This window comes from Mercenaria mercenaria, chromosome 11 (assembly GCF_021730395.1).
Source record: "Mercenaria mercenaria strain notata chromosome 11, MADL_Memer_1, whole genome shotgun sequence".
Taxonomy (NCBI): Eukaryota; Metazoa; Mollusca; class Bivalvia; order Venerida; family Veneridae; genus Mercenaria; species Mercenaria mercenaria.
Window position 1 is genome coordinate 39,775,321 of NC_069371.1, and position 72,089 is coordinate 39,847,409.

Here is a 72,089-nt window from a genome sequence, read left to right on the forward strand (position 1 = left end):
TTGAACTGTTCTTAAAATAGGGTCGATCAAAAGCTCTACAGTATGTTCATTGTTTCACAAAGCGACGGTAAATGAAATTTACCTTTATGTTTAACTTTACCATAAAGTCTTTAAATACTTACATACTGTACGGAGAGAGAGCACAAACATTATTTCACTTTGTGTTAATTAAATTACCTTTGTGGTACATAGTCATTAGTGGGTTAGTTTATTTTCATCGGGATAGTGGAAACGCTCTGTAAAAACGCCTGGGAAGTTGATGTATGTGCTTCTTTTTCCTCAATTTTTAAAGCAAAATTTCGCATTATTAGAGAGTGTCACAACGTTTTAAAGTTATTATTCTGTTCTTTCCTTTTTGATATTGGAAGAAAAAGTAATGGCTGCAACAGAAATATCTTTAATACTTCAAAGTTTGCTTGAGAATATGAATCTCGCTAAGCAACGACCCATGAATGACATGAAGTGGATTTCGGCAGTATTGTGCATAGAAATAAAATTTCGGTTCCCTAGCCTATGCACAGTATTTTGGCTAGAGAACCGGTTCCCAACGAATAAGTTCGCTGTCTGGGGAACCGATTCTGTTTCTCTAGCCACTGCCTTTAAGAAAAGGAAGTGTCTAGGGTACGGATCCGTACCTCTAGAACCTTATTCTAGGGGTACGGACCTCCTTTTTCTAGATATGTAGGGTTATATATATCTTAAATTTTGTTGAAAATGAAATAAAAAATAAGACTTAACTGGTCAGTGTTCACTTAAAACTTAGAGCTAAATGGTTTACAGATACCAGCTTTCACCCGATTGTTTACCTTCGAAGATCTCTTTCAAAACCTAAATAACCGAGGAACTCCAAATGAATACACTGTTTCGTGCCGATAAGTTTGTTGTAAAATAAACTTTTGATAACAGATAAATGAGTGCTTGTAACCCTTAATGAATTCATTTGAATTCAGCAGAAAAATAATGAAGCATAATAATATGCACCTATTTATTTGTTATTTAACAAGATGTAATGATAATCGGCGTGGAACTGATTGTTAATATCGATTACACCGACATAGTAAAGAAACTGTTTGTGAAAACACCTGTATCTCGTAACGGCTACCAAATGTGTGGAAAACATAACTACCTAAGGGTTAATTATCTTTACAAATATTTTTTCCCAAGATATTAACTTTTTTTGTTAAAATCTTTATTCTTTTTTTCTGCCCGTCGAATCATCATGATTTATTCGTGTTCCTCGGTTATTTACGTTCGAAGAAAATGTAACAAATCGGTGAACGTGTTATCTGTAACCATTTGACCCAAGTTAAGGTGAATCGGGAATTCTTATTGTTATTCATTTTTAACAAAATTTGAAATGTAAATGACCTTAATCTCTAGAAAATCGGAGGTCCGTACCCCTAGAAAACCCCACTGCTTTAAACAATGCACCCTAAAGTTTACACACATCTTACATGGCAAGGCTTCGTGTCACTTAAACGATAACCACACTGTCAGCTGAACTGAGTGTGATGGCTGACATGAAAATACAGTGAGGTAGCCAAATGATTCATATATAAAGTGTTTACGCATTATGTTTAAACCATAATATAGATTCAGTTTTATTTTGTTTTACGATTTCATCGTTTTAAGTAGAACGCCTGTAGTGTTTTTACCTAAATCTATTTTCACCACAGAAAAAGTCTTTACTGTCTTGATGTAAAGAGTGGTATTCTGCCCTGTCATGAAAATATCTCAGAATCACTCAGTTCTGATGTCACATTATTTGGACTAGATACAGATGTTTAATATGACGGTGATGAAAAAGCTGTTTTTGTTCTTTATATCCTGGGTATACTAATTACCACAAGTCTTATATTCAGACAGCTCATCCATAATAAAACTGTTGTTTGAAAGGATAAATTTCACTCTTGTTTAACTTATTTATATCTTAGCTTTGTATTTTTGGTGAATATTTTTTTCAAAACAAATGGTAAATGTTCAACTTTTGTCCTAAAGAGAATGGGAGCTAAATTCTTTGATGGTTAGGATCAGGGTAAAAGAAAAAGAAAAACTTATCATTCTGATGAAATAGTTTTTTTAAAAATCTAAGCACATTGTGTAAAGATAATGAGAAAAAATTTGTTAGGTCATTTTCATTTAGTTTCAAATTTGGGCATTCGTGGTAATAAGTATATCAAGGTTAATTATTGGTGCACAAGGTACATTGTATATGCATTTTGCTGGCCTGCAGTATTAAAATCAGTAGGCATTTATTCTCACACATTTAATTTACACACATATTAAATGTACACTATAGACCACTTGGTTAAACATAACCCCAGCCTTTGGTCAGTATATTATACTCTCAATGCGTGTATACATCCTATAGCTGGTAATTAATATTTGCATATAAAAATCTTCAACACACATGAGCACACACAAAAAATTTACATATATGCATAAATTTACAAAATGCAAGGAAAAGATCTAGACAGGTGAAAAATGAGTGAAAGGAAGCATCCACAAACCTGCCCATCAGCATTTGCAAATTGCTTCTGAAATCATGTGACCAGACTGAGTGACTATTTCATTACGTAATTATTTGGCAGATTTTTAGATCATGCATATTCATTAGATTAATCTCTACTTCTACTGAATCAAATATTCAGTGCACAGGTTAATACTCTATACAAATTATTGTTCCTTGTCGGCCTGCTGTTAATAATTTGCATTTCACAATTGAATGACTTGAAGACGCATGAACACACATTAGCAAATAGACTGTTTATAATTAATATGCATGAGTCTAAGATGGTGTTTCCAACTGTTTTTATTTGAAAGTACCCTTGTATCCATAACTTTCCTAATCAAGTGTGAAATGTCAACTACTAAGTGTTCCTTCTCTTGAGATATTTAATATATGAACATTTTAGATAATTGCCACTTTTTGACAACTTTGTATCTTTTTCAGAATCTGGTAATTTAAAAGTTAGTTATGGCTGAAGCATGTTTACGCAGTGAACATAAAGAAACATATCAGACCAGTCTTTTAAACAGGTAAAATCTTTGTTAAAGCTCAAGAGGCCGCATTTTCTATTTGATTATCATAAAACTTAGCCAGAATGTTTGTCTGCATGAAATTTAAGTCATGTTTAAATCTGAGGTCTTAAACTAGGTCACTGACATAGTCAAATCATAACAAAGTACAGTTTACACTCTAAAAGCAACAGTTTCTACTTGATCATCATTTATAAATCTTTGACAGAATGTTTTTCTTTATGAATTCTTTGTTGAAAAAGTTGAAAAGTGAGGTAGGGACCTCAGTGGCCGAGTGGTTAAGGTTGCTGACTCCAAATCACTTGCCACTCACCGATGTGGGTTCGAGTCTCACTCAGGGCGTTGAATTCTTTATTTGAGGAAGCCATCTAGCTGGCTTACGGAAGGTTGGTGGTTCTACCCAGGTACCTGCTTGTGATGAAATAATGCACGGTGGGGACCTGGGGTCTTCCTCCATCATCAAAGCTGGAAAATTGCCATATGACCAATAATTGTGTCGGTACGATGTAAGCCCAAAAAATAAATAAAAATGAAAAGTGAGGTGCCTGAGCTTAAAATTTAAACTAGGTCACTTGGTTAAATCACTGGAAACCTTGTTAACAGTACACTAATGGTTTAATCTCCACATCAGTTCTTTTTCAACAAGAGTTGACCTCACAGTACAAGTTACATAACTTAAACTTCTATAGGAGCATGTTATTTGGATAAATATGTGAAGGGGGTTCAAATAGTCAAACTTACTGTCTTAAGACATTTTTAATTATCCCAGGTCTGACTGTCTTTTGGAAGTTCTTGTTTATTTTCCTAGTCAGAATTATTCCTATTACAGGTATACAGAATGTGCAGAACATTTGATTAAAAAATGCAAAGAACTCAGCGAGATACCTGGAGCAGCAAAACTGGAACGTAAATGTGCTGCAGAACTAAAGTATCTCAGATCGGTAGGTTCTCTCCCTTTATCTATCAAAATATTTTTACAGTGACAGATTAAAAAGGTAAGAATTTTTCTGTGCAAGCAAAGTCCTGTTTTAATCTTTTAATGGTTGACAGGAATTAGTATTGTAATAATTGCAGTTGCAGTATGCATCAGTTGTTTAGGTTTTTATTCAATGCCTGCCCATTGAACACAGTAGGTTGTGCATAGGACTATGACATGTATGAATCAAAGATTCTAAGGTTGATGTTTTGTAGATAAAAATGTTCCAAAATGTAATCTGAGCCTAGATGTTTCTTTATGACCCAAGTGTTGCATAAAGTTATGACCCGGGTGTAACACAGAGAAAGTTATCTTATGACCCAAACGTAACATAGGAAATTATCTTATGACTTACATGTAACACATATGCAATTGTTTTGACTCTTGTAACATGACACAAATTATCTTATTACCCAAATGTTATGCAGATCGACCAACATGTAGAGGCTGTGTTAGATAAATTACTTACAGCTATACTTGTAAGTTTCTTGAAAACACATCTTTCAAATCATTGCTTTATTGATAGAGAAATAATCGTTACACTTTCACCTAAAGTATTAAATGCATGTTCATCTATTTGTACTTAGTCTAGAGGTTTAACAGCTCAATATTTTTACATGTAGTACTGACTTTGTCAAATACCCACAATTTTACTGATTCTTTATCTAGCTCCATACAATGCAGTCAATCTTGAATTTGTGTTTCAGGATTAAATTACTCTATATGATTCTCTGTCCTGGTCAATTAAGATTGTAGACTAGATGCATGGGAAACACAATGATAGCATCATGTAATTGTGGAATGAAAGGCAAAACCTGAAATCTGTAATGCATGATACAGCATGTAACATTAATTCTACAAGATCTTATCATGACATTATACTCTTCAAGCATCTTGTCTACAATCTTAATTGACCAAAATAGTAGGTTGCTCCCAGCAAACCAATCAAAACATGGTCTTTAACCTGATAGAAGATGATGCATGTTGTGACTGTACTCTGAATCAATATCAATGATAGTCCGTCTTGAAAAAGAAAATTTATCTAAAGAAAACAGATATACAACACTATGTGCTCATATGTAAGACCGTGATACAGCATGTAACATTAATTCTACAATATCTTATCATGACATTATTCCCTTCAAGCATCTTGTCTACAATCTTAAACTCAATAAAAAGAAAAAGCAAATTGGTTATAATTGTCCTAATCCAGATATCATATTATTATTCATTAACAATCAATATCAGCATGATCAGCAACTACGTACTTTAATGATAAAGATTCTAGTATTACTTTAATTTACCATGACTCTACTGTGAAGAAAATTTAATTTCATCAAGGAAAATTCTGGTTACTGGTGTCATCTGAAGATAACACAGCAGTCTAAAACCTTAAGAACAGTAGTCCCGACCTCAGGGTTGAGCAGCTGATATCTTATCAGTCAGGACATCGTTCATAAGATTTTAATCTGATCAAATCGGGATTTTTTTTGTGTGCTGGGGAAAATTAATGCTGTTCAGTTAACATTTTCCAATGAAGTTGTCAGGAAGATTTAGATTCTTTCAATTTTGCTTGAAGTGGATCTGGCATTTGTAATGATTTTCTCTTAGGGCTCCATCTGTTTTGGTGAATAAAACAAGGCGTCTTTTAAAAGAACGACATTAAAACGTGATCTTTTCCCCAGTGGGAAACAATTTATGGAAGATAAATGCTCCCGCGAAAAAGCGGAGGGAAATAGTTTTTATCAGTGCCTCTAAGTTTCTGTAACACCCTTGTAGAATTAGCTTGTTTGATACAGACATTGTAGTTTTTACTGTTTTATATTCCAGTATTGTCAAAATATATGCTTTATTCTAAAAAAACAAAAAACAACAACACCTTTTGAAATTTTAAAGATTTCAATAATTTATGAAAATCCATTTAATTGAATGGGATATATAAACAGAATTCAAAATGTGACCCTCTTGCCATATGGGTGAAGTTGCTGACTGCCAGTCACTCGAACCTCACCTCTGCCACCTGGCTTAGGTTGTCATACATATATGAGCATGCCATCCAGATGACTTGTGGAAGGCCTTTGGTTCTACTTAGATCCCGTCCGTATCTGAAACATGTAAAACCCCAGAAATGATGGTCGGTCGCAAGGAGGAGAGACCAGTAGTTTAATGTATATCCTTCAGATTTCAACTTAACATGATGCAGTTGCATAGTAGATCTACATTACAGCAAAAGCCCAATGGAGATCACTTTGCTTGTCTGCCTGACTTACCATTTCCCTGGCCATATCTTAGGGGCTTTCAAAATGACCCTCACCATGAGAAAACCAACATAGTGCGTTTGTGGCCAGCATAGATCCAGACCAGCCTGCGCATCCACGCAGTCTGGTCAGGATACATGCTGTTCGCTAACGGTTTCTCTAATTGCAATAAGCTTTGAAAGGGAACAGCATTGATCCTTACCAGACTGTACGGATGAACAGGCTGGTCTGGATCTATGCTGGTTGCAAACGCACTATGTTGGTTTTCCCATGGCGCGGCTCAAATGTTTTTTTTTCTAGTGAGATAGTCACATTTCCAGAGGGATTGACAAAATGATATTTTAATGAAGGAATGTTTCCAGAATCTGAAATTATTTTTTTTTATCTGAATGTTTGCCAGATATTTAACATATTTGAAAATGTTGACTTTAATGTGATATAGAAACGGAAGCTCATTATAAAGAAATAAGAATATGTTGTTTAGTTGTTGCCTAGTGGATTTTGGTACACCAGAACTAGATAAACAGCTATCCTAAAATTATCATATTCGCTATGTTTGTGATCCAGCACCTTCATATTACATACAAACACAGACTGTTTTAGCCCACCTACTTAGCTCAGTAGGGAGAGCGCAGATCTATGAATCCCAAGGTTGTGATTTCGATCCCCAGACAAGGCGTATGTTCTCCATGATGTTTTGATAAAAGACATTGTGTTGTTTGTCCTCCACCTCTGATTCATGTGGGGAAGTTGACAGTTACTTGCAGAGAACAGGTTTGTACAGAATCCAGGAACACTGATTAGGTTAACTGCCCACCGTTACATACGGCGTTAAATTCAAACAAAACAAAACAGAACAAAAAAAAATCCAGAATTTTTGAGTCCGAATATAGGTCAGATAGGAATAATAGGTTTTGTATTATGTGCCAGTGAATTTTCCAAAAATTCCATAATTATTTTAATAGTATGTTTGTACTCTATCACAGTCAGGGGCCTCCTTGGCCGAGTGGTTAAGGTCGCTCAGACTTTGAATCACTTGCCCCTCACCTATCAATCCTCACTTGGAGCATTGAATTCTTCATTTGAGGAAGTCATTAATCTTGCTTACAGAAGGTCGATGGTTAAGCTACCACAGTCATTTCTTCTCCAATTCTTACTAACATACGTATGTAATATCAAACTTAATGTTTTTAGCTCACCTGAGCATGAAGTGCTCAAAGGTGAGCTTTTGTGATCGCCCTGTGTCCGTCGTCGTCCGTCCGTCATGAACAATTTGACCGTTAACACTCTAGAGGTCACATTTTTTGCCCAATCTTAATGAAACTTGGTCAGAATATTACCCTCAATAAAATCTTGGATGAGTTCGATAATGGGTCATCTAGGGTCAAAAACTAGGTAACTAGGTCAAATCAAAGGAAAAGCTTGTTAACACTCTAGAGGTCACAATTTTGGCCCAATCTTAATGAAACTTGGTCAGAATGTTACCCTCAATAAAATTTTGGACGAGTTTGGAATTGGGTCATCTGGGGTCAAAAACTAGGTCACCAGGTCAAATCAAAGGAAAAGCTTGTTAACACTCTAGAGGTCACATATTTGGCCCAATCTTAATGAAACATAATCAGAATGTTACCCTCAATAAAATCTTGGAAGAATTCGATATTGGGTCATCTGGGGTCAAAAACTAGGTCACCAGGTCAAATCAAAGCAAAAGCATGTTAACAGTCTAGAGGTCACAATTTTGGCCCGATCATAATGAAACTTGGTCAGATTGTTATCCTCGATTAAATCTTGGACAAGTTCGATATTGGGTCATCATGGTTCAAAAACTAGGTCACCAGGTCAGATCAAAGGAAAAGCTTGTTAACACTGTAGAGGCCACATTTATGACTGTATCTTCATGAAACTTGATCAGAATATTAATCTTGATGATCCCAAGATCCAGTTTGAATCTGGGTCATGTAGGATAAAAAACTAGGTCACCAGGTCAAATCAAAGGAAAAGCTAGTTTACACTGTAGAGGCCACATTTATGACCATATCTTAATGAAACTCGGTCAAAATGTTAATCTTGATCATCTATGGGTCAAATTCAAATCTGGGTCAGGTGGGGTCAAAAACTAGGTCACTAGGTCAAATCAAAGGAAAAGCTTATTAACACTCTAGAGGATACATTTATGACTGTATCTTCATGAAACTTAGTCAGAATGTTAAACTTGATGATCTTTAGGTCAAGTTTGAATCTGGGTCATGTTGGGTCAAAAACTAGGTCACCGGGTCAAATCAAAGGAAAAGCTAGTTAACACTTTAGAGGCCACATTTATGACCATATCTTAATGAAACTTGGTCAGAATGTTAATTTTGATGATCTATAGGTCAAGTTCAAATCTGGGTCAGATGGGGTCAAATACTAGGTCACCAGGTCAAATCAAAGGAAAAGCTTGTTAACAGTCTAGAGGCCACATTTATGACTGTATCTTCATGAAACTTAATCAGAATGTTAAACTTGATGATCTTTAGGTCAAGTTCAAATCTGGGTCATGTCGGGTCAAAAAATAGGTCACCGGGTCAAATCTAAGGAAAAGCTAGTTAAGACTTTAGAGGCCACATTAATGCCATATCTTAATGAAACTTGGTCAGAATGTTAATCTTGATGATCTTTAGGTCAGTAAGGTCAGGTGAGCGATACAGGGCCTTCATGGCCCTCTTGTTTATTGATTGGGACCTATTATCTAAATTCCAACTTAAACTTGGTATGTTGTGCTGAGTTACTACGACCTTGATTTTGAACTATTTTTGGAGAAATTCAGTATAATTTTGTTTCCATTTCAGCTTGCTCGACGACGAGGCGGATATGATGTCACTCATTTACGCAGTAGTAATCTGAGTCACTATGCAGGCGTCCTCCATTCTGCTGATAATCTGCCAAACGTTACTCATATATTGCAAGCATTTAGCTGTCCAGGACGGACAGAAGCTTTACATATGGATGTTGTTGCGGGTCGGGGTCATATTTGGCTCAAAGTCATTGCTAGAAAAGCCCAAGCATTGCATCTGATATGGGGAGGTAATATCATTGTATCATTTTGTGAAGAGTTAATTAGTTGTCTTCTTTCCCATTTATTGTTACTGTCCCATTTACATAAAAACTAGTTGCCTTTTACATGCCTCCTGAATTAGATGAATGAAGATGATCTATTGAGAATTTGTGGTTTTATAGGTATATAGGGACCAAGTGGCTGCAGCACCTCGGTAAAACCACTGACCCTCCTCAAACCAGCTGGATAGTTCTTTGGTAGTAGTAATATGTAATCAAAATATCTTTACTTCAATGTGCACTTTAATGTGGTTCTTGAAAATATTCGTTATATCTCCCCCATAGGTGGGGGAGACATATTGTTTTTGCCATGGCCGTCTGTATAAATAATAAGCAACATGAGAGGGCCAACTAACTGTAAAGAGAACAAAAGAGAACAATAGCTTCAATCCGTTTACAATAAATTATAGAGCCAGGGCCCCATATACAACAAAAGAAATGGGCCCCTTACATCATTTTGGTGGCACGTCCGTCTGTCCGTCCGCATTAAGCTCGTCCGGCTTTCACAGGTCAAACTGCTGGCCATATTTCGATGAAACTTCACAGAAGTGATCAGTACCAAGCCTTGTTATGCATGTCGCTGGCATGTTCTGCTTCGCTGCACAAACTGGCCGCAAGAGCTAAAAATAGAATAATCTTGTCCAGCTTTCACAGGTCAAACTGCTGGCTGGATTTGGATGAAACTTCATAGGAGTGATCAGTACCAAGCCTAGTTGTGCATATCGCCAACACATTCTGCTTCGCTGCACAAAAGTGGCCTCCAGAGCTAAAGATAGAAAAATCTTGTCCGGCTTCCACAGGTCAAACTGCAGGCTGGATTTCGACGAAACTTCACAGGAGTGATCAGTACCACCCTAGTTTTGCATATCACTAGCACATTCCACTTCGCTGCAAAAAATGGCCACCAGAGCTAAAAGAAGAAAAATCTTATCCAGCTTTCACAGGTCAAACTGCTGGACAGATTTTGACGAAACTTCACAGGAGTGATCAGTATTAGTTGTGCATATCTTTGAAACGTTCCGCTTAGCTGCACAAAAGCTAAAGAAATATATAGTGGGGAGGCGTATGTTTTTGTGACTAAAACACCTTCTAGTTTATGATAGGTTTCACTCTGATAAATGTAGACTTCTGAAGGGGCCCTTATTTGAAGTATTTTTTTCTTTACTTTATTTTAGAAGAAAGTATCGTATAAACCACTGTTGTTGAACAAATCCAATGATATATGATGTGACAATTAAATTCACGAACATTAACATTGTTCAATATATATGTAAATGACTGTTTATATTGTTTTAAGGTCAAGGACAGTACGGAGAGAAGGATATCGTCATGCAAGCTAAGGACTTTGTTGTTTGCTCTAAAGTCCATCCAGTAAATTTTCAGGACCCTAAAGTCGTGTTTGCCTTTTATAATGGTGTCACAGGTCCAATAGCGGAAAGATTACAAAAATGTGGTGTAATTGTTATTGGTGAAATTGTTGCAGTCGATAGTGACGTCGACATGAAATTGTTACAATTAAGTGTTGAGGACACCGACTCTGAGGAGGACAACTGTAGTTCATCTGATGATGAAGTTCGATCTGAAGAAAATGATCCAATAGTAAATACAGGTGGTATTTGTACTTGCTTCAATGATAATCAACATGCACCGTTCGACGCTGGTAGGAATCTATCCGGCCATTGTTTGATTTGTGGTAAACAGTATTCATGTGGACAGATACCAGATGTATCAGAAAGTGTTCCTGCAAGCTGTGATAACAATATAAGTGAGAGCAATTTAACACTTGATACAGAACAGCCTCAAAACATGGGAAGTTTAGAATCGGACAGTGCTGTAGCAGAGAAAATCAGTGATTTAGGATCCTGTAGGCAATCACAGTACCCGTCATCAGATATATCTACAGTCACTGTAACAAACGAAATCTATCCTATATTATCTGAGACTTGTAGTACAACATTAATTTCTACCGATTCTCAGAGACAGATTACACGATTGCCATTTGTGACAATAGATGAACAGTTGAAGAAAACCACTCAGTTGACCTGTGATACAGCCCAGTATTGTCCGAAAAAGCAATTTCTGCCAAAAAATGACTCGGCAAATAACTCGATGAGGAATGAGGATTTTAATCTCGATAAATGGAACAATACATCCGTGCTACATTTCATTCGCTCTGAATTATTACTGAACCATGTATTAGATTTTCATGTAATACGAAGAATTCTGGCTGATAATGAAATAAATTCCATTGACAAAATTAGGAAAATCAATTTAGACATAACAGCTTTGATAACCCTTGTGTCGGCTGTATCTCACGGAGGGTGTTATTACAGATTTCGGGAGAAAATTCTGTCTGAACAAGCTGCAGAAGAGAGGGTTGACCCGGTGCTTCCAAAACTGCAGGCATTTCTAGAAGGTTGTATTTTTGTTCAGATTTGTTTATATTTTAAAGTTACCCCATATGCAAACATTCATATACATGCAGTAATGTTATCAGTTCATCTACTGTTAATTTTGTTTGTTTGTTTTGGGTTTAACGCCGCTTTTCAACAGTATTTCAGTCATGTAACGGCAGGCAGTTAACCTAACCAGTGTTCCTAGATTCTGTACCAGTACAAACCTGTTCTCTGCAAGTAACTGCCAACTTCCCCACATGAATCAGAGGTGGAGGACTAATGTTTGCAGACACAATGTCGTTTATCAAATAGTCACGGAGAACATACGCACCGCCCGAGGATCGAACTCCCAACCCCGCGATCCATAGACCGATGCTCAACCTACTGAGCTAAGCGGGCGGGTTTTCATCTACTGTTAATAGAGTGTTCACTTACCTGAATCCTCTGTGCCAGAGTGTTTAAAGTTATTGGCTTCCAGTCACTTGTCTGTCACTCATGAGTAAGCCATGTCAACTCAAGGTCAAGGTCACAACTCAAGGTTTAAGGTTTGAGCTCTGTATTTTCTAAACCCCTTGAAGGATTTTCATGAAACTTTGGTCAAATAATCACCTCATCAAGATGATGTGTATATTTCATAAGTCAGCCATGTCAGTTCAAGGTCAAGGTCACAGCTCAGTCAAATCTTTACCCTTTCACCATCCATAACAGTGGCGGGGGATTTAGCTGTCTTTCAGACTGCCTTGTCATATTTTGAAGTTAATTCTAATTTAACAACTTACTCATTCAGACTCGGTTTAGTTTGCTGAAGGGTATGTGGAAGGTTGTTTTGGAGGCCTAAATTGAGTAAAACCACTAAATGCTCTCTGTTTGAATTCAAGTCTTGTAATTTATGTAGCAAATAGTGATTAGAATCAATGCTTTATATAACTTTACTGAGACAAGCGCTAGTAATTTTTAAATCTGTTTAAAGGAATACCTTTTCCATACATATGACAAAGATGATGGGGTAAATGCTTTTTGAGATACAAACAGATATAGCTTCAATGTGAAGGCCAAGTTTAAAAGGGAGCAATCAGACTCTGTTTAGATTAATTCTTTAGCTTGAGAAAGCATTGTGAAGTATTTACTAATCAATTCTGACAGTGGAATTCCCAAAGTTCTAGAAACTCAGACCTTCACAAAATTCCTTTAGTTTTCAAAAGAATGATGCTCTTTGTTTTCTGGCCATCCATATCAAAGCAAAAGTAATACTACAGATTTGGAAAATCTAGCGGGACAAAATTGTTGCAATTTCACACCTAGAGGACAATTCTGCAAAACTATAAATTCAAAAGCAGACGACTGTAAAACTGGCTGGAAATTGTTTGTGATTTCTGTAAACTTCTGGTGATCCAACTTTTCGCAATATTGTAAATTTTTATCAATTCAACAAGCAACACTTCCTTATTTATAATCAGTATTTCTAGGGATAGTTTTACAGCAATCGATGAATAAATCTTTTCTCTGTAATGCGTTAATGGATAAAATATATAATTTTTATTATAGTTTTGGACAGACAGACTTTGATATACATGCCGGAACGGCCGAGTAATTTATGTAGCTAATGACGGAAATCTAAGATAAATTTCATGACTTTCTTGACTTTGCGTATGAAAATTTGCAAAGATTGAAACATTGCGAAAATTTCCTTATGAACAGTATGTATATTGATATGGCATCCATTAGTTAGTTAATATATTAACTGAACTTGCTGGCTTTCAGTATCTTTAAAATCATGCTTTTTGTTAGAATTAACCTAAGCATTTTACTCTGTCATTTTCCTAGTGTTTACATTGTGTTTTTAAATATCCAGTGATAGTCCTTCATAATTGTACTGCTATATTTTTTTATCAAAGTAAATATTTCCTTTTATCTGATACTTAGGAAAAGACCTGTACACGTGTCAGACTGCAGCTGATAGTTTTAACAGTATTCTGGATACGCTTGGTGGACAAAAAGAAAAAGAAAGGGCTGCTGAGCTGCTTTCAAGACTAACCATAGTACCTGACAAACCATCTTTTAGGGCTTCAATGATTCCAAAGACCGGGAAGATAAAAGACAGATCTAAAGTGAGTAAATTGTGTTGATTACATGAAAATATATTTATGGAATAGATTGTCTATAAATGTTTTTTTTCGTATAATGAATTATGAATTGGCTCAACATCACAGTTACTTTCTTTAATTTTGTATTATGTAGTATGAGATTATTTTTGAAAACTAAAAATATAGACCTTGGCATGCTGGTAAAGCTGAGCGTAGTCAAATGATGAGAAAACTTTTAAATTAAAATTACTTTCTTTTGCGATTTAAATTTTGCAAAACAATTCTGTGTCATATGTAGATATAGTAGTACATTGTACAGAAGTTTGATTCAAACATTTGTACATGTACGACTCCATAGAATATCATTCCATATTACTGCTGTTTGTACATTTCTTCGACACAGTTCATGTTTTAACTAACATTATACAAGTTCACATTGAGTGAAACTATGAACTAAAATGGGCCTCTGTGGTCAGTGGTTGAGGTCGTTGACTTTGAATGATTTGCCCTTAACGATGTTGGTTCAGTACCGTGCTTTTGGTATAGAAAAAATCATGTTAAAAAGACGTCCAGCTGGCTTACGGAAGGTTGTTGGTTCTACTGCTATGCATGCCCATTCCTGAAATAACACCTGTAAAGGCATCTTCGGTGATCCGCCGCCATCAAAATCTGGAAGAGTCGCCACATGACCTAAATCATGTTTTTTTTTACTCTAAACTTCACAAAAAGAAACGTTCATTAACATTTGACTGTGATTTTGTTTATTGTAAGGTAGCTGATGGTAAAACATGATATTTATCTCTGTGTTCTAAAAAATATGTGAAATAGTTTTTGATTATTCAAAAAATGTCTTTTTTCGGAAATTTAGTCATCTTTTGCCATAAAATGCTGAAAAGTTTTATGTTTTAAGTTTGATACTCGTGTAAGCATTTTTAGCTCACCTGAACTTTGTTTTGGATGAGCTTTTAGTATAGGTGGATGGTCCAGCTTCCGTCATCTCTTGTCCATGGTCCTGCATCCTTCATCCAGCATCCTGCGTCAACAGTTTTACTTAAACGTCCTCCTCTGAAACTACTCGTCAGAATTTCACCAGTTTTGGCCAGTAGCATTCTGGCATGTTTTTATTTAATTGGGGCCACAGGAGCCAAAAATAGAAACACCTTTAAACAACTTCTTCTCATATCCCTTATAAGAACATTTACACTTGATATGTAGCACTATTACAAGGTCCTCTCCCATACTTGTTTAAATAGGTGCAGTAGCCTCTTTCAGGGGCCACAAGCGCTAAAATAGAAATATCTATAAAGGACATCTTCTTATGAAATGTTTGATATAGTAATACAGAAGCATGAGTCAAACATTTCAAACTTCATCAAACTTGGTATGTAACATCATTTTAAGGTCTTATGCCATATTTGTTCAATGGGGGCACTTGGTCCTTTTAAGGGGCCACTAGAGCTGAAATAGAAATATCTTTAAGCATCTTCTTCTGCTTTAAACCACTAAATGGGTCTTCATCAAACTTGGTCAGTAGCATTATTGTAGGTCCCCTCCCAATTTTGTTTAAGTGAGGATGCTTGGCCCCTTGTAGGAGCCAGTAGAGCTAAAAATAGAAACAACTTCAAACAATGGAATGACCACCTAATACATGAATCGTATGGGAGTCCGTTCGTTCGTCCATCCGTATGAGGTTAACCAAATGGGACCGTTTCATCTAGCATCATTACCCCTAACTAGAATGACTTGATACTAATGCAGATGTAACCTGTGACCATTCCTCATCTTCAGACATCACCTGACCTCAGTTTGACCTTGACCTTGAACATGACCTCATTTTGGACTTGGGTTGCTTTGTATTGACAAGGATGCCACTGGGGGCATCAAGCGTTTATTGAACGCAGCTTCTTGTTTTAGTATAAATGTTACACAAACATTGAAATATGGTATGAAAGCTTTTAAGTTCTAGACAGCTTGTTAACGAACAGTTGATTCAATAAGTCAATCATACTGGAGAAAATGGATGTTTCTTTACATAAAATGCATTGAATGTAACAAAAGTGTTTCTCGAACTGGTATTAGAATTTCAATTAAAAGCGTTGTTGGTGCAGATTAATCACAAAATATTGACACATCTTGGAGTTTTGAGGAAAAAGAAAGTTGATTAAGAATTTTAAATTTGAATTTAATGCCAAAAAACTGCATAAAATATCTCGATATTTACATAACACAGCTCGGAGAGAAAAGTAGTGCAGAAATTTTATTTTAGCGTAGGCGCAAAGGTTTTGAAAACAATAACGAGTCACTTACATGTATATATTCTTCTACCATGATGCACATCTTGACAGAAGTATGGTTTTGTAGATTTCAACCAACTTTGAACTTTTCAGAGAATACATTTGAAAGGTACTAAATTTTATAGGACAGTTGCAGTACTCATTACCTATAACATGTTCATTATTCTTAGGTATTGCATAGCACAAGCCTTGCTTTTGCTAGTCCTCCTTCCGTTTGGTCTATCTCTGCAATAGAAACTGGACAAAACTTGGAACGGAAGATAATGCTATTATTTACAAAAGAATGCATTTTCACAGTTCGAAGTAATTTGATATGTTTTCATATTCCATTTAGGTTATATTTGGCACTGGGGATAGTCTAAGAGCTGTTACAGTGACGGCCAATTCTGGCTTTGTACGAGCAGCAGAGCACCAGGTATTAACAACTTGTTTATAAACATTTTAAAACATTATCAATGCTCGAGCTTTACATATTTCTTTAAGATTTATAAAGTCTTGAACAGTTCTGATTTATCGATCATGGTATAATTCTTGATTAAGGGATTCTAAGTGGCTAGAAGCTGAAGTTACTTAAATCTGGAATGAAATCATTCGATGTAGTATTGTGATAGAGCTAAATGCTCAGCGACTGATGTTGATGCGCTGATGAGGAATCAGCAAAATTGATGAATAACTCCAGCTCTGTTTTAAATGTCTTGTATTGAAATCAACACAAATATAAATAACAAATAAATAAAGAGTTCCTTCGACAATTAAATCTTGACTTCAAAATTTATGTCCAAACGGTTTTTCCGTATAAAAGTTTACTTTTTACATAACTACAGGTATTCCTGACATAAATTCCAACTCTGCAGAGATTGTCATTAAGTTAGTTCTTACTTTTGAGTCCTAATATTTTCTTCTTCCTTCTTCATTCAAAACCATACTTTATATAGCATATTATGCTGGCAAGGGAACATATGCCAAAGAAAATTTCTAAACAAGTATAGACTCTTACAGTGAGAATTAGTCAAGATAAATTTCTATTTGTATAACGGTTAATCATACATAATCATTATACCAATCAACATTATAATGAGCATAATATCAATATTTTTAATACAATAAAATTATACAGTAAAAGCTAAAACATATTAGGTCCAGGTTAAAACATGTCTGTAAATTAGTTAAAAATCTTTAAGAGGATAATAATAAGTTGTAACAAAATTGGATTTTTTTGAAAATACATATTCTAATAAGATAATTTTGAGAAAATCAAAAATCAAGTAATAATTCCTGTGTTTAACTTTTGAGAGAAATATTGTCACAGAAAACCTTGTGACAGTATGTAGCTTTTCTATACATAAATTGATACTAGTAGTTTGACTTCATTATTTTCGCACGAGTATTTATTGCCCTGCCGACAGACAAAGGGTGGCATGGTTTTTGTCTCCATTCAGTGCTTTCACCCAACTATCCGTTACACTATTGTCAGGAGCATAACTGGTAAAGAGTTGTTGTTAAAATTTCATGGCTCTTGTTTCATAAAGCAGAGCTGTTGTTTTCACTTGGTCGTTGGCGACTCAGACGGTTCGCTACATGTCTCTCTTCTCAACAACCACTGATCTAAATGCTTTATAAAATGCAATACAATTTCCCTACATTTTGCCCGCCCGCTTAGCTGAATAGCGCACATTTGTGGAATCATGAGTTCCCTGGGCGGGGCGGGCACATGTTCTTCATGACTATTTAATATGAAATCATTCGTCATCCACTTCTGATTCATTTTAGGAAGTTGGCGGTTACTTGCGGCACAGTTTGTACTGGTACAGAACCCAGGAACACTGGTTATTAACTGCCCGCCATTACATGATATTAAATACAGTACAACCTCTCCAGCTCGGCCCTCTTTTAAGCAAAACCCTCCCTATAAAAACATCATCAAAATTTCCCTAAGCTGAAATATTCTATCAAAGTTATCTCTCCAGAACAACAACCTACATAACAGTCAAGGGTGTTGCTCTACAGAGGTTGCACTGTACTGTTGAAAAACGGCGTTAAACCCAAACCAGAAAGTAACAAATTTCCCTACATTTTATCAAAATTACGTCCTGATAAGCTCGCTGTGACGAATGTCACAAGTCTTTAGCTATTCTATATCGTTTGTGTCGGAATGTCACAAGAGCGTTTTCCATATCATCAATGTCGGCTTCATGTGTAGACACCTTGTGAACGCAAGCTCATATCTCAGTTATTATTAGTTTGACTATTCAAAGAATAGTCTAGCTATTCTACTCACCCTGGCATCGGCGTCACACCTTGGTTAAAGTTTTGCATGTAAGTACATATGGCTATCATTTAAAGGCATATACCTTTGAATTTTATTTTTCTTATTCTAGGTCAATAACCAACTTCACTGGGTCAAATCCTATAACTCTGACATGTATTTTGGGCAAATTATACCCCCCTTTGGACTAAGAAAATATTCTGGTTAAAGTTTTACATGCCAGTTACTATCTCCAAAACTAATGCAGATTTTGAATTGAAACTTCACATGTGTCTCCGGGCTATGAAATTTGGTGATAGCACATAACTCTGACTTGCATTTTGGCCAAATTATGACCCCTTTTGGAATAAGAAAATTCTGGTTAAAGTTTACATGCAAGTTACTATCTCCAAATCTAATGCAGATATTAAATTTAAACTAAACATGTGTCTTCGGGGTTATAAACTTAGGTGATTGCACCAGGTCCCATAACTCTGACATGTATTTGGGCAAATTATGCCCCCTTTTTGACTTAGAAAACTCCTGGTTAAAGTTTTGCATGCAAGTTACTATTTCCAAATCTAATGCATATACTGGATTGAAACTCTGTAGATATTTTAACATTAGTGTAACATTCCTGCTTCTGGGACAACAAATTGAATAGTCGAGCACTGGCTGTCTTATGGACAGCTGTTGTATGATGTTACACCTGCAGGGCTCGCGCTGGCATTCGCCAATTGAGCCATTGGCTCAAGAAAACGAAAATTGGCTCAAGAAAATTCCGATTGGCGAAAATCGTCAAAAAGTATGACTTTTGACTTTTGGGGAAAACCTACGTACTAAAAATAGACCAAATTGGTAGTTTTGGACCTCGCTTTGAAATATCGCGTGACTGATTTTCCAATACATTGCCGAAGGCGCTCCAGCGAGGACATCCCTATTCTGCGGCCGTGCGGCCAAATTTGCGGCCATTTCTGCGGCCAACTGCGGCGCTTTTATGGTAAGAGTTAATTAGTATTCATGATAAGATCTTAACAACCTGCTGTTTAAATCACTGCGGGAGAAGACAACACTTAATTGTCTTTTAGCTTTTCGATAATAGTGTTGTGTAAAATTATTTCTAATCTAATTGTAAAAAATATATTTGGTTTTTACTGATCAATATGATTTTTAACTATTACAGTTGTGATTGGTTATTTGTGTTAATGATTATTCATAAATTATATTGACTAAGATATTTGGTGGTGTCATAATTGAATTGTTTTGTTAATTGTCTTGGATGCATGTGCCTTTGTGCTCTCGTGTCATGACAGTTAGTAAGTGACACGTTTTCCGATATACACAAATATTGCTAATTATGTCCAAATTCTAATTAACCGCAATTGTGACATGTGTATCCACAAATGTAAATGAAATAACCACACATCACTTTGACACTGGTTCCATAACTATATAAGACAAAAATTCAGCAAGGTCTGTCTGTACTGCAGATAAGCTGTCTTCAGGTGATGCTTTCTTGTACAATAATTCGCATTCTAAAGTGTATAAAGGAATACGCAATTATCACTGGATTATAATATTTCTAAAGATTTTATGGCAAATTGACAATCGTTCTACCTTTTTCAATTTCTGTCTAAAACACTGTTTCACAGAATTACAAAACGCTTCGATTTTCAAAATAAAATAAAAAAGAAAGAATAGCCGTTCATTTAAATTCTTTTTTAGTCAAAAAAACCCCAAAACTATTGATAGTTAGTTAAAATGGCAGTGATCATTGGACACAGCCAAACAAAGTACTTTGCTAATTACATATCTGACATTGATGCATTGTGTTTAAGTTTCAGTGGTTGTCGCGTTGAAGATTTGATACAATATGACGGCGTTCCAGAGGCAATTGCCAATACTTCGGTAAGTCTTACATTATACTTACATATCATTTCATACGCCGTATTATTATGTATTTTACTCATCTGGATAAAAAGTGATTATGAAAACAGCAAATAACGAATATTCAGACATCGATAAGAACGAAGAAAAAAAAAGAAATATATCTCGAAATATTTGAGTGAATTGACACAAACACATTATTAGTTATAAAAAAAGGTTACACGCTATATCTTTTATGCTAATTAAAATTTTATACCTGTTGGAATGTCATCTTCATACTTTTTAATAATATTAAAATTAAATGCCGATTTTAGATATCAGAAATTTAAAACTTTGATACTGACAGATTATATGCTGTAGAAACACATAAGAATTTGCCGTATATAAAAGTTGTTTTACATTAAAAATAATTATTGCAGCCGTGCAAAGAACTATAAAAATAAATTGTATTTTATACTTCTTTGAGCTGTGGTACGGGTTCGATTCCTGATTCGGGCATTTTTTCTTATTGATTTGGCATTTTAAAGATACTTTAGAGCTAAAAACACAGTATGCGGGAAATTTCCATAACCGAAATGCACCCGTTTTTTTCACGACAGAATTCGTTCGTTTATAATTTTATACGAGATTAAAATTCTGCGAGCGCAGGAGAAAATTGCGCATTCGTGAATAATCTTTCATGACCTAATTTAACTTCTAATATAAACAACATTTATTATTATTATTATTATTGTAAGACGTACAACCCTATTCAATTAGATTTTACATAAATCAATAATTGAGAGAAGCTTAATAACATCTATTTCTGATTAAAACTTTACGATGTTACGGAAATATTGTTCGCTCACGTGAATTACCCGATATATTTTATTTGTAAGTCAGTATATTTTAATGAAATATAATTAAATATAATAAGTGTTGACATTTAGATAAATCTTTTTATTTTATTATCTAAAAAATGGTAAAACATGCAGAAGTTACAATAGAAATATTAGATAAATATTGCATTCCTGAGAAGGTGATATGAAAAATGTTCACCGCGAGATATATGAATATTGACCGAGGCGCCAGCCGAGGTCTATATTCATATTTCGAGGGGTGAACATTTTTCATATCACCCTCTCAGGAATGCAATATTTATTTTATTATACCGAAAGCTTATAAGGGTCAAAGCATTTACTGGAAAATCAACATAATAATTTATTTAACATTAAAAAGTAATTACTAAACAAATAATGAAGACAGAATTAAAGAGTCTTTACTTGTTAGCACTCATAATTTGTGGCGACTTTGCTGTGTAATAAGACTTTTTTGATAGATTTAGAGCGTTTACGTATCACTGACCCCTATATTTATTCTAATACATGTATTTCAACATTGTGTCAATCAGAAGCATTCGAAAAACGGCGATAACTTTCTTTATTCAAAACGAAACATATAAAGATCGCAGATGCAAGAGCAACAGAAAAGGTAATTTTATTAGCTCACCTGAGCACGAAGTGCTCAAAGGTGAGCTTTAGTGATCACCCTGTGTCCGGCGTCCGTCGTCGTCCGTCGTCCGTCCGTCCGTCCGTCCGTCCGTCCGTCGTCAACAATTTGACTGTTAACACTCTAGAGGTCACATTTTTGACCCAATCTTAATGCAACTTGGTCAGAATGTTACCCTCAATAAAATCTTGGACGAGTTCGATATTGGGTCATCTGGGATCAAAAACTAGGTCATCAGGTCAAATCAAAGGAAAAGCTTGTTAACACTCTAGAGGTCACATTTTTGGCCCAATCTTAATGAAACTTGGTCAGAATGTTACCCTCAATAAAATCTTGGATGAGTTCGATATTAAGTCATCTGGGGTCAAAAACTAGGTCATCAGGTCAAATCAAAGGAAAAGCTTGTTAACACTCTAGAGGTCACAATTTTGGCCCAATCTTAATGAAACTTGGTCAGGATGTTACGCTCAATAAAATCTTGGACGAGTTCGATATTGGGTCATCTAGGGTCAAAAACTAGGTCACCAGGTCAAATCAAAGAAAAAGCTTGTTAACACTCTAGAGGTCACATTTTTGGCCCAATCTTAATGAAACTTGGTCAGAATGTTACCCTTAATAAAATCTTGGATGAGTTCGATATTTGGTTATCTGGGATCATAAACTAGGTCACCAGGTCAAATCAAAGGAAAAGCTTGTTAACACTGTTGAAGCCGCATTTATGACTGTATCTTCATGAAACTTGGTCAGATTGTTAATATTGATGATCTTAAGGTCCAGTTTGAATCTGGGTCATGTAGGATAAAAAACTAGGTCACCAAGCCAAATCAAATGAAAAGCTAGTTTACACTAGAGGCCACATTTATGACCATACCTTAATGAAACTTGGTCAAATCTTGATGATCTGTAGCTCAAGTTCAAATCTGGGTTAGGTGGGGTCAAAAACTAGGTCACTAGGTCATATCAAAGGAAAAGCTTGTTAACACTCTAGAGGCCACATTTATGATTATATCTTCATGAAACTTAGTCAAAATGTTAAACTTGATGATCTTTAGGGCAATTTTGAATCTGGGTCATGTCGGGTCAAAAACTAGGTCACCGGGTCAAATCAAAGGAAAAGCTAATTAACACTGTAGAGGCCACGTTTATGACCATATCTTAATGAAACTTGGTCAGAATGTTAATCTTGATAATCTTTAGATCAAGTTTAAATCTGGGTCAGATGGAGTCAAAAACTAGGTCACTAGGTCATATCAAAGGAAAAGCTTGTTAACACTCTAGAGGCCACATTTTTGACTATATCTTCATGAAACTTAGTCAGAATGTTAAACTTGATGGTCTTTAGGTCAAGTTCGAATCTGGGTCATGTCGGGTCAAAAACTAGGTCACGGGGGTCAAATAAAAGGAATAGTTAGTTATTACTTTAGAGGCCACATTTATGACCATAACTTAATGAAACTTGGTCAGAATGTTAATCTTGATGATCTATAGGTCAAGTTTAAATCTGGGTCAGGTGTGTTAAAAAACTAGGTCACTAGGTCAGATCAAAGGAAAAGCTTGTTAAGACTCTAGAGGCCAGATTTATGACTGTATCTTCATGAAACTTAATCAGAGTGTTAATCTTGATGATCTTTAGGTCAAGTTCGAATCTGGGTCATGTGGGGGCAAAAACTAGGTCACCGGGTCAAATCAAAGGAAAAGCTAGTTAACACTTTAGAGGCTACATTTATGACCATATCTTAATGAAACTTGGTCAGAATGTTGATCTTGATGATCTTTAGGTCAATAGGTCAGGTGAGCGATACAGGGCCTTCATGGCCCTCTTGTTCTAACGTATAATTATATAAGCGCCTCGTCTGAAAATTTATCGACTCAGTTTTTTAATTAATGCGAAAGTATCAATCTCTCAACGGGTGATATGAAAAAATAGTGATATGAAATTATGGATCATATAACCTGCGCAGAAATTGAAAATAACGATTTTGCGCATGTGATATAAAATCACTGGGGAATATAATATTTTATTCAAGTTAAACTAATGGGAAATTTGCATTGGACATTTATGTGAGGTATAATAAATATTGATAGCACGCTCGCATTTCAACGCAATCACGTATAAAACGTTACGCGATAAAGTATTTTTATTTCCTTTTGTACATTATTTATGTAAGATATGAATGATTCTGTCATAAAACCCAACAAAAATACCATTTATCAAAGAAATACGAGTGTTTTTCGGTTATGGAAATTTACACTTAAGACGTGTTCATGAGCGAAAGACATAGTACATAGATATCATTGCATTATTGCTAGTACATGACTCCTGACACAAACTGCCGGTCAGTAGTTTGTGCTGTTGCCCGGGCTAGAGTTTGACACAGGTTGTTTGGTTGGTGTAAAACTTTTTTATGCTACAATATACAAAACCTTAAATGCTCCTACAGAAAATAACTAATGCTGTTTAAAACTTTGTGAAAGGAACGGAAAATATTTATATCAATTTAATTTCAGGTTGTGTGTATTGTGTGTGGTATAAATAACATCTACTTTAAGAAGACCAGAGATGAAGATGACCAGATAATTGGACGTTTTGAAAAACTCTACGACGACATCAAGAAGCTAAATCCGGAGTAAGTTCCATAACTATTGAACAAGTTTAATAAATTTAATGTGGAAAGTCACAAATGTACTATTCTTTTTATCACATAGCTTTTCCTGCCAAAACATTTATGATTCTACTTTCTTAGATATTAAAAGCATGTCAATTTATAATTCTGCTTTCTTTAGATATTATAAGCATATCAGTTTGACCAACGCAAACGTATTAGTATGTAAAGGTAATATTGATGTACGTTTGTGTTCAGCTGTTTTAATTCTAAACGCACTATGTTGGTTTTCTCATCGCGCGGCTCATTCTAAGTAATGACTTTATTTCACTTCCGTGACGTCAAACATGTGATAAATGGCGTTTCTGGACGTTTTCAGAGAAATAACTTAATTTGCTCACGAGAAACTTACATGCTATGGATTTCGACAATATTACAGTCTCATATATATACATACATTAAGTAAATATAGATGCACACAACTCCAATACGGGTAGAGTTACCAGTATGTGAAGGTAATATTGATGTACGTTTGTGTTCAGCTGTTTAAATTCTAAACATTATTTTATTTCAGGTGTAAGGTTGTATTTTCTGAAGTGCTTCCGGTATCCGAAAGCGACAGCAGATACCATCCGTCTCGTGATGATGTGGAAGAAACAAATAGGCTGGCTAAAGTTGTGAACTCGGCACTGTCCTGCGTTGCTGCTGTTTACCCGGACGTCACTTACGTCAGCCATCCGACGTTCACAAATAGTCATCTGGCAAAGGACGGTTTACATCTGAGCTATGAAGGCACTAAGTTAGTAGGAAAAAACATTGAAACTGAAATTAAGTTAGTCAGGGAAAATTTACGGACACATAATACTTGTTTAACTTACAGTCAAGCAGTCACACAAAACAATAAAATTTGTGAATATCCGCGTAAATCTAGTGATGAAAACAAAACGATGAAGGAGATCAGACGCAAAATTTCTCGCGAGAAACCGGATCAAAACAGAACTGTATTCATAGGAAAACGCGCCAATGCAGAACAGCCAACTAAAAAAGTGGAAGTAATACAAAACGAACTGAAAACTGAACCCGTATTGCGCAAAAATGGGAAGAAAATGGCAAAGAACATCCAATTTAATATTCCGTCCGCGTCAAACAGATTTGAGATTTTAGAAATAGAATCGTGTGAATTACTTACGTCAAAAAACGACGAAGAGTATTCAGATACAACGCACGAGGAAAAGCGAAAAATCAAAGGGAAGTATAACAAATTACCTGCGAGTGATGATTTCGTTCAGTATGGTGGTGGCCATCCAGAAGTTTTTATGAACATAGCAAAAACTCTGAAAAATAATGTTGCTATTGATATTCTTAACAGTGCCAAGAGCGGCGAGGTCAGCGAGAAGATATCCACTGATGTGCCCATGAAACCAAAAGGGGGCGAAATTTACTTAATTGACACGAATGAACTTCCAAATAAAAAGGACGCTTTATTTGATAGGTATTTTTGGAGACACGACGGAAGTAAACATTATCCAAGAAATACAAATGAACCAAAATTGGTTAAATCAATCTACAAGATAAGGGACAAATCAAATGATAAAGGTTTTTCAACAACGTTTCAAAGATATACGTTTAAATTGACGGAATGTGACAGATTCGTTTTAGTTCAATACATTGGTGATGAAACTAGCGTAAAACCTACAACACACGGAAACAGTAAAACTTCAAAAGAGTTCGTACCTACTAAGCCGTCTGTAATCGAAGAAATAAAAGAAAATGCAGACAACTTTTCTAAAACTGCAAGTATTATTAACCGTGAGTCAAGAAACAAGGCAACTTGTGGTTTGGATTTCGGATTAAACACAACGCGAAACGTGAAACAAGTTGAAAATCATCTTTTAAAAGCACGGAGAGATAAACGGTTGACGCAAGACGATATTTACAATTTGTTAGAAATTTCTTATCATCTTGAAACTTATGTGCATCAAATTGATATATTTCCTTCTTTAATTACCATTGTAGGTTTACCCGAAACAATGAACGAATTTAATGAACTTTTGATAAATGACTCTGGTACGACTCTCAAGTGCTATATAGACACAACGTATAAGCTTGGAGAACTGTTTGTGACCGTATTTTCATACCAGCACATTATTTTTGAAAGTACACCAGTAATACCTGTCGGTTTTATGCTTCATGAGAAACGTGACCAGAAATACCATGAACGATTTTTATCCATTTTGAAGCAAAATATACCAAATTTAGGAACTTCAAAACATCCAATCATCTGCGATCGTGAATTGGGAATAACTAACGCTATAAAAACTATCTTTCCTTCAGTACAGATGATACATTGCTGGAATCATTTAAAACAAGACGTTAAAAGGTGGTTACAAAATAGAAAAGCTTCTAAAGACGATTTACAAGTTTACATCACGCACATTGATACATTGTTAAGGTGTCCTAGTCTTGAATCATTCAACGACAAATTAGATGTTATGAAAAAACTTTGGTCGCAAGAATTTCTGCGGTACTTCGATAAACACTTGAAAACAGCAATTACCGATCATAGTATGCGCAAAATTTTAGATAACTTCAATATTTATAATCATTACTCTGGAATTACAACAAATCCTGCAGAAAGTATTAATAATGTTTTGAAATCTGTTCAACAGAGGCGCGAGTTACCCGTAGATATGATTGTACTTACTTTATTTTCCGTCCAAAAATATGACTTCACAGAAATTCAGTGTAGCAGAGCAGGTGTAGGAAAATATTCATTGAAGAATGAATGGGATTTCGCTAAAATTGAGGTCGAGGATATCCAAATACTAAACTCATGTGGGAGTCCCGAAGAAATTCTTCAAAACGTTAAAGATGAACTAGACTCAATTAAAAAGTACACTGAAAAATGCAATTCACAGACTTATACTCCAGAAAAAGAACAAACGGACATTAATATTCAAAGCGAGAACGTCACTGAGACTTTGTGTGATTCTAAAAGCAACAATTTAATTGATAAAAACATCGAATCTGACGAGATTTCTAATATACACAGTGATCTTAATGGAACGTTAATACTTGACAAAGAAGAAGACGAAAGAAAAGGAAAGGAACACTTAATTTCTCAGGAATATTTAGCTTCAAAAACTATTAAAGAAAATAAAATATTTTTTGTGCCGAGCATGAATGCATTCATGGTAGAAGGCGTGAAATCTTCTAAATATGTTGTTACTCTAGACCCAAAAGAATCTTGTAGTTGTCCGTCGGTTGGAACGTGTTACCATCTTATGGCCGTTAAATCTTCTTTAAATATGGCGCTTGGAAAGCCTGAAAAGCCAGTAAGAAAAAATTTATCACTTCTAAGAAAAAACAGCAAACCCCGTGTTGCGAAAAAGACTGGTCAGAAAAAACCTAGAAAAACAGATTTTGACATAAATCCAGCACCCGACTCTATTTTAGCAACTACTCCGAAAAGAAATGAAACAATTTTAACAAAAACTCCCAGAAGTGACTCGAAAGTAATTTTAATGACACCCAAAAGTGATAACAAGAAGTCAGTTTTAAAACGCAGACTATCAATGAGTGTGCCGACTAGCAAGTCTAAAAAGAGAATAACGTTCGACGACGAAGAAGAAAATGTTGTTTCTATGGACACAACAAGAAATGATGAAATTGAAGAAAAACCGGAATACTGGAAAGAAATTTATAATTTAGATATTGATGACAAAAATTTAATTTTGAACGATTCCGGATGGTTAAATGACAAACATATGTCCGCAGTTTCTGAAATTTTACAACACCAATTTCCAGATGTAAAAGGACTCCAATCTACTTTAAATATTGCTCACTATAATGAAAAATTAACACAGTGGAATATTTCTAAAAAGATGAAGAATATCGAAGGGCCTTCCATCCAGATTCATTTTAATGGGTATCATCATTGGATTGCTTCATATCGAGATAATGATAATGCCATCCATGTTTTAGACAGTTTGAAATCAAACAGGACATTAAATTCTTATATTAATATACAGCTGTGCCAAATCTATGGAGATTCCAATCTCAAACATATTGATGTTAATGTACCTCATATTCAACAACAAACTAATTCTTCTGATTGTGGTATATTTGCCATTGCTTTTCTGGTAGAACTATGTTTTAACAATTACATAATTGATACAAATTTAAGGTTTAAAATACCAGAAATGAGACAACACCTGATCGAATGTATAGAAAATGGTTATTTTCAGCCTTTTCCCAAAGTTTCTAAAATGCCGAAAATGCCAAAACCGGAAACAAAAAGTACTAAAATCACTTTATATTGTTCATGCAAACACCCTGCATGTCTAGACGATGTTGTTAAATGTAGCAATAAGAAATGTACCATTCAGTGGTTTCATAAACGTTGTGTAGTTGGTTTTTTACATGAAAACTGGGTTTGTAAAAATTGCAGATAATCATTAATTTTTATTGAATGACATGCCATATTGCTGACATATATGTATGATAGTTTTATCTTAGTTGTAAACTGCAGCGTTACATCGTAGCTATGACGTTCTATAAGATATCATTATGATACTCTCGAATTGTCAAATTAAATGAAACCATGTTAATAGTAAATATTCTAATTCATCCCAAGTTTTGTGTTATGAAATGTGCCTTTATATATTTGTCTAATTTTGTTGTTATAACGTTATTATGTTTGTATGTATATAATCTTTGTGATAAAATGAAACAATCTGTTATCATTTATAATTGTCTTCCTCAAATAATTTGCGATTTAAATTTGAATATGAATTTGACATGGTATTTTTATTTACATATAATGAATGAAAATCTTTTACTTACATCCTTAATAAAAGTATATTCTTTCATATTTGTTTTCAGTCGTTTTCACTAGTATCTAATGCCCCATAATTTTTCGAGTTTCGATATACATTTAATATCAAACTCATAATTAGTTGCAGTTGATGCTGAGTACGAGTCTGAGATTATATCACTAATACTCAAGAAGTCTATCTATAAGTAAATACGAAACCCTGTGACGGTAAATGTAGCATATTTTCGGCTGTTATTTCATTATGGTTTATGTAGCCTAAATAGGTGTATTTTTTTTTTTTTTTTACTTGACAGACTTCTGGAGTCTTATTGATCTAATTTCTCTTGTTTATATCATAGTATGCTGTTTCCGGATTTCATTAAACTTAAATGTGCCATAACTTTCCAATATTGCCCTGGCCTTGAAACCATGTGACGGTAAATTCAGCACATTTTCGGCTGTTATTTCAACATGATTTCTCCATCCGCTTGATGTCTAATCATTGATATTTTATATCATTTACTGACTACTCCAAAGTAATCCAACGTACTTGTCAATGATACTTTTATCCACCAACTAGGACAAATACAGCTAACAAGTACAATGATTATTCATTCACTAATCTTAATTAAAAGAAGAAATTTCACTGAAGTTGTCAAATTAAAATTATATGCGTAAATGGATAATTTCCAATTTGTATAAAGAGATTACTGATTTTCTACCAAAGTGATAGAACAATTCTTTTTACGCTTATCACTGATTATTATCAGTATAAAACATTAGGGGGTAATGATCTTATCATCAAGGACAGCAATAAACATAATAAAAAGCGCCGCAGTTGGCCGCAGAAATGGCCGCAAATATGGCCGCAAATTTGGCCGCACGGCCGCAGAATAGGGATGTCCCTCCAGCGAGAGATAATTGTTGGGCACAGTCTACTTGATTGTGTATTTTTAGAAGCGGGTCATGGTCGCAGTTTGTCAGCTGTGTGGCAATTAAAAGGATGACACCTTCGTCAATTGACTATGATTGCGGATAATCGTTAAACAAACAGCAGTCGAATATAATGAAGATCACAGTCGGCGCCTTTCAAGTGATTATCGAGTAGTTTGATTTGTACAGGGTCGGTAAACAAAATCAAAGGAACCGTTGGTGGTTGTTTCTAAATAATTTCGGTAATTGACTTTATTTGTCATAATGATAATCGGTAATTTATTGGTGAGCATTGTCGAGTAAATTATTGAAGTTATATATACTGATGTTCCTTACTTATTTCATTTCTGCTTGAAATTGAAAAACATGGCATCAAAACGTAAAATTGACTCTGGCATTTATCCCCCTGCTAAAAAATCAAAAACAGAAAGATCTTTTTTGGATAGTTGGAAATCTGGCAATGCTTGGTTAACGTTTGATTCTGAAACTAAATGCATGTACTGCAACCTTTGTAAGAAGCACAGTAAATCAAATACATTCACTTCTGGGTGCCCAGTCATGAAGAAAGATGCTGTTACCAAGCATGCTACAAGCACAGGAGCCTGAAATTCTATCTATAATGCTCCAAAATGGGTAAATATAAAAATGACCCCTCCTATAGGAGGGGTCATTTTTATATTTACCCATTTTGGAGCATTATAGATAGAATTTCAGGCTCCTGTGCTACAAGCAAAGGTATTGTTAATAGTTTATTAAGAGTTTTGTACATGTAATTACAATTGCTCAAGTTGAAAGTCTCTTGTTTAAAAGACCAAATTTAAAGTTATGTTGTTTTTTTAACAAAGTAAATGTGTTAGCCATAACTACATGTATGTATGTTGCACTTCAGTCAAAATAGCTATCATAGCACCATTCACACTTGAAATTCACAAAAGTTTTCATCCCGCAAACAGCCCCGCGCCCCGCCCCACAACCGCGACATACAATTGGCTCAAAGAAAATCTGACCCAGAGCAGGCCCTGACCTGTGTACCAAAAATTATTTAAATCTGTCCAGCCTTTCATGAGTTATTGTCCGGAAACCATGAAAACCATTGGACCGACAGACAGACAGACAGACAGACAGACAGACAAGCTCACTTCTATATACCCACCCAAACTTCGTTTTGTAGGGTATAATTATACCCCTTTTTTGACTTAGCAGTTTTGGGTTAACTTTTTGTATGTAAGCTGATATCTCAGTACCTACCTATGGAAAAGGATTGAAACTTCACACACTTGTCCATTGTCATGAGCTGATATGCATTGTACAGGTTCCATAACCTGTTTTGCAATTTTACAAAATTATGCCCATTTTCTGACTTTTACAGTCATTCAATTGACGAGGCTGTTGAATAGTCGAGCGTTGCTGTCCTCCAACAGTTCTTGTTTCATACAAGTCTTGACTATATTATATACTAAATGAATGATGTATGTTGAATAAGTCTCGTTTCATTCTGATGAAATTATGCCTTTTTTGTATAAAGCCATTGTTTCAACAAAAGTATGCTCGAGATTGTCAGATAGTTAGTGTCTCAGTATCTACATATCACAATTATATAATTATAAATGAAGCTTCACTTATTTATCCAACCCGCCCGCTTAGCTCAATCCAAAGAGAGCAGATCTACGGATTGCAGATTGCGGGGGCGTGAGTGCGATACCCGGGCGGGCCATATGCTCTGTTACGTTTTGATAAAAGACATTGTGTCTGAAATCATTCGTCCTCCACCTCTGATTCATGTGGGGAAGTTGGCAGTTCCTTGCGGAGAACAGGTTTTCAGAATACAGGAACACTGGTTAGGTTAACTGCCCGCCATTACATAACTGAAATACTGTTGAAAAACTACGTTAAACCCAAATGAAACAAACTAATATCGTTCTGAGATGAATTTCTATTATCATGCCAGTGTTTGCTATAGCCTATAGGCAACACTATAGTTAATAAGACCTTTATTGATACTTGATAATTGGCTAGAAATGATGATGTGTTTCTCCAATTAACATGCTTCTTTTGTTATATGATGGATACTTTATGCTTTCAGGGCGTGACATTTGCTGTTTTCCTTCATGCATCTAGAGCGCTAACAGAGCAAAAGGAGAAAACTGCAGAAAAACTCGTAGTGGATTCTTAATTGTCAGCAGTGCCATATGAGATATTTCAGCTACATCGCATTACAGCCTTGTCATACTACACCGATAGTTTTTGACGTGTGACATAAGCATACTTATATAGAGTGAACATCTTGCAGAGATTTTCTGTTAAAAAGACAATTTAATGAAAAATGATGCATCGCGTGAATGAAAATATTTACGAATAAAGGAATGAAATGCGGGACTGTTTTCCTTTACATGTGGGTTCAACCGCTGACTGGGAATGAATTTTCTTCCAAATGAGTGGTATTATTGGGCTCTCCGAATATCATCTTTTGTACAGCAGGAAGTATATTGCATTGCTCGTGTCGATCCTTGGTCTTCTAACAGTTGTCGATATTAGCAAAAACATTGTTCAACCTACATGATTGTGTGTTTCATTAATTTTGTACAAAGGCAGTTACTTCAGAAATCTTTGCCACAATTCATGTTAATTGAGGAAGGCAACAATACAAAATTTATACCAAAACCATGAAATGAGTATTATTTCAAAATCATGAAATGAGTGTTCAATGATGCAGAGATTAAATTTATGCTGAAAAGACTTGGCACATAAAACAAATCTGTTTTGTATATTAATTATGTCTCCCCCCCCCCCCTCACTTGGGGAGACATTGTTTTTGCCCTGTCCGTCTGTCTGTCAGGCCGTACGTCAATCCGTTCCTCCGCCACACTTCGTTTCCGATCAATAACTGGACAACCATTTGACCTAGAACCTTTTAATTTCGTAGGGTGGCAAGGCTTATGAAGTAGACGACCCCGATTGTTTTGAGGTCCCTACATCAAAGGACAATGTCACAGGGGCCTGAACATGGAAAACCATTTCCGATCAATAACTTGAGAACGACTTGACCCAGAATTTTGAAATTTCATAGGATGATTGGGCTTGCAGGGTAGCTGATCCCTATTGATTTTAGATTCACTCTATTAAAGGTCAAGGTCACATTGACCAGAACATGAAAATCCTTTTCTGATCAATAACTTGAGAACCATTTGACCCAGAACCTTCAAACTTGATAGTAGGACTTACAGAATAGGTGACCCTTATTGTTTTTGGAGTCACTGTATCAAAGATCAAGGTCACAGGTGCTATCTGCCTGTCACACTTCATTTTCGGTCAATATCTGAAGAACCATTTGACCTAGACCCTTCGAATTTCATTGGGTTATAGGGCTTACAAAGTAGATGATCCCTATAATGTTTTAGGTCACTAGATCAAAGGTCAAGGTCAGAGGGTCCTGAAGATGGAAAACCGTTTCTGATCAATAACTTGAGAACTGCTTGACCCAGAATGTTTAAACTTCATAGGATGATTGAGAATGTAGACTAGATGACCTCTAAATGTTTTTTGGGTCACTTGACTAAGTTCAATGTCACAGGGGCCAGAAATTGGAAAACCGTTCCTGATCAATAACCTGAGAACCCTTTGACCCAAAACTTTCAATCTACATACGTAGATAAAACTTTCAGAGTGGATGACCCCAATTGGTTATTGGGTCACTTAAGCAAAGGTCAAGGTCACAGGGGCCTGAACAACTCTCTGATCAATAACTTGAAAACTACTTGGCTCAGAATGTTGAAACTTCATAGTAGTTGACCACTATTGATATTTGGGTCACGTGATCAAAGGTCAAGGTCACAGGGGCCAGAACATGTAAAACCGTTTTCAATCCAATACTTGAGAACCACTAGGCCCAGAATGTTGATACTTCTTGGGATGTTTGGACATACCGAGATCATCTTGCATCCAACCATCGGTGTCTCTTGGACGTTTGCTCCTATCCCCTATTGACTTCTTGCCTATTACGTACTACTATGCATTGGGGGAGACATGCGCTTTTCTACAAAAGTATCTTCTGGTTTGTATTTTAAAAACATTTACTTCAGAATGGCTTCAGTTACCTTAGGCTGACGTACATCAAACGTTGGTGCAAAAAAAATCTTTTGGGTTGGGGGCGGGTGATGGATAAAAAATCAACTCCACACATACATTTAGCTTGAAAATGGGCCACATTTACTAACTTGCGGGGGTACTGGCGGAGAATGGTAAGCCGATACAAGTAGATGACACTAGGTGAAAGCAAATGTCAGCAAAGGCCGTTAGAAGTTACGTAAAATGGGTTAATTTATTATTTGTAAGCAGTTTATGTTGTTGATAGTCAATCTGTCATGCGGGGTAGAAATGTTTTATAGACGGCGCTTGTTTCATATATGTGAGGTATGTGGTTCTGGGACGATCTGTGTATGAAAAGAATTGGAACCACTGCCTTACCCTTGCATGATCGTAATAGGTAACACTTGGTTTTGCTGTAAGTCTGTGATTCCAGTAGGTATGCAAATTTTGATTCAGGATACCTCATGTTTTTTTTTTTCGATGTAAATGAGATGTGAAACCAAAATTTGTAGTCCTGTTTGGCGCCATATAACCTATACTGTGTTGGTGCGCCGTAAAACCCAAATAAATAAATAAATATTTGGAACGTGGATGGTGTTCCAAACATAATCGAGCGGTCAAACCAGAAACGGTGTTCAGAAGTTTGATGCGACAGTAAAACAAAGTCAATTTCGATATGAAATAAAGCTGCAAGTGAACTTAAGAAAATTAAAAAGAGAATATTCTGAGACTCCACCTGTGTTTTTGTTGGGTTTCTTCTCTTGTCATTTCTATATACGCAGTGGACAAATATCTAAACAACGAGGACCGTTCATTAGTAATGCAACTGAAACATGTCTTACTATTTACAACAATTACACTATCTTGGAGTGTATAATATTTGGTCACATACAACCCGTTTGCTCCATTTTTTTGGAGTTTCTGACATACACTTTTTTAGTTCACTTACGAACATCATGATGAGGTTTTAAGATCGTTGAATATCCGTCAAATGCCTTCAAAAGTAGGTAATCAGTTCAGAGCTGTGGTGTTACCATTGCAACAGAAAGAAAGTTCTTCTTATCAGAAACCGTTAACGGATCAAATTTCTTCAAGTCCTGTGGATTTGTTAAAAAGTCACCACTGCAAAGGGGATGGTTAAGGTTTCTCTTCATGTTTTTTTTGTGGAAAACTTTAAAAATCTTACCATATACCGCAAGCCCGGTTTCAAAATAATTTCACAAAAATGTTCTTTGGAACATTCCTCTAGTTTACAGAACATGGAGTCTAGGAGGCGGAGTACGTTTGTCTTATATGGCTATAATGCGAACTTTGAAGGTGATCTCTTAAGTCCTATATACATGTAGTTCTGTGACAACTTGTGTATCAACAGAATCGGTGCCTATGATTGCGGGAGAAGATTGATATGGTTCTAACAGTTTGTTTTAATGTATCTCTTCGATTCCAGCATGTATGAAAGTTTTAATTCCATACCTTATGTTTTTATTATGTAAATGAGCTGTGGGACCAAAAGTAGTCATGTTTGGTGCCAGGTAATGTGCTGTGTTGGTGCGCCGTAAAATCCAAACTGGCAGATCTCTGAAACAGCTTGCCCGATTCAAAAAAAGATTTAATGATATTAACTTTGGATGACCCTCACAGAATTCCTTCACGTCATGTTGATTTGTTAAAAGCATATCTACCCGGGAGCTGTGCCTGTCGCTACACGAAAGCTTCAACTATATAGGACCTTCAAACGTCACATGCTGATAGTACTGATTGAGTACACGGCCCCTACTGACTTTGATGTCACCAGGTCAAACGTCAAGGTCACAGGGGCCCTACTGACCCCTACTGACTGGGGTCAAAGGTCAAGGTCACAGGGGCCAACGTTAACTTTTTGCATGAAGGCACTTTACTCGCGAACCACTGCACCCAGGACCTTCAAACTTCACATGCTAATAGTACTCATCGAGTACACGACCCCTACTGACTTTGGGGTCACCAGATCAAAGGTCAAGGTCACAGGGACCAACGTTAACTTTTTGCATGAAGGCATTTTACTCGAGAACCACTGCACCCAGGACCTTCAAACTTCACATGCTGATAGTACTCACTGAGTACACGACCTCTACTGACTTTGGGGTCACCAGGTCAAAGGTCAAGGTCACAGGGGCCAACGTAAACTTTTTGCATGAAGGCACTTTACTCGCGAACCACTGCACCCAGGACCTTCAAACTTCACATGCTGATAGTACTCATTGAGTACACGACCCCTACTGACTTTGATTTCACCAGGTCAAAGGTCAAGGTCACAGGGGCCAATGTTAACTTTTTGCCTGAAGGCACTTTACTCGCGAACCACTGCACCCAGGACCTTCAAACTTCACATGCTAACAGTACTTATTGAGTACACGACCCCTATTGACTTTAGGGTCACCACGTCAAAGGTCAAGGTCACCAGGTCAAAGGTCAAGGCGCTGCGGGGCATTTGTCACCATTAGTGACAGCTCTTGTTATATGCCTATACTGGTAACATTGAGTATATATAAAAAAACTGCTGGCTTGATTTCGAAATAGTTTAAAACAATCCCTCAACCAAATGTCATTAAATCATTCACTACCTTAAAACATCAGGTCACAAGGAGGCGGGGCAGGTGAAACATTTCATATTCCAACATCTTTCAGATTATTTTGAATTGTCGAAGAATATGACCGCTAGACTGCTAGTCCGCTATACCCTATATTATAAATGAATAAAAGAATTTAAGAAAGATCATTTTTAGCCAAAATTTTATGTCCAGACTACTTAGCATTGACACATGCTCTTCTCTCAAGCACAATTTATTTACTTCATTCTGAACATGCTTTACGTAAAACAGTAAGTAATTAATATTAAAATCTGTAAACACCACTTGATGATAAGCTGGAATACTGAAACACACTACTGAGTCAAATCGATTTCGTTATACAACGTTACTGAAAAAAAGTTTAGCTCTTTAAACTTGATATGATGATACTTCTTTTTATGTTTTTCTATGCTTTTGACACAATGTTAAAAAGGTATACATGTACTTCTATTATTTACAATAATGTTTATTTGTTCGTTCTTTCAATTCCTAGTCTATGCAAATTTTGATTCCATACCTCATGTTTTTATTTCGATGTAAATGAGATGTGGAACCAAAATTTGTAGTCCTGTTTGGCGCCATATAACCTATACTGTGTTGGTGCGACCCAAATAGATAAATAAATAAATTCAATTCCTAGTGTAAACTCTCATCATCTCGGTGCTTGTAGTTATCCGGTTTTCTTGGGAATACAGGGGAGTCGCACGGAGAGGTGTTTACTGGTTGTATAATGGTAGTAAATTCCAAATGAAGACTTCACAAGCTTTGCCATGAATAATTGATAAATAATACAATTGTGCTAAAGCGTGCGCGGAGATAATGACAGGTCCTCAGCTGAAAAGACAATTTGGCTACTGATATTTAAATCTTGTGAAATATCTTTCAGGATGAGTACCATGAGCACCTCAGCTGGTTCTCTGAGCACATATCATACATCTTATAGAACTTTCATTTAAATTGATTCCTTGTACAACAAAAATAAAGGGAATATTCCAGGGAAGGAAGTCTTAATCCTAATCAAATGCTTTATCAAAAGTATTCTCATTGTTGGCATACTCTGCTAGACTTCTTGATATTTGGTAAGTAGACATGTTATACCAACTGGCGATGTAAGGTATTTCTGTCATTAAAATGCTGCTAGTACCGAGATCTTACCACTTATATAATATATAGATGGAAATGTGTTAGTTTTATGCAACCTACTCCCGGCTTCATTCTGAAACCTTTACTGTTTCATTATAAAGTTTTCATAGATAACAAGGCTAAAGCATGCATTGATCCAGAACGATGGTAGAAATGAGCAGAAACTTCTTAAAGTTGATAGACACGGTAATATCTTGGAATTCTATAGTCGGGTGTATAATGTTGAATGACGGTGTCTGAGGAAAGTCCGGGATATGTCTTGTAAAGGAAAAGACGGATAAATCAGTAGTTCAAGCCTTGTTGACAAAACTTCGTTTTACTGTAGGCTTATTTTTTTCACAGAATTTTTTTTATCTTTTACTAAGTGTTTCGTCATAAAAATGATAGCAGTTTGCGATATTTGTTTAGTGTGTTCCTTCTAAGCTTTACATGTTTCTTATTTAGTGATTCATCTACTGTAAGCTTAACAAAGTATAGTCAACCAGGCTCTCGTGAAATAGATATCTTTATGCCAACATCTTTCAGGTTATTTCGCATTGTCGAAGAATATGACCGCTAGACTGCGAGTTCGCTATACCCTATATTGTAAATGTCATATATATAAAATCCTGTATTCAGAAATTGGTGGCCCAGTTTTGAAATAATCCCACGCGATATTCATTTGATGACCGCTTCTTAAGATTGTTATACCCCCACCAAACATGTTTGAGGGGGTTATATAGGAGTCAGTTTTGTCACGTCGCGTCGCGTCGCGTCCCGTCGCGTCCCGAAATCTATTATCTCAGTTATTACCAAATGGATTTGATTCAAACTTAAAATACATGTTCCACCTTATCACCCACATCATGTGACACAAGGTGTATAACTCTTGACACCAAGTTTTCATGAATTATGTCCCCTTTTACTTAGAATTTAAAGTTAATTTTGTTGTATTTTCACTATATCTCAGTTATTACTAAATGGATTTGATTCAGACTTAAAATAGATGTTCCACCTCATCACCCACATCATGTGACACAAGGTGCATAACTCTGACACCAATTTTTATTAATTATGCCCCTTTTTACTTAGAATTTAAGGTTGATTTTGATGTATTTTCATTATATCTCAGTTACTACTGAATGGATTTGATTCAACTTAAAATAGATGTTTCACCTCATCACCCACATCATGTGCCCACATCATGTGACAAAAGGTGCATAACTCTGACACCAAGTTTTCATGAATTATGTCCCCTTTTACTTAGAATTTAAGGTTAATTTTGTTGTATTTTAACTATATCTCAGTTATTACTGAATGGATTTGATTCAAACTTAAAATAGTTGTTCCACCTCATCACCCAGATCATGTGACAGAAGGTGCTTAACTCTGACATAATTTTTTTATGAATTATGTCCCCTTTTACTTTAAATTTAAGGTTGATTTTGATGTATTTTCACTATATCTCAGTTATTACAAAATGGATTTGATTCAAACTTAAAATAGATGTTCCACCTCATCACCCACATCATGTGATACAAGGTGCATAACTCTGACACCAATTTTTCATGAATTGTGTCCCCTTTTACTTAGAATTTAAGGTTAATTTTGTTGTATTTTCACTATATCTCAGTTATTACTAAATGGATTTGATTCAAACTTAAAATAGTTGTTCCACCTCATCACCCAGATCATGTGACATAAGGTGCTTAACTCTGACTAATTTTTTTATGAATTATGTCCCCTTTTACTTTAAATTTAAGGTTGATTTTGATGTATTTTCACTATATCTCAGTTATTGTATCACATCATGTGATACAAGGTGCATAACTCTGACACCAATTTTTCATGAATTGTGTCCCCTTTTACCTAGAATTTAAGGTTAATTTTGATGTATTTTCACTAAATCTCATTCTGATTGGCTTAGAGCCAAAGGGAAGTAACCTTTTTTTAACTTTTGTACTGAGTTTCTTCCCCTTAAATTCCAGGAATTAGTCTATTTTTAGAAATCCTATTTTTAGATTTTCAATATTTTAGGTATTTTTCTAACATTTTTATAATAAGTCCTATGTAAAAAGTAAATACATTTTTCTGTGGTAACATGGGTCGGTAAGACATTTTTTTTTGTATTCACTTTTAGTGTATCTCTAATATTAGAGATTTAATATATTTACTAGTATTACTATACTAGTATTATACTAGTATTACTTATATGTGGAAGCCCAGGATGAAGTACTCCAAAGACTAAGTATTTTTAAGATTTCTTATGGTTGCCATTCTTCTGTGACAAGACCGTATGGTGGGGGTATGAGTCACTCCTGTGACAGTTCTAGTTTTGATTTGTCAGTATGGCCAAAGACTGCAAGTTCACTTTGCCCGATATGAACATAGGAGATATTTTAACTTCTTCTCCTCAGAAATTGCTGTTCCGATTTTAAATGATAATTACAGACCAATCTTCCTTGGAGTAACCTCAACCAAGACTATTCAAGTTCTCTGAATCTTTACGAAAACGTTATCATAGCAGAAAAAAATGAAATATCTTCAAACGACGTGTACTCCTATATCGCAAGTTCGACAATGTGTGTTTGTTTTACCCTCCTCCAAGATTGTTCATATTCTTTTATTCGTCACTAAACATTATCTGCTACAGTTAAAACTATGAAAAATCTTAAAATTGCATTCTCCGTTCACTACTGCTTTGATTTTGTAATAATGCTTCGGTAAGCCTATACAAAAGATTATTCATACTAATATGATTTGTCAAAAACACGACCACCCTTGGGCATAGTCAGTTTTCACGTTTTATTAGTGGTGTAGCGGATCTTGTATATAAATAGAGGAAACAGTCTTCCGGTCAGAATGAACTGACTAAATATCAAAATAATAATTTCACAGATATTGTATTTGCGTAAACATCTGCCAAAAATTGTTAAACTCGGGTCAGAGGTCTAAGGCCTTAATAGCTGCCGTGTTATATGTGATTGTGGTTATAGCAATAGTTTGATTTGATTAATATCCAATTATTTTGACATTAACTGTTCTGGCCACTTCATTTGTATTGTGTTTTGCTTTCAGAAATTTATACTGGAAGCAAATTAAACTACGTTGGATGTGTGACTCTGGTCGCAATTTATTTGGTCAATGCTTCCAGGCATTATTTTATTTTAATATTCGCTGACAATTTCTGGAGTAATTCTCCACAAAGTAATTTTTGTACAAATGCCTTGATAAAGAGATGTTTTGTTCATTTATTTTTGCAGAAAGATATTTGATATTAGATTGCATTGTTATGTTATATTTTTTGAAAACTATAAACCATATTTTGAACTACAAAAAAGGTTAAGTTTTCTTTTGTATAATTTCGTGTATGAAAATTGGACGTTCTGTCAAGTTATAATTTCATTTTCAGGCGAGAGAGATACACAATCTAGGAAAAACAGAACAGTAGATTTTACAATATTTTTGCAACGGACCTTTTAAAGAGAAGTCGTCGCCAGGCCGCGATAGTTCAAAGCCGACAGCTTCTTATAGATGTTACTTAAACGCTACATGTTGTGGTGCCACTATTAGTAACGGGCCCTCCTTGGTCGAGTGGTTGAGGTCACTGACTTAAAATCGCTTGCCCTCATCGATGTGGGTTCGAGCCTCACTTGAGGCGTTGAATTCTTCATGTGAGGAAGCCATCCAGCTGGCTTACGGAAGGTCTGTGGTTCTACCAAGGTGCCCTCTCGTGATGAAATAATGCTCGGAGGGGCACCTGGAGTCTTCCTCTACCATCAAAGCTGGAAAGTCGCCATATGACCTATAATTGTGCCGATGCGACGTTAAACGCAACAAAATAGAATAAATAACTCATTAGTAACAGCGAGACCTAGTTTGTTTGTATCTGAGTTGTTGAAGATTCCAACATTGTTTTATTTATTACAGTATTTATCATTGGCTTGTAAAGCATGGACAAAAACGACATGCCCACTGAAATGGGTAGCTCGATGGTTTCATCGTTTCCGCAGTATCTCCTGCCATTGAGACATGAATTCGTGCATTACAAATATTTATGTTAGAATTACGGGAAACTGTTTTTATTTCGTACTACTAGATGGACGCAACAGCGAAATCAAACGAAATTAGACCCGAAAAATGTAAATGATTAACAGTAAAATGCAGTGTTAAAAAAACTCTATTTAAATGATAAATATGACCTCTTCTTACGTCAGGCACTGGGTATATCTTAGCGACAGAGGTAAAGTATCATTTAATTAACAATTTCAAATTACATAGACACATTTTTTGGTGAATTAGCGAAATACGGGAGTGTCGTTTCTATTTGTAACTGATAATTTGGCTCCGTGAAAATATTTTTTGTTTGACAGTTTCATATAGTTTGACAAAAATACCACAGAAATGTGCTATTTGTTTCAAATTAAATAATAAGTTTTATATGATAGTGTTATTGTTACTCAAATTGCTACCATCATTTGCACGTTGCGTACTTGATAATCAAGTCAGTATGTACATATCGCGTGAATATCCATGTTGCTAGACGTCAGCGTTATTTCGCAACACGTGAGTTATATTTAAATGATTCCCGGCTAAAATTACAGCGCACCTGTTTAACCTTTAGCCTGCTAGCGACAAGTGATTCTGCCTTTTCGACCAGGGCAGACCAAGATGAGCCTGCACATCCGTGCTGACTGATCATGATCTGCACTGTCCGCTATTCAGTCAGTAAATTTTCATTGAACATCCCTTTGAATAATAAATGGTACTGCCCAAATTGAATGATGGACCATTCAACTTAGGAAATTTAGCAGGCTAAGGGTTAACCAACGGTTACTACTCTATAGCTTAAAATGTGCATTAGCAAAATTACAAAATTATTCTCGAATTTTATAAACATCATTCTGAACATGCTTTACGTAAAACAGTAAATAATAAATGATAAAATCTGTAAACACCAATTTATGATAAGCTGGAATACAGTAACCCATTACTGATTCAAATAGATTTCGTTATATTATACAACTTGTACATTTAAAAGTACAGAAAAAAGTATCGCTCTTTAAACTTTATATGACGATACTTCTTTGTATGTTTTTATATGCTTTTGACACAATGTTAAAAAGACATACATGTACTTCTCTTGTTCACAACAATGTTTGTTTGTTCGTTCTTTCAATTCCTAGTGTAAACTCTCATCATCTCGGTGCTTGTAGTTATCCGGTCTCTGTGGGAATATAGAAGAGTCGGGGGGAGAGGTGGTTATTGGTGGTATAATGGCGGTAAATTCCAAATGCAGACTTCACAAGCTTTGCCATGAATAATTGACAAATACAATTGTGCTAAAGCGTGTGCGGAGATAATGACAGGTCCTCAGCTGAAAAGAAAATTTGGCTAGGGTTATTACTAAAAGAAATTCATGAAACTTGATGTGATGTATTATGAAGTAACTGTCGTAAAACCACACCGTGTATTAAACATTATGTTTAAACATGAAAAAAGAAAACTCAGAAGAAGCAAGTAGAATTTGATCCTGTGCATTGAAGTCGCAAATGTGATGAAGTAACTAACTATCACTCAACAATGGTCGGTGTTCACTAAGCAGCGATGACGTAAATTTCGCGCATTTCCTTTTGCTGTTAAAAACGTCGTATCTTTAGATATGTTGCAAATATTCCAAGAAATACTGTCCAATGCTACAAAGCAATTCCAGAAAATAGGAAGATTCACCAAGTTAAAGCTACTAAGAACTCGAATAGCTTACAAATTAGAAATGCAACATGTTACCAATGTGACAATTGTATGGACGGACAGATAGAACGGTGTGAAAATATTGAAACAGTCGGGGCGGTGAGGTCTTTAAAGGCCTAGATTTTGGCAGTGGGCCAAGGGATTTCTATCTTCACCAGCATAGTTGGGGGCTAATGACCATCGCAGTATGGTTCCAATTAACAAGGGTCAGTGTTTATTGGAGAGTCAGTCTACCTTACAAGTGTATCAATTAGTGAGAAGGGGAAACAATGTAATTTACTGATATATAATTGATAACTTTTAAAGTTATACTACTTTTTTGGCATTTCTATGTAAAGAAAAATATTTGTTGAACAAACACAATAATAAGAAACTTATATTCACAATAATGAAATAATGATAAATTTACTTAAAGAAATATGCAAATTTTTATTTTTTCAAAGTCTGTCTGGAGAATTGTGATATTTTAGAAAAATGTGACTTTCACTCATCTGAAGCTTGCAGAATACTGTAAATAACATTTGTCTAAAAATTGAACAGTATGTGCATTTCAAAGTTACAAAGCAAAGCATGAAAAAAGTAACTTTTGGCAACATACTGAAAATGAAAATTCAGTATAGATGGAACACAATAATTTTAAGTTCAAATAATGTTGATTACATGAATACAGGAAACCCAGTTTCCAATTAGAAAAATATTGTTTGTCAGCACAAAGAACTCCTAAAGGTTTCACTATACTTGTGTTTTATTATCATTATTATTTTCAATATTATTACTGTATCTTTAATCATCCTTTATGTAATATAATAATAATAATAATAATAACAATAATAATAATAATAGTTTATAATTATTATTATCATTATAACATTAAAGTAATACTTATTATCATCTATATAATATCAAAATAATAATTAATATTATTATCCTTCCACATTCACTGAAGAAAAATTAGTTTCTTTCAACTCCACTGCACACATCTTCATGGTCTAGTTGGGGTCCCTGCTGTGCTAATTGCCCTCTAATCAGTTACGGTTACATAATTGCTGATAAGCAGCAGATAAGATGGGAGTTGTATATTGGGTTTGTGGGGGGGGGGGGGGGGGGGGGGGACACTTATATAGTAGTGAATCTAGGCCTTTAAAAAGTTCAAAATGTATTACAGGATCAGAATGATGTCTTATTAATGAAAGCAATAATGAAAATATATCGGATTACATAAAACGCGGGACATAGTAGCCATTCTTTCGCAAACGATGCTGAAGAATTTTATCTGTTTAAATGCACTACCAAAGAAGAACTGACTAACACTGAAACAGATTCACGGAACGCAACGCATCACGCCGGTAGCATAGTTTTAAAGGGCAAATATTTCAGAAAACTTGAACATTTAGAATACAAACACATTCGTGGAAAGCACTTGAGTGAAAATGAGCTACATGAGGGACTGCAGTCTGCTTACAGAAAGTTTCATTCAACTGAGTCGGCTTTGATAAAGGTACAGAATGACATCCTCACATCTCTCGATCAGAATTCTGTAACAGTCCTCGTGCTACTCGATCTTTCTGCGGCTTTCGACACGATTGATCACCAAACACTGTTACACCGGCTCGAACATCATTTTGGAGTCACAGACAAAGCACTTGCATGGATGTCATCATATCTTAGTGACCGCTATCAAACTGTATGCGTTGATGGTGAGTTGTCGACGCCTACGTTGATGAAATACAGTGTGCCCCAGGGATCAGTGCTTGGTCCAAAGAACTATATCATGTACACTAAACCCGTGGGTGCCATATGCAGACGTCATGGACTTCTTCATCATTTCTACGCTGATGACTCTCAATTATACCTATCTTTTAAGCCGATAGAGGCTGTGGCCAGAAGTGAAGCTTTGCGCCGCATTGAGAGCTGTCTGACTGAAATTGTCTCGTGGATGAATTCCAACATGCTGAAGCTCAATGCTGACAAAACTGAGGTAATGCTATTGACATCAAAGCGTAACTCCAAGTACATTGATGACGTTTCTGTGAAGGTCGGTGATTCTGTGATAAAATCCACGAAATGTGTTAGGAATCTTGGAGCAGTATTTGACAGCGGTATGGATATGGAACAACAAGTCAACTCGGTGTGCCGGGCTGGATATGCACAACTTCGCAGAATAGGTCACATCAGACGGTATCTTACCAGTGATGCCACAAAAACCCTTATAAACAGCCTGGTTACTTCACGGTTAGACTACTGTAATGCCTTGTTAAGTGGTATACCAAACAGCACACTTAACAAGTTGCAACATGTCCAGAACACTGCAGCTCGCGTAATCACTAAGACGCCCCGTCGCAATCATATAACACCGGTTCTGAAGGAGCTTCACTGGTTGCCAGTGAAATACAGGGTGCAGTACAAGGTTCTGACCCACACCTTTAAGGCGTTACACAATCAGTCCCCTGCCTATATTAGGGATATGCTAGAAGTGTATAAACCGGTCAGGACCCTAAGATCGCAAGACACGCTGTCACTGGTTATGCCAAAATCTAATACCATGATGTATGGCAATCGCAGCTTTTCGTGCACTGCTCCAAAGCTTTGGAACTCTCTTCCTGTCAAGATCAGGGAAGCTGACACGCTAGCTGCTTTCAAAAGCCTGCTCAGAACCCACTTCTTTGTACAATATTTTGTTAACTGACCGATACATTTTTTTTTTTTTTTTAGCTTGTTTTTTTTCTAAATTATACTTGTTTTCATTCATGATTTTTGTTAATGTGGAATGCATTATCTTTGTATACGTATTTGTTTGTATTTTTGCAATTTATTCTGTAAAGCACTTTTGAACGTGTACAAGTGCATGAAAAGAGTGCTATATAAATGTGGTATAATAATAATAATAATATAAAGCATGCAATTGTCCCTGATCAATCTGTGATGTATATTTGTACAGAAACCACATGTCAAAAGGACATACTTCGATTAAATGAAGATGAACTGCAACACATTTTACAATGTTTGAACATGTGCAGATTGATTGCGTAAAACATTCACGTTGTTCAATGTGATGTATGCATAAAATATTAAATCATGTACCAGATTTAGTATTTGTATACATGACAAGACAGCAATTAATTATCTTAATAAATACTGTCATTTACATTTTTGTTTCTGTTACGATAACGTTTCTACAAAACCTTTAAGAACGTCAATTTTTGACGTTTTCGACGTTACCATTCGGTATACCAACAACGTGCGTATAACGTCTCTTCAGTTTGAAATCCCGTAAAATTTATTTTTAGAAGGAAACTCTACTGTTTTCTGGCTTAATAAAGATCTATTAAGGACTTTGGACAAAAATAAGAGCTTAGGCCACACCAAGTTAATTTCTTGGTCATCGGATATTTTCCAAATAATTAGGAGCGAGCGAGCGAAATAAAAATAAAAATATTTGTTTTTGGATTTCACATACTTTTGGAGCGGGCGAGGAGCGATTTGAAGAAAAAAATAAAACACCTTGTCACAAAAGTCAACAAGCAGTGCAAAAACATATCAAAATGGCCTGAAAAGACATAAAAGAACCAAAGATCTTTAAATGTTGAAGGTTTAATTACAAACTGTTCCCAAAATACATTACAAACATTTAGACATTTAAACAAACTGGGGGACAACAGGCGGATACAAGAAAATCTGGCAATTTGACCGTATTTCTAGTGTATAGAACTAATGTGTTTGCTAAGTTTTATCCTAGGCAAGCCAGTACCCTGGCCACATAAAGGGTTTTGCCTTAGATTCTATGTCATTACATAAGAATAAGAAAGCTGTTACTCTCATGTGGTGTATAACAGAAATCATTATATATATGGAAAATTCTGCAATCACCTCACCAGTACATTAGGCATACTCATGACCTATATATCATAGTGTCTGTCAACTTTCAATGCAATTTCACAAGATACCAGGAAATCCATCATCCACTGATGGCCAAATTCACTTGTAAATTCAATGACAAATTTTGCACTTTCTGTTGTTCTTTGATTTCACATTTAACTTTGGCAGATAAGGAAAGACTTATTTTTGATGATGCAAGTCTAAACAATAAATGCATGATCATCTTCAGTTTCTTTTTGATAAATAGATCTGATGGTACCCATTAAACAAATCTGAAAAAGGATCTATAAACAGTTATATAATATTCTTGTTTTTCAACTCTACTTGAAAAATAAAAAAGTAAGCCTTTAATGCATGTTTTCTTGGATTGTGAGTTTGTAAGCTCTTTAGGATTCCTTTGCCCTAATAAAGTTCCATGTGCGTACCCCTTCTCCGCAAGAAAATTGTGTTCATTTTACATAGCTGATAGAAGCAATGTTCCAGTCCTTAAAATCAAAGTTATTTCAACAATACATTATTTATGATGTAACACTGTATGTGAAGTCCAAACTGAATTATACCGCCTGTTCACCATTTAAGTACTACCAAATTACTGCTGATATATGTGTATAATTTTAAGGATTGCAGCAAAACGTTGTTTTAATCACCAGCCATTATTAAATGACACTGTTTTAAATAATGAGATATTGATGTTCATCTTGAGAAAAAAATGTTCTGCGGAAACTCTTTCTGATGATCTTTCAAGGATTTATTTACACAATCTAACTGTTATTTCGGCTGTCAGTTTTGCAAACTGGGGCAACAAAGAGCCTCAAACATGTTCTTCTGGTGTTTTAATGGACAATTATGATTAAAAGTATTAAATTTTATGAACTACTGTCGCTTCACAGTGGTAATAAGGTCCGTAAACAGTGAAAAACGCCCGCTCTGAAATTTTGAAATCGGTCTGCAAAAACTGAAGCGAGCGGAAGCTGATTTTCAAAAAAAAATATTTGTTTTTGATTTTGGAAAAAAATGGAGCGGGAAATCCGTTGGCCAAGTAATCAATTTGGTGTGGCCTTATTGATATTTTAATCAAATGAAATATCTTTCATGATGATACCATGAACACCTCAGTTGGTACTATGAGCACAAATTCATATTTTATTGATTTCTTGTAAACCAAAAATAAAGGAACATTTCGTAAGAAAAATAAACAGGAAAGGAAGTCTAAATCCTGTTCAAATGCTTCAGCAAAAGTATTCTCATTCTTGGCATACTCTCGGATAATATCTAGAGCTGATAAGTAGACATGTTATACCAACTGGCAATGTATAGTTTTTCTGTCATTAAAATGCATTAAAATACTGGGATCTAAACGCTTATATAATGTATGGAAGGAAATGTATTAGTGTTGTGCAACCTACTCCCGGCTTCGTTCTAAACCTTAACTGTTTCATTATAAAGTCTTCATAGATATCAAGACCAAAGCATACATTGATCCAGAATGGAATGTATCGAGGTTGTAGAAATGAGCAGAAACTTCTTAATAGTTGATAGATACGGTAATATCTTGGAATGCTATAGTCGGATGTATAATGTTGAATGACTGTGTCTGAGAAAAGACCGGGATATGCCTTGTAAAGGAAAAGATGGATAACTCAGTAGTTCAATGCTTGTTTACAAAAGTTCGTTTTACTGTAGACTCACTTTTTTACACAGAAAAGAAATATCTTTAAAATTACAAAGTGTATCAACATAAAAATGATTACAGTTTATCATATTTGTTTAGTGTGTTGCTGCTTAGTTTTACATTTTCCTTTTTTAGTGATTAATCCACTGCAAGCTTAACAAAGTATTGTCAACCAAAGTCTCGTGAAATAGCTATCTTTATGCCAGTGTCGGTAATTTACTTGAATAATTGATATGTATCATCATCTGTGTTAGTCATAAAGAGAGTTGAAGGAAAAAGAAAAAGAGAAAGTTGAAAAAATGTTCTAAAGAAAACATGAAAGGACCTCACGCAATGTTATCTTTATACTATTATTGGCCTAAAACCGTAAGTAAGAACCTTTGTCAATTGATTTACTATGATTGTGATTTTGTACCTTGTTCTTACATATTGAAAGCCGTTTTGATGGGCGCGTTCTTTTGTACGCCCACAAATTACATGTTCTTTTGCATGTCATTCAAAGCGCTTATAGTAAAGATTTTTATGTAAGCTGCAAAAAGGAACAGTGAGAATCTTCTTATGTCAGCCAACGCATTTTCATTGTCAAATGTATTTATTGGCATTCTCTTTAAGCTACTTGTCTTTATGACCGTTCTTAAGATCATTTTATGACCTGTCAGTTTATTGTTACAATATCACGGTACTTCTTTATTCCGCTAATGCTTTTGCCAACAGTCGCCATTCTTTATAGGATGACTGCATGTGGTCATTAAATTAGCCTTAAATTACTACAGACTGCGCGAATGCGTAGGCTGGTCTGGATCTATGCTGGTCGCAAATGAACTATGTTGGTTTTCTCATGGTGCGGCTCCTTTGCTGTTTCTATAGAATCGCGATCATTCTTTAGATTGCGCATCATTATCCGATGAATTACTGCTGTCTCCAACACATTACTGTTATAATTTCAAGTAGATATGACTATCAGATTGTAAGTAACGTGGCGGAATGCAGTACACGGGCATGATGGCTTAGATTGCTTCTGCATAGTTGTCAGACGTCGTATCAACAATGTCGTCGAATCAACTGTAAAAGAAACATTAAACAAAAACAAAGGGACCTTACTGTTCACTTGAATACCTTAATGACAACTTTATTGTCAAGGTCACAGAGACATAGTACAACACACATAGCAAGGTTTGTATTTGTATGTGTGCCTACTACTCATCTATTCCATATTCATACCAAACACGATATTAAGAGATAAAGGTGCTGGGTCGTAAACCTAATTAAGTCGTGTAAACAATTCCTCCGAACAACAAAATGAAACTATCCGTAATATAGCGTTCTGTTTTCAGAAAGAAAATAAAATATGAAAAAATCGTTTCCGCGGTGTCAGAACATTATTTCTAACGCATGAGTCGTTGATGTTCAGTCCTGTTCTATATTTGACAGAGCAAAAGACCGTCACAACATGTCACAAGACCCGATAACATCCTCACTTGGAAAAAAAAACTACACCTCTTATGCTACCAAGGTTTTTGAATCTACACCGGCAAGGGGCAAGTGATTGGAAGTCAGCGACCTTGTCCGCTCGGCCAGGGAATTTTTCGGATTATATCCTAATAAGGTGGAAAAGTGGCAAATACTTTACACTTGTAGGTCAGGTGTGATTTTATAGAATTGTTGGGTTTTACTCTTATTTCCAAATTAGGGTTTCATTTTGTTTCTTTCATTTTTATTTATTAAATAAAAAAATACGAATATAAGGAGGATATGATACTTTGAATACAATAATTCTTGCATATTTCATGTGTACATTTATCCAGTTATCATTTAATCAGGCGGCTATGTAGCTTTAATAGCAGATAAAAACACAACAACGTACCAATACCCCTCGAACGGCAACAACAATTGTAGAAAACAATACCGTACATTTTTGCAAGCCTGCAGGATATGGGCAAGGACAGGGAAGAGTCAGATCACGTACAAACAAACTAAAAATCCACTAAAAGATGGATTGATAAGTTAGTTTGTCGATTTGGAATTTATGGCGCACCAAAACAATACAGGTTATACAGCACCAATCAGGACTACTAAGTAAAATGTCGTTTTCACAACTAATTTACATAGAAATGTATATGTGAGTTACGGACTAAATATTTCCATATGCCGTAATCACACCCTGTTAGCTTTTTTCTTTCGATCATAAAACTGGTAATTGACGGTGATTCCAATTATTTTCAAACAAGTTTTCCCAAAACAACATGGGACAGGTGGATCTAGTACTCCAATAATTTAGTCTCGCTGCTATTTCTGATGTTTGTGCACATTCGTCTTTTGATCATTTCTATGAAAACATATAAAATCAGAAGATGATTTTAAAAACATGAATGTGACCAAAAAAAAAAAAGACGTCTGCAACAGGTTACGTACATGTATACAGCATTTTCAGCAGGCTCTGATAGCGCAAGTGTTCCAGACTACGAAATAATTAAGTTGTAACTGAGACTTTTCATATCCTGAAGATTATCAATACTATAATTTGTTAACAACAAGTAAACGAAATAATTAAGTTGTAACAGACAAATTTGTCAGTTAATTTTCATATCCTGAAGATTATCTATACTATAATTTGTTAACAACAAGTAAACGAAATAATTAAGTTGTAACAGACAAACTTGTCAGTTAATTTTCATATCCTGAAGATTATCTATGCTATAATTTGTTAACAACAAGTAAACGAAATAATTAATTTGTAACTGAGACAAATTTGTCAGTTAATTTTCATATCCTGAAGATTATCTATACTATAGTTAGTTAACAACAACAACAACAACAACAACAAAGATATCGACATATCAATGGCAATAATTTAAAGACGTGTTTTATTTTAACAACATTTGCAGTGCTACCACTGTGAGTGTGCTACCACTGTGAGTTAATATAAACACTAACACCAAAGTAACATTTTACTGCGACTAGTTACAAAGATAAGAAAGATTAAAAAGACTATTAAAAACCTAGCAACAGATTTAACTGCGTTTTTCCAACCTCATTTTGTTTAATACAATATTAGCCAAGTAGATCAATATTTAACAGGGGGGGGGGGGGGGGGAGAGATCAAGTTTTTATGTCTTTCTTTTGAAGGCACGTTCTTCCAGTAACAAAATAGTTGGAGCGTTAATTTAAAGGTATTTCTGCTTTTTATTGTCATTTTTTTCTACAATGTAAAGTTGTATTAAACACGGATTTTTCAAGACTTCAAAAATTATTATTTAAAAAGAATCTGCAAATAAAACAATAGCGTCCTGTGCCTGATTTTGCGCAAGACTGTTTTTTTTTAAAAAATGGTCCTCACATTAGTTTTCATAATGGAAATATAAAAGAAAATCACAATTCGACGACATCTTCGCGAACAGAATTTTTTCTACAATTTTGAACGTAGATTTAAACGAACTTTCTAACAGTCGTAAATAGACATACAGTCCGTGCTTGTTTTTAAGAGAGATTTTTTCCCGTGATTTAAAAGATTTGCACATTTGAAGCTAATTTAAAAACATTATGTAGAATAATTCAACATGCCATTTTATTTAGTACCACATTTTATCTCCAGAAATAGATTAACGTTATCGTTGAAAACTTGCAGAACTACCTTTAAGTTAAAGGAACATCATTACAAATGCCAGATCTATTTCACGCAAAACAGTGAGGAAATTGAAATCTGCTTGACAACTTCATTAGAAAATGCTAACAGAATATCATCAATTTTCTCCTGCGTACAAATAAAACCCAGATTAAATCTGATTAAAATTAAATTTGATGAATGATAGTCTGGTTGAAAATTTGTCAGTTGCGCAACCCAGAGGATCGGTCTGTTGTCCCTAAAGTTTAAAACTGTTTTGTATCATCAGATGACGAAATTATACTGAATTGTACACCAACGTGTTTGTAGTTACTAGACTGAAATCATTTTCATTATTATGGTCATTGTGACCTTGACATTTTACTTACAGACCTAATTTAATGATAAAGTACATAGAATGGAGGTGTTGAAACGGACAGTACTTTTACTGTAGCAGAGCAAGTCGATGATCCAGAATCAAGTAAGCAAACGGCGGTCCTGTTTACTGATTAATAAGGAAGTATATCTAATATTATAGAAACCCCATTGACAAACAAACATTATCCGAGACGAAACTAGCATAACAACACTTATTTCTACTGATACCCGTACGTCCATAATTAACAGAAACAGACTACTAGACTATTGTCATCATCTAGGGCAACAGATGAACAGTCGATGGGAACCATTCACGTGACCTATGATACAGGCAATATTTTGGAGAACCAATACTGTCAGAAAAAGCAATATTTACCAAACAATGACACGGCAAATAACTTGATGGGGAACGATGATTTTAATCTCAGTAAATGGAGCAATACATCCGTGCTATCGTTCAGTATTAGATATTTCATGTAGTACGAAAGATACTTTCAGATAATATGAAATCCCTTAAAGAAATTGACAAATTTATCAGTTTGGGGAAAACAGCTTAGACAACACTTGTGTTAGCCTTTTCACACGGTAGGGGTTACTTTGGATTTTAGGATGAAAGTGTGAGAACTGGTTGGCCTATTGATACCAGAACTTGCAGAAATTCATGAAAGTCTGTATTTCCCAAACATTTTTTTTTTGTTTTTTTTTCTTTTATTTCCATAATATAAACGTATCGTTTAACATGTGCCTGAATAGTAAAATTGCCAGTGCTCATTCCTTATGTTATAGTTAGTCGTTTAAAAAGCCTTCGAATTTGAAACAATACTGTATACTTTCTATGGAAATAAAATGGACTTTTCAGCTTGGACCAATACCTCATGTGTACATTAAACGCTACATTTGATTTAAACTGGCATATATACCATTTCCCTACATCATAAAAGTACTTACTTAGATATAAAGTGATGAATTACATTTTGAGAATTGAGCATAACATGATGAGACAAACTATTCTTAAGTTACATTTCTTTTCAAGTCTGAAAAGGCGTTATAGTTAACATTGTGAAATATTTGATATATTAGTCAATCCGTTCCGACAGCAGAATTCCCAAAAGGTCTAGGCACACGGCTCTGGACTAAATTTCATCAATTTTCATTAGAATGCTTTTCCTCTAAAACACTTTTCTAGTCAATGATATAGCGGCTACAAAAAAAAAAAAAGAACAGTGATAGCACAGCAACAGAGTGAATTATTTGCATACATTTGATTGATGTAACTGGCTTTCAAGAATCGTTCCCATTCTTTCAGTCTCGTAGGCGTAACATTGTTTTTTTTTATTACATAACGAAACAGAAGAAAAGAAGAAGAAAAAAATCATTTGAGCCGTGCCATGAGAAAATCAACATAGTGGCTTTGCGACCAGCATGGATCCAGACCAGCATGCGCATCCGCGCAGTCTGGTCAGGATCCATGCTGTTCGCTAACAGTTTCTCCAATTCCAATAGGCTTTAAAAGCGAACAGCATGGAGCCGGACCAGACTGCGCGGATGCGCAGGCTGGTCTGGATCCATGTTGGTCGCAAAGCCACTATGGTGATTTTCTCATGGCACGGCTCATTTTAGATTTGGCTAAATTACAACTAGTGGTTGCTTAGAAGTACTCTGGACAAGAATTGTACTATAGTATACTCATTTTGAGAAAATGGATGTTTATTTATATGAACTATCTTGAACTAAAATGTGTTTCAGTCTGGTGCTTCAATGTATAAGATAATCTTTGCTGTTACAGATTTAGCACACAATATTAACACAACTGCATTTTTTTTATGAACAGAAAGAGGATTTAAAAGAAGTTACCATTCCAGAACAATTGCATTAAGTGTCTCGATATAAACATAACACAACTACGTATGTGTGAAAGGTAGTGCAGTTATTGATATATTTTGCAATTTCAAAATAAATTGATACATGATACTAGTAGTTATTTATCATTTTCAAGCGAATATCTATTGTTTTGTCCATGTTGAAGTATAAGTAGTACAGTTTGACAAAAGAATGGATCACGTATTTTCCGATATGACTTTCGAAAAGTTTCTTTATTATACAAAATGTAGCACAGATACATCACATTTTAAATATAGCACAATGATTCCTAGTCTTACATACCACAACCGTTTTTGTTTTCGTATATTCTTTTCTTTATGATTATTGCCCGATATTTCACAATTGGCATTAACAAGATATCTGAAACAGTCTTAAAGAACCTGCTACCACCATTGGAGATCATATGAATGGTGTCTAGTTGATCTAAATATTGCTAAATAAACTCTGTTATGGATTAAGTAGGTCAAACTGTAAGTATAAACACGAAGCATTTTAAAATATGCTCAAAATGTATAAGACTTGCCATAATATGCTCTCTACAGTTCATGTGCAAACTTGAGAAGTATAGCTAAGAACAAATATACAATAACTGTTGTCGACTTTTACATTGTCTCAAGGTATTTTGCAGATGTATTTCAGAACCTAATTCACATTTGTTGCTTACGTGCAATGAAAATATTGTCACGACATATTCATAACTGACATAACAAGAATATATCAGTTAAACCAGTCGATGGTGTTTCTCTTGTTTCTCTAGCTCCTGCCAAAAAACTTCAAGTACATTTTTATATCATTAGGCAGGTTATTTTGACACATTTTTACCCGAGATTTCTTGTTTTGCAATTCATTTCTTCTGTTGCCGTTGCGAGTATAAGGGATATCATTTGTGTCTGGTGAGGAGGACTTTTTACCTGAATTCTCTGTTAGATCAGAATCAGACTGAGGCTAGGTGCGCATCACTAACCGATTAAAACTCACAAAGGCAGTCTTTGTAACATTACCGTTTACAGAGTGTCCCTATGTGTTTCTTTTATTTCTATCATCTCTGTCTACTTTGTCTAATGGATTTTGGCGTACATGCCAATCATTTACACATCCATAAATACACTGCGTTTTTTGTTTTGTTTTGTTTCTGTAGTGATTGCGTGTTAGTAACGAGGATGTTCCTATTGTATTTATTTGTCTTTTTTTAGTTAAAGTATATCTCTCTCTGTACGTTTTTTTTTATCTTTTTTTTTTGTTTTGACAAATGAGATTGACTTGGGTCTGTTTAATGTCCTACAGTCGTTTTTTACTTCAACTTTTTGAAGTATTGAATTACTTTTCCAGTTTTTACTTGCCTGAGGAGGATGTGACATTTGCAAAACAAGCTGTTTTAAAGATAAATCTATTAATGGTGACTTCGACAGGTTGATCTTCAACAAAATGTGTCAGGGATTCTATTAAAATGTTTGTTTTATATAATAGCAAACGTAAACAAAACAATTGATCCAATAGTAGAGTCCTTGAATTTCTTGTTGGGGTAATTTCCTTTAGCATGTGTCAGTATATGATTTAATGTCGAAGATGAAAACGCTTTCTTTTTTCTTTTTCAAATCGTTACAAGCACCGTATTAAATGCCAAAACATAAGTAAAAGCATGCCAAATAGAATTAAATTTTGTAAATTTACTTTATTTCCTATTTTTCTTTTATCTAACGCACGCCGTATTTAATAGATATATTCTTATGCAGATTGTGGATCGAAGTAGTTAAGTGAGAAATCGTATTTGAAAACCGTTTAAAAGGTTTACTATTTTATTGATAAACTTTATACGAATATAAATTGTGTAACTCCTCGATTCCACTTGGATATTGTACCCAGTACAAATAGAGTTATGGCCATTTACTTAGTAAATATAGAAGTTTGTATCGCAAGTATATCGAAAGGTTTTTGACACGGAGTCATGGGATTTTATAGGACTGGTTCTTTCAGCAAATGGCTTCGTTTAAAGTTCATGTTTTATATCATATTTATGTTTGGTTTAATTTACTTCTTATCTTTTTCTTATGACTTGTGTTTTTCGATATTGTTATGTTACAATGTATATACTTCCAACAAGAAATGTCACCCCACGTTTTGATTTCATAACAATGAGGATAAATTGATTTTCTTACTCTTGCATTGTCAACAAATGAGATATGATGATTTACAGCAGACTGAGGGCACCTGTGTCCTATGCACACACATGTAGTTGTTCAATTCTTGATGCAGAACAATGACGTGTTTGGGTTTTTGTTCAGTATCTATTTCTAGTCCTTAATAGGATTGGTAAGAGAAAAACAACATTATACTGTCTATGTTGCTTATAAGGAACCATTAATTGCTGTAATAAATCAGAAAGGTTTGAAACATTCTACTATGTTTATCAAATATTCACACCTTTATATATATAGTACGATAATATTTACCGACAATAGTATATAACAAGATAAAAAATGACAGTCACATTATAAGTAATGCCAATATCTCATTTTAAACGTATTAACATTATAGTTAGAAAAAAAGCAAACCAACTGTTTTCAGGGCATATGTAAGTAATTTTCAAACTAAGCGATGAATTGGAAATTCGTTCCAACATCATAAGAGATTTTCAATCCAACAAGTAATTCTGTTCAAAGCTTATACATAACATGTTTGTATTTAAAAAACAGTAGCTTTTCTAGCCAGTCCCCGTGTTCATCAAACATTTTCGGTCTCAACTGAGTTTGAGTTTGAATTTTTAATCAGTTTTACTAAACCGTCAAGGTAAAATTCTAACTGAGACTGACAACCAACACTGAAAAGTCACTTGAAAATAGTTATTAACTTAGTTTTAAACATGCTATTTAGATATAAATAACAAATAAAATTGCATTATTAAATTCAGCTGATACTGAAAAATGTTTTTTGAACACGGCGCCAGAAAACTCATTGTGTCTGATCGTCTGATTTTCAAATTTTTGTACTAGATCATACGTTACTGATTCGATTTCTCAAAGTAGCAGCTGGACTCGGTTATACTAAAGAATGAACTTATCTCCAATGTTGGCTGTATTTGGTGATTTGTTTACAGCTTTTTATTTGAAGTGAAGCAAATTGCCTTGAAATCAGGTAATCAGATGTATCCAATAAGCAGCACGGTATATGTGCGCCAATACTTTTCAATTCTTGCTTTCAACTAGACGTTTATGAAAGTCTACATAAGGTGTAAGTGCTGGCAAAATGTTAAGGAAAGATTTATGCTCATAAGCTGTTTTTGTATGGCTTAACCATGCCAGGTCTGAGTTTGTATGTCTACGTTACAGCCATTTGATATCTTACGGCATTCACATCAAATTTTATTGAACACGTCCTACGGGAACGGGAAAATGGTACTGCACGATATTTACATGATTATTAAAGAACTAATCTTATGGGTAACGGGCAAGTGGTATTGCACGGCATTCACATTAATATTCTACAGGTCTAATCTTTAGTTTAATGAAAAAGTGTTTACAAACGTACATTCATTGTGGGACATTTTAATCACTAACATGATACAGTATTAGAGCTGTAGGGTATTTCGTCGAGATTGTTTGTGATCTCATGTTACAAGTAAGTAGTAACTACGTACTCGTTCATAAACAAAAGTCAACAGATTGTAATGCTCTTGACTTGGTCCTGAAATTTTTCGGTTGCCCAGAGACATAGGAACAGACCTATGAGATGCCGTTACAAGTATCTATAAATCAATACAACTAATCCTTAGAATACTGATTTGAATGTCTCTTATAAATTAATATTTTGAATTAGTTTAATTTTTGCTTTAAACGTAAACGTATTGTCGAATCATATCAGTTTGTAGTATCTATGACTATTTAACACCAGATGCAATATTTTCAAAAGAAGAATAGCCACGAGAGAAAATGTAAGATATGGGGTGTTTATGGCTGAAAAAAGTTTTGAGCTTTCATATACAACAAACAAATTTTCTTTTTATTTCATGTTGTACTAAGTTTACCCACTTACCTCTGAAAAAAATATGTTTGATGTTTTTCACTGTAAAAATACCAGATATATATCACTCGAAAACTTCAACAATTTACTGAAAACATGTAATAAAATTGCACCTGACATTTACTACTAAGGAAGAACGCTGTCCTTTACAAACTTATAGCTGTACTGGTTGGGAACCATCTTCCGGACAGGACCAGTTTCCGGACACATGTAATATCCGCTTTATTTCGTTGTTATTCATGTAATTGTTTCATCTAGATCATTTAGATATTTGTTCTTCATGTCTACAACAAATCACTATTTCATAAGGCTGTATAATGTTTGGGTTTTTGATGATAACTCACCTGCGTTTACAAAACAACTTTCTGACTTAAAGGGAATTCCTAAAGTTTTTTATGCGCATCTTTCTGCGCAGCCGACACTTTCTATGGAAAACTGAACTGAAGTCAACATTTGTTGAAACATGTTACAGACAATCTTAAATATGAGGAATTTTGAATGAAATAACATTTTTGATAAGTTATATCAGTAATCAAATGTTGATACTGGTTTATGTTGTATTGACAAGTATCATGCCTGACAGGTATCTTGCTATTTTTGTGGTTGTGTTTTCACATCGCATTTTAGTACAAAGACAGTGTTGTTCATATAATGTAAGATAATTGACTTAGTACTGATAAGACAATATCACCTTTCAGATTATGAAGTATTTAATTATAGAAAGAATTAAGAATTTTTAAAACATTTTTTTTTAACTTTTAGCAGACATACATGTAATCAATTTGGTCAGGTTCGCGCCATTTCCGTCCGAACAGGTGTTGTATTCTAGCGGTCTTAACATAAAATTTAGCCTGGTGACCCATACATTTTTAGCCATTTGTATGCTCACAATACAATTATCTATACACAAGAAGAAAAAGAAAAAATTCTATGAAAGAGTTTTTTTCAAAATTTAAAAAAATATTCTTCATAGTTTTCATTGTAAAAAGTTCACAAAAGTAAATATGAAACAATATTTTTTTTTCATTTGTACCCATTATTGTAAGGATAGAGTATTGCAAATATGACTATGATATCAAATAAGTATATAATAAAATCTGTAAAAAGAAAAAACCGTATTGTGCTGCCTGGATGTATATTTTGGTTGGTATTTATAAAAAAGCAGAAAATTATGAAAATGTTGAAAATCACTGGCAGTTTCAGCAACAGTGGGTGTGTTCAAAACATTTTTTCACAAAAACAAGCCTGGTGACCTATTGTTTTTATTTGTTCATTGTTTTCAGCACAAATTTTCCTATCATATATGTGAATTAAAAAAAAATTCTATGAAAAGAAAAAAAAACTATAGGAATTCTCTTTAAAGGGGCATGAAGATAACATTGCGCATGCGCAATAGTTCACACATGCCGAGGTATCAATTGGGGAAGAAATAATCAAACTACATAATGATAACATGTTCTACTTTTAATTTCACGATAAAAGTTACGTAAGATGCAGGGATGTCAATTTTTGCACTAATTTTATTCTATATTCATTGGAATTATCAAGAATTCGTGTAGGAAGAAATTCGAGTTTTTTATAGTCAACCTTGCTTTCGTAGCTGCTATTGAACGTCGGGTTATGTTTGAAATGTGTAGAAATAGTTTAATGTTTAATTACTTATTTTGATATCAAATTAACAACAAAACACCGTCAAAATATTTGTCCGGATACTGGTGTACCTGACGGGAAAAAATAACTTATTTTAGTGACCCCATTTAAGGCCCCAATGGAACCCATATTTTACGTCGCAACGCGATGCTGATTACAACATCAGATATGGAAGGAGCTGAAGTTTGTGCAGTGTGGGCTTCATTTATGTAAAATATGTTTTTAGGGAATAATGGAGCCGAAATATGAAAATGTGTCCGGAAAATGGTTCCCAACCAGTAACTATTTTGAGTCAGTCACTTTCGTTGTTACTGATTATAAACGTTAACATCTTCTCGACTTTTATATGAAACTATTCCTAGCCTGTAAATGTACATGAATTTTGTAGGACACTCAGAATAATTATCATTTTGTCTTCACGTTTGGAACTTTACTTTTATTATCTAATGTGACGTCAGCATTTCTAGAAATCGATGTAAAATTATCAGCCCATTGTCGTCTTGTGTTTACTGGCGCACACAACACCTTTTCATTTAATAGATTCACTCGGGCCTCGGTGAGCAAAATATGCAAAATTGTCGCAATGGATATATAACTTGACTACAATTGACTTAAAGGGAAACTTGAAATGAAGTCAGGAACCATAGTAACGCAACCAGATATTATTTGAAACTATATTTTCCTTCCAACATCAGACTATCATGCATTCGGTACATATATTACAATTAACAGTCTTTATATTAAATGGAAGATCTGCAAAATCGAATCAAATCTCATAAATCGTTGCAATAAATTGAGCTTAGAGATGAAACGGTTAACTGTCTAGCGTTTTACAAAGCAAATTCATTCCCAATACAACACTTTACAGTAAGTATGCACGAGGTTCCCTTATCAGCAAGAATGTGTAGGACAGTTTTATAGCCATTAGGGAAACATTTAATCATGTTAAGCTTTGTATTTCTCTGATTCTTTGTATGTAATTCTCCCAGCTTCTGGCATTGCGTTTCTTGAACAAATTGGTCTTCAATTAATATGAAATAGGCCCAGGGTATATTTTCTATTTGTACCTGTTTATTTATGCGTATTATTGTATCTTAGATTGTGTGTCAAAGTAGTTTTGAGTTATGTTCTACAATAGATCGGAGAATGTCGTAAGTAAGAGACCAACGATTTTGATCAAGGGATGGATTTAAATGAGGCCATAACGTTTGACCATTTGAATTTATTTAGCGCTTAACCACATGCTAGATTTTCACTGGAGGAAGCTTGAAAGTTTAATTTTACAAATTCTGGTTGCCTAACTTAGATGATTTTGTCAAGGGTAAAAATTTAATAAAAGTACCTTGCCTTAGCAATGATATAAATATAAGAACAGGTATATTACATTTCTCAACAGCTTGCATTGACAATCTTATATTTAGCATAAAGTAGCTGGGAAAGCAAGTTTGTAAAATTAATAATTACATGCACCACGTTTTTGCCAATCTTTATTGTGAAACCAGCATGAACTGGAAAAAAATACGTTAATTGCCGAAGCTAAACGATGATTTTCGAAATGTCCAGATATCCTTCAAATGGAAATTGTATTGAAATCTAAGAAGTACTACGCTTCTTATGGTCTGTCATGTTGAAGGGGTGGGGAGGCGGGTATTTATAATATTTGAAAAAGTAATAAGAGCAAACACTTTTCTGATAGTGATTTAACTCTTTGAGCTTTTAATTCCTGAAATAAATCTCAAACAGAAGAGTGTCTTAAATTGTAGCTTAAATGAGATTTAGGCTATTTAAAGGGCTTTCGTTAGATTGTCTATGTGTGTCGACATTTCTTTGTTCTTCAACCTAATATTTTGTTTTGTTCAGAAAAAGCCTATATTCAGCGAGATATCTTATAATTTATAATAATCAGATTATTCGCTCTTAGGAAAGGCTCTGTTTAAGGTAGACTCCTTATAATTCCCGGATAATATCCTTTCTCAGTAACTTTCCGCCTTAGATGTCAAAGGTAATCTTCACACAAAATGACGTTTCAAGTTGTCTATGTAGCAGGCTGAATCGACGAAATATTTAAGTGGATTTCAGTATATCTAACGACTAATAGCTACATGCAAATAAATCTCTAAAAGTTCGCCGAAGAAATCATTGCTATTATTCATTTACTTGAGGGATTTTTTCTTTAAATATTTTGAATATGTTCAAGGGAGGGAGCTAACTTTTTCACGGTAAAATACAATTGATATCATAATGGTCATTCACGAAAAATAAATGAATACTTTTTTTTTAATCACACTATTTCCAAACGGCGTTGTATCATTTTGCAATTCTAGATATTAAAAAAAGTCATAAATGATCTTTTAAGAGTGTTTTACAAATGTAGAAAAACATAAAAGTAAGAAATGTTAGGAAACATTGTAAAAGAAAAATCATACATTGTACTTATTTCCATGTCGTCACCCTTTAAACACACTTGGTTTAAACATGTTTATTTATCAAGATATACATTACATATAACATACATAACATATATATATAACATCCATACAATACAAATATCAAGACAAGTGGATTGAATTGAGAGCTGCTAGAGCTTATAGTAATTCTCTCCACAAACACACTTATTGTCGGATAGTTTAACAGACATAGTACTTTTACAAAATCACGATGTAAGTGGTAAATACAATTTCATCAGTGTTCGTTTAGAATTCAATATTTTTATGATGTTTCGATTCTTTCAAATCTAATATAATTATTATTATAGTTTCTCACAAAATTTAGCAAATGCTGATGGGAACGTAATTTTAACGACCTGATTTTACCGCATTAAGCGTACGTTAAAGTGACTATTGTCACCTCCAACTACATTGATATTAAGAACTTATTGCGCTGACTTGGCGACAAATGAGAACAGTTCTGTAAATAAAATGCTATCAACGTTCGTGCTTTAGGTGTCAATGATCATGTTTATGTCAGTTGTTTTTGTACGACCTCAATGTGGGTCGAATAATGTATAAGATGTTCGAAATTGCTATATCCATGCTTCTCATACGATTTTTGTTGAATTCATTCCCAGCTAAAGTTACTATATACATCTAATTATATCAACTGTTGTCAATGTAAAAGTGCTCAGTTACCAAAATGTTTGTTTTGTATGGGTTTAAATAGTATTCAGATGCTGGGTGACTTTCTTTTTTTCCTTCCTTCTCTTTTACATGATACCGGTAATGTTTGTACATATGAACTGGACAGAGTCTTGTTCGAAAACAATGATGTAGTTTCCTATTTTGTCAAATCGTATTGTTCAGTACAGTACCTAGTTTACATGAATGCAGTCGTCAAATAACATCATTTGGTTTTCACTGCGGTCGAATTTGCACTGCTCAAAGCAAAGGCTGAGGAAGCCATCCAGCTGGCTTACGGAAGATCGGTGGTTCTACCCAGGTGCCCGTTTTTTGTAGTGCCAGGTATTGTAGTTTTCTAAACGGTCATTAATTATTGTTCTGACTTGTCCTCTAAACAACAGATTTTATGTATTTAGTGATATCCTATCAGATGGCTACATTTTAAGTTTATAAAATATGGTCCGAAATAATAATAATGCCTTCCATTTATATGTTCAGATGAATATTCCATTTTTAAAATAAGCCTTTAAAGAACGTTCGCCAATGTTTATTGCACTTCATGAATACTATATAGCAGCAAGCAAATATTCAACAGTTTGTCCATTTTTACATTGACTTACTGATTTTATGTCAGCAGAATAAATGTTCCAAGTAGACAGTAATAGATGTCAACATTTTTTAATTTATCTCCAATGAAATTGCAAGCATTTATATATTTTATTTGCGATTTCGCTATTCCGACTATGAAAATAGAATAATTATTATATCTAAATTCCATTTTGTTACTTTGTAATCGCTTATTTTTCATGGAATACCGATTACCGAAACCTATATTTTTAAAGCGTGAAATTGAAAGCGTAGTATTTTCTTCGATTTTTTTTCATACGTAAACAATCAAAAATGGCGACCGCAAGCAATAGTTCAAAGATTTCGTCAAGATAATTTGACCTTACTTGTATGTTTTGGTTTTCAGCATAGTTTACATCCGGAAATAGATATCTGCGCATGCGCCAAGGTTAACTGAGGTGCTATTTTTTTTTACAATTGCTAAGTGTCGTACACGGCAGATAGTCGTGGTATTTCACATCGAAATCTTTGAAAAAATGTTTTTAAGAATGTTCACTGCTTCAATATTAAAAATAATTACTTGACCACGTACGAGCAGAACGTTTTTATTTTCTGAAACGAAATTCAATTGTCCTATGGAAAGTTGTCAGTTGCGTGCACTAAAATGCTATCATGAGGTGGACAGATTCATAGCAAGGAAATAAGCAATCGTTTTGTCGGTGCTGTTAAAGTATTAACACTGCTGTAAATGGCTCCTGTAATAGCCTTTATATCACCCAATAAGGCTAAGAGAAGTGCTGCAATATGTTTCTAGATGTAGACGCGATTGGCCGTATCGATTAATGAATTATTGATAGCGATGTTTTTGTCAACTAAAGTGTTTACAGAGACTAAAAGGTAGGTCAGAGACTAAAAAGTAGGTCATAAAACTTGAGACTTGGCCCTTCCTGTTGGATAATTCCATTACAGAAACAATAGACACTTTGCAACACGGTTGGCAGTTGCCTCGTTAATATTACAGTCTTAAAACAGCATAAATACTGAATTGCATAACATTTTCGTGATTTATTGATAACGGCAAGTGATCTGTTTAAACCGCTGCACATCATTGGAAATTAAAGCTATTTTAATATTACACTAAGTATACAATACCTATTGCCAGTGAAATGCATAACTTTATTACATTTATTTTCCTGCGGTATTTAGATACGTTATCAATTAGAGTAATTAGATAGGAACTTTAACAAAAATACTATAACTTTTAATAACTTTTCTAACTTCCCAAAGTATTTTATCATGTGGTACAATTAATGACCGTGTGGGGATACCCGTTCGCGGCATTTCTTTTTGCAGTTTCTTAGATCGATGTCAAAAGTAACCATTGCATGAACGATAAAATAACAAAGACCTTAGCAGCTCATCGGGCTGCTACATTTTAATCTTTTACATTCAACATATTTCCTAATGGCAAATGATTGATCAAACGCTTTTTAGATTGAATGCTAAGAATACGTCTATAATTACTGACAGACATTGGCCAAGGTACCGTTGTGCTAGCTTTCATACTTTGATTTTGGCAACTTAATGTCTAGTATTTTCCAATCTTTGTATTGACTTTTTGAAATGGATGGAACTGTTTATAGAGGAAAGTCCATTATTGAGTTACCTAGAAATTACTGACAGCCACTTAGCCAGATGGTTTGGAAAAATTCCATGGGTCTGCTGTAAGTCAATTATATCATAAAATTTTACATTGATTCAACAAAACCAGCCATGTAGGAAATGCGTCTGTAAACGTCGGCGTAGCGATTCCACTACCTATCATAACTTGTATGCCCTTGTAACTTTCACTTCGATCTCAATCTAGTAATTGCAAAATTTAATGAATCCTTCAAGTTAAATGAATTATTTGCCGTTTATTTTCTCGATGAGCTAAGAATTTGACATGGATGTACAACTGAATAAGTCAGTGTTCTTTTTTATATATAAAATTGGTCAATAATAATACTTCGCTGAAAAATGTACGGTGTTCCGTTAGGACCAGCGCCTGCTCCCTGTGAAAACGACAGTGCGATGGCGAAGTGCGACAGTACGATGGCGAAGCGCGACAGTACGCTGGTGACAGTCCGTCGTACTGTCGCGCTTCGCCATCGTAATGTCGCGCTTCGTCATCGCACTGTCGCTCTTCACCATCGTAATGCCACTATCGTACTGTCGCGCTTCGCCATCGCACTGCCGCACTTCACCATCTTAGTATCACCATCGTACTGTCGCGCTTCGCCATCGCACTGTCGCGCGACTGTACGATGGTGACATACGATGGTGAAGCGCGACAGTGCGATGGCGAAGCGCGACACTTAGATGGTGAAGCGCGACAGCACGATGGCGAAGCGCGACAGTATGACGGACTGTCACCATCGTACTGTCGCGCTTCGCCATCGTATTGTCGCACTTCGCCATCGCATTGTCGTGTTGTCACCATCGCACTGTCGCGCTTCGCCATCGTGCCGTCCATCGTACCTTCGCGCTTCCCGTTCACAGGGAGCAAGCGCTGGCCCTAACGGAACACAATAAGAACGATAAAATGTAACGTCTTCTTCAATTTGCAAGACATCTACTTAAAAGTGCTTTGATTATAAGTAAACAAGATTGTTTTGGGGATATGCAAGATAGTTTCAACTCATACAATGTAAATAATGTTTGCCATTTCTCCTGACCAGTATACAATTACTTCCAAGTAACAGTTATACGAATTTTAACGTCCGGTAAAAGATAGGTGTGTTCCGAACAATCGTATTAATACATTATCAGAACAGAGCGTACTTCGTTCCGATGTTGTCTATTCAATATTATAACATTAACATGGTTGGTGTATCAATAATATACAATTCCCGTTTTAGCACGTACGATTTTGCAAATTGTTAAATGAAGATTAATGCACACTGACATGTCTTGTTTGTCTTGTATCACCGAATCTTGCTGGTATAAGTGTATAAGTTTATAATTGTGGCTTCTGAATGAAGATATTGCACGACATCTACGTTAATTATTTATAGCAATAATCGCTTGTTTGACGATGTAGTGTCATCCATTAAAGTGAATGCAATTTCAGAGCTTTGTGATCAATATTACTCTCTGTGATTATAAAGTTTTAGATTATTTTGTCGTAATATTTCTTGCTGATATTATGCGATCGCAATCTCCTCCTGTGACATAATCGGTCAGAATTAAAAGTCAACGATTTATAAAATTGATAAGTACCCTCCTTCTAAGATTTTTCTGTTGCCGTAAAGGATACATTTAATTCTTCAAAAAGACAAAAAGAGACATGAACACACCACTTAAAGCTATATAGTGTTGCGTTGCGGTCTAAAGCCGCTCAAACAACTTAAATGAATCTCCTTTTTTCCGACCTGGATAAGCAAATGGACAAAATATTGGAATGGATATGTCACTATAAGTGTACGATATTCACTTACGTGGAGCAAGAATTGAAGTCAGGAACCTTAATTACGAAACCAGACATAGTTTGAATTGTATTTTATCTGCGACATCAGATAACCACGAACTCGGTAGATAAATCACAGTTAGCTTTCTAATGTTTAAAAAGAGCTATATGCACTATTTCGACAAAAACGCCCACCGATTAAACTATTAATATTCTACTGTTTTACAGAGAAAATATATTCCCCCAAACAACAATGTACGGAATGTATACACGCGATTCTACTATTAGCTTGAATTTGGTAGACACCTTTATCATCATTGGGGGATATTTTATCATGTCAAGTTTAACTGGGTACATTTCTTTTTTTGTGTGTACATTCTTTTTATTTAGTTTTAACATATTCTGTATAAATTATGTATAAAATAGGTGTTACCAATAAATATGAACTGGTAGAAAAAAATTCCGTATTGCACTATGTTTATATCCAAATCCATACCACGCGTGAATCCGGAATTCTTTCATTTAATTTAATATTTTTGGCCAAGTTCTAAAAATAGTTTAAACAGGAAAAGAAGAAATAGTAAGCCGACACAGCCATGCAAACCTATGATCGTGACATTATTTTCTTATTCATTTTAAACATTTTAGCTTATCGACCAATATATTTCATTTCTTGCATACCGGACGGGGATTTACGGTATCTTTACCGGTGCTGGAATATAAGAATCTTTCACTGGTCGCGGGTAAAGATGGGAATATCCGGCACGAGGGTAACTGGTTAGGCGGTAACGAGGCTTCCAGCCGAGTTACCGCCTAAACAGTTACCCGAGTGCCGGATATTCCCATCTTTACCCGCGACCAGTGATTGATTCTTTTTCTTGCATACCGATTTCAAGAAATAATAATAAAAATAAAATCAATCGAACGGCTTTCCTTTTAGAACTATTTCTTATAGCAGTGTATTTAAACAAAGCGCGGGAAACCAACGTCCGTAAACAGGAAAGACGTCATGACGTTTCAAAACAAATAACAATGTTTAGTTCCGGTTTTGTTTTATCAGCTGCAGCGTAACGTTATGTATTTTTGATAAAATAACGTGATTTGAATCGAGAAATATACTATCAGGAACTAATAGGAACAGTCAAAGTATTGAATTTTTATTCCGTTTTTTAAATAAAATATAAATTACTACATAAATCTTCTACATATATGTAGTTCGTAATACGTCATTTACAGCACGAGAGTCATCTTACACCCCGGGGTGTAAGATGGAGTTTTCCAGCACCGGTAAAAATACCGGAAATCCCCGTCTGGTATGCAAGAAAAATCCATCTTACACCCGGTGTGTAAGATGACTCTAGTGCTGTAAATGACGTAAAAGGAACTACATATATGTAGAAGATTTAGAAGATTTATGTAGTAATTTATATTTTATTAAAAAAAAAAAAAAAGAAAAACGCGGAATAAAAAATCAATACCATGACAGTTCCTATTGGTTCCTGATAGAATATTTCTCGATTCAAAACACAATATTTTATCAAAAATTCATAACGTTACGTTGCAACTGATAAAACAAAACCGGAACTAAACATTGTTATTTGTTTTGAAACGTCATGACGTCTTTCATGTGTACGGACGTTGGTTTCCCGCGCTTTGTTTAAATACGCTTCTATAAGAATTAGTTCTAAAAAGAAAGCTGTTTGATTGATTTTATTTTTATTATTATTTCTTGAAATCTGTTTGCAAGAAAAAGATTCTGTCACTGGTTATAGGTGCAGATGGAAATATCCGGCTCTCGGGTAACTGTTTAGGCGGTAACTCGGCAGGGAGCCTCGTTATCGCCTAAACAGTTACGCTCAAGGCCGGATATTCCCATCTGCACCTACATCAGTGAAAGAATCTTATAATCAACCTCAGTGATACGAGTCTGGAAATATCTACTTGAGTCGAATACTACACAGATCAAGCTACTGTTATAGTCTTTGTTCGTCCTTTGGCTACAAAGATGACCATCTCATCTCTGCGAAGCTTGTTGTCTTGGTTGGTGCTGAGGTGGCTGACCAATCCGATTTGTGCATGAAATACGCGACCGCACTCCGGACAAGATGGGCCAGTTGGTACGGTGACTGATGCTGCTATAGACTTTCGTATTTGCCTTCTCTGTACAGTTTGCTTGACACGGTGGTTTTCATATGCTCTGGCTCCCTGCTTGATTTTTGAGCGCCATAACGATTTGTTTTCGGCAAGTTCCTCCCAATTGTCTGGACCGATTCGAAACAATTTGATGGACGACTTGAGAGAGTTTTTATAGCGCTTTCTTTGTCCACCCTTCCTGCCTGAACGGTTGTTCGGCAGTTCGCCATAGAAGAGCTGTTTTAGGATCCGTGTGTCTGGCATCATCCTTACATGACCTGCCCAACGGAGTTGTCCTTAGCGCAGCATGGTGTCAATGCTGTACATGCCGGCACGATCCAGCACTTCAGTGTCGGACTTTTATCTTGCCATTTTATGCCCATACTATTATAGTAACCCTAATACAAAAGCTTTCCACATGTTGTCTCTGTAAAAGTGATTAGCGAAAACTGATTTAAGTAGGGGCAGGTTATATTTCGTGTGGCTATGTTCTGTTTTCATCTTTATCCAATTTGAGATTTTCAAAGAATGTGGTGAGGAAGTAAGATCATGTTCATTGGTTGATGAAAGATACATATGATAAGCAAATTGAAATAGACTTGACAAAGGCACGTCACAGAAACTTCTATTTATTCTCAAAATTGTTTAAAGGCATATCCATGGAACGAATGTCTGTATACTTGTAAACTCAGTTTTAATCTCGAATTACATTCGTTTTTCTAGTACTCTGTACATAATTATTAGACTATTCTATATTTTAGTTATTACTCTAATCAAACTTGCCATTACCTTCTCCACATATATTCCACTCATTAAAGAAATCCAATGCTCTATACTTTACTGAAAAATGTGTTCAGCCGAAGACACAATTCTCTTTTCGTTGTTTATCATTGTGCTATATTTCCGTCTTGCGAATACTTTTCTAAATTGTTGTAAGGTGCTATTTCCATTAGCAGTTTCGAGATAACCTGTAGCTAGCCGTATACTTTATAGGCTACAAAGGGTGTTCAAAGACGTTGTCTTGCTTTACAACCGTGATATGAAGTATGATAAAGACGGTACACAAATTACCATTAGCTTTTCTGCTGCCAACTGTACTCATAAATATAGCTTGAACTAACTCCACTTTCTGGTAACCTTTTAAGTTAGTAACGCATTACTGGGTCAGTGTCGTGCTGACTACCGTAATTAAAATTGACGTCCCGGAGATGTCGTTGTCCAGTCCAGCCCAAACGATCCTATTATTTCTTTAGAAAGAAAAGTAAAATACAAAAGGTACTAGTAGAATTTACGAAAATTCCGTATTTGCAAACTAAATCTGGAGACTGTTTGTGTTTGTTTCATGAAAATATTGCAAAAGAAACTAGAATTATTCGCAAAAAATACTGTTTATATAAGATTATATAAATATTGTGAGACCAATCATAAAAAGGCGAGAAGACTACTTACTGTCGATTAAGACCGTAATTATTGAATAGAGCTGATGAGTTACTACATTTCCATGACATAGCGGTTGGATCTAATTCAGTTACGTTTCCCAGGATATGACATTTACATGATAAAGTTGTCTCGGTCAGACACTGAACTGCATCAGCCTGGAAGTAGTTATATTTAGTAAAAGATTAAATCCTAGTTATATTATGTTTTTGTGAGAATAGTGATTTTTTTGTTTGTTTTGTTGTTTTACACACATTAAAACAAGACACTGTCAGCGACAAATTCTAAGTCAATTATTAAGAATCATTCTTCAGTATAATCAGTGAGTATATGATTTCGACGGTGTTGAAATTTTTATTTTGTACACGTCAATAACTTTATTGGGAAAAATGACGATATTTGACTGTAGTATCTGAAATAATATTAGGTTATTTAACATTGTTCTGTACAATACGGAGATATATTTGGACGAGTACCCAGCTGAGAAAACCATATTGGACGAGCCGCTAGGCGAGTCCAATATGTTTTTTTCAGCTGGATACGTGTCCAAATATATCTCGTATTGTACAGTACAATGTTAAATAACCTTTTTATTCTATACCTATTTTATCTAAGTTTAAATTAAAAATGTTT

General features: G+C 35.0%; 2 protein-coding genes across 3 annotated transcripts; both read left to right on the top strand.

Annotated features, from left to right (window-relative positions):
* The first annotated feature begins 224 nt into the window (after positions 1-224).
* On the top strand, positions 225-32,485 carry LOC123531744 (UPF0415 protein C7orf25 homolog). Of its 2 annotated transcripts, none has more exons than XM_045312982.2 (8): positions 225-261; positions 2,954-3,039; positions 3,869-3,980; positions 9,102-9,336; positions 10,664-11,782; positions 13,686-13,870; positions 16,475-16,555; positions 32,196-32,485. In XM_045312982.2, the coding sequence occupies exons 2-8, from the start codon at positions 2,978-2,980 to the stop codon at positions 32,283-32,285; spliced, it is 1,884 nt and encodes a 627-aa protein (XP_045168917.2). In that variant the 5' UTR covers positions 225-261; positions 2,954-2,977; the 3' UTR covers positions 32,286-32,485. The 2 variants fall into 2 exon arrangements, with proteins under 2 accessions (XP_045168917.2, XP_053373187.1); XM_053517212.1 differs by lacking the exon at positions 225-261 and adding an exon at positions 1,383-1,536.
* LOC123560077 (uncharacterized) lies at positions 18,050-29,132 on the top strand. Its single transcript, XM_053517210.1, has 3 exons — positions 18,050-20,293; positions 24,269-24,387; positions 24,938-29,132. Exons 1-3 carry the CDS (start codon positions 20,147-20,149, stop codon positions 28,815-28,817), a joined length of 4,146 nt encoding a protein of 1,381 aa, XP_053373185.1. The 5' UTR covers positions 18,050-20,146; the 3' UTR covers positions 28,818-29,132.
* Positions 32,486-72,089: the final 39,604 nt, after the last annotated feature.

Coding starts and splice junctions, on each gene's coding strand:
- LOC123531744 (XM_045312982.2), top strand. CDS start 2,978: ATGGCTGAAGCATGTTTACGCAGTGAACATAAAGAAACATATCAGACC. Junction 3,981..9,101: donor AACTAAAGTATCTCAGATCG/GTAGGTTCTCTC, acceptor TTTCCATTTCAG/CTTGCTCGACGACGAGGCGG. Junction 16,556..32,195: donor TACGAGCAGCAGAGCACCAG/GTATTAACAACT, acceptor TTATGCTTTCAG/GGCGTGACATTTGCTGTTTT.
- LOC123560077 (XM_053517210.1), top strand. CDS start 20,147: ATGGCAGTGATCATTGGACACAGCCAAACAAAGTACTTTGCTAATTAC. Junction 20,294..24,268: donor AGGCAATTGCCAATACTTCG/GTAAGTCTTACA, acceptor ATTTAATTTCAG/GTTGTGTGTATTGTGTGTGG. Junction 24,388..24,937: donor ATCAAGAAGCTAAATCCGGA/GTAAGTTCCATA, acceptor ATTTTATTTCAG/GTGTAAGGTTGTATTTTCTG.